We start from the raw sequence: 71,625 nt of genomic DNA, 5'->3' as shown, positions 1-71,625 counted from the left end.
TAATCGAACGATACTCATTGGCAATGATGACGGATTCTTGTTTATTTATATGACATTGCAATGCATGCATGTTATGTTGCATCTTTACATGACAACATGATTTGGTAGTGCATAATGATTCAAATAACCAGATAAAACATGGTTTTATTGATATTCTTAGGTGATGACGACAAACGTTTGCCTATAATATACGTGCTTTCGTTCATGCTTTATGGTTTTACTTGTTTCGAATCAATGCTTGATTATGTGCCTCAATAAAATAATCTGTGTTTTGTTACATCCTCAGGAACATATGTTTGTGTGTGGAATAATCTGGAGTGTGACGATAGGGTAACGCTCATCAGAATTTTTGATATTCGTCTGGTGTAATATGGCCTCTGCCAGCCTTGGACATGGGGGAGTAGGCAGTTCAAGAAGTGTAAGTGGCTTTAATGAATCATCTAGTGTAGTTGATCGACTGGGGAGGGGAATGCTTGATATGCGATTGAGGGACAGGGTGGAACGTGATGATGACAAAGTTAGTGTAAGTATTTTTTATCTTTGAATAAATGTAAATATCTCTACTCTATAAATCGCGAGTTAAAAGTTTTCTTATAGATCGAATTTTGTTATTTCAGGATAGTGAACCGGAGATAGTACAAGGGACCGGTACTGAAGCTGGACATGTTATAAGAACAACAGTTGGTGGGCGTAATGGTCAAGCTGAACAGGTGAGAAGTTATTATTTGTACAAATTACATGGATTTATGTTATGTGCAAAATTGTCATCCCCTCTTTAAAGTTTAACTTCTTTTTTACTATGTGATAGACTGTTAGCTACATAGCAGAGCACGTGATTGGGACTGGTTCTTTTGGTGTTGTTTTTCAAGTAAGTACTTTTCAGTTGGTAGATGGTTCACTTTCTGTTCGAGGTGACAAATGGGCTAGTACTGGTTTTGTACTGGGGTATATTGTGTGGGTTGAAATGGGTCAGCTACTCAGTTGGATGTGTCAAATAGTCAGGGTGTTAAGTTTGATTATAACATTATTTCGACAATTATTAGTCCTTTTGAGGATTTGTCCATCAATAATATACTTTGGGTAAATGTCATTCCGTAAGATGCATTTGATCTGTTTACTTGTAAGTTATTTGATGAAGTGATAAAACATAACTCAAAATTGACCCTTTCATAAGTAGAAGGGTTTCCACCTCTACTTTCAATTTAAGGTTATAGATCTTTTTGCCATTATGTATACAGGCTAAATGCAGAGAAACGGGAGAGATTGTTGCTATTAAGAAAGTGCTTCAAGACAAACGTTACAAGAACAGGGAGCTTCAGATTATGCAAATGCTAGATCATCCTAACGTTGTGGCACTTAAACATTCTTTCTTTTCAACCACTGAGAAAGACGAATTGTACCTTAATCTTGTTCTTGATTTTGTTCCTGAGACTGTTAGTCGTACTGCAAGGCATTATACTAGGATGAGTCAACGGATGCCCTTAATTTATGTCAAGCTGTATACCTATCAGGCATGTTCTACCTCGATTTCAAGCAGACTGTTTATAAGAGGTGGCAAAATTGGTGGGCTGGGTGGTTGAGTTTGGTTGACCAAAACACTTATTCATTTTTTTTATCTTACTTTTATATAAACAAATATTGTGTCAAATATTGGTTTAAAAGCTATATTATTTCAATGGTAATCTAATTTTTTGAACAAAGTGGTATAGGAAGTTTACACATTAAAAACACACTTTTGACAACTTTTTGCTCGCTTGACTTATTTGACTCATTTGCTTTAGCCATTTCTCTATTTTGCCCATTAGAGATGGCACATAACTGGAATTGGCTCATTTATAAGCAAATGGGTCATAATTGTCACCTCTGTTGTTCATTATGGTGTATATATAAGATTTTATATTATTATTTTTTTCTTGGATTTTATCGCTTTACAGTTGTAACAGTTTAAAAAATATTGCATTTTTCTTTGGCTTATTGTTTTGGAATTTCTTGTTGGTGTTCTAATTGTTCACTTTTTTGGTACACTTCTGGGTGCAGATATGCAGGGCACTTGCTTATATTCATAATTGCATCGGGATATGCCACCGTGACATAAAACCGCAGAATTTACTTGTAAGATTCCTTTTCAAATTTCATGGTTTGATTATCTATGCATCATACACTGCATTTTTATATTCATTCCATGTGCACTTGTAAAGTATCTTTGTGTATGATGTGACCTTGATGCGGGTCAAGTCATTTGAAATAACGAATGAATCTTCTTTCTTTAATTACATATGGTGTTTATTTTTCTGATTATATATGGTATGCAAAGGCACAATACCTACATATAAGATATTCTCAAGATTTACACCAAATAAAACATCAAGCTTAACTATATTAAAAGATAAATTTGCTTGTCGAGGTGCATTTTACTTAAAGTTGAAAACATCAGTGACAGTATGACAAAATCTGTCTTTAGTAAAAAAAATAAAATAAAATCTTTCTTTAGTTGTATTCTTCTATTTAAATCAGTGAAGGCATAGGTAAGGTAACCACTTGATGAGGTTATGATAATAAAGTTTAGACCAAAGAGGAACTGGTTAGCATTTTAATTGATTTTTCTTATTCTTGACACTTAAATTGCTGTAATACTTTTGGAGATCTAGTGGTGTCTTTTTACATATGCTGTTACTTACAGGTGAATCCACACACACATCAGCTGAAACTTTGCGACTTTGGAAGTGCTAAAGTTTTAGTAAGTTTTTGAATCTTGTATATATTTTTCCATGTGCTATATATACCTTTTGAGTGTATTTAACTCTTTCTATGTTCAGGTGAAAGGAGAGCCGAATGTTTCTTATATCTGTTCAAGATATTATCGTGCTCCAGAGCTCATTTTTGGTGCCACAGAATACACAACAGCTATAGATATATGGTCAACAGGTTGTGTGATGGCTGAACTACTACTTGGCCAGGTACTTCTTGCTATAAACTATACCGTCTACATATACTTAAATCATATTCTAACCTAAGTTTATTGGCAGCCTCTATTTCCTGGAGAAAGTGGTGTTGATCAATTGGTTGAGATTATCAAGGTACATTGAAGCCATTTTTGTTCTTCATTTAAATGGTTAGAGATTTACAAAAGTACATAACTACTTTTGAAAAACATATGTAACCAATCTACGTTTTACTGAATACATGTAGTCTGATTGTTCATACAGGTATTGGGAACACCTACAAGGGAGGAGATAAAGTGCATGAATCCAAACTACACCGAGTTTAGGTTTCCTCAAATAAAACCTCATCCATGGCACAAGGTATGTCTTGAATGCGTATTATGCATCAATGGATCATCTATGACTTAAAATGCCAACCTACTTGATTTAGTGGTACTTAAAAAGGGCTTATTTATATGATGGCATGTAGATGGCGATATTCGTATGTATGTGCTCGAATGTAGGGTCGGGATTTTTTTAAAAAGAAACTCTGAATAGCTATGGTATAAAACATAAATGGCAAAATGAGCAGACCTTGTGATAGACAAAATGGTTTCTTTTACCTGTCGATGCCGCTATGGTTGAAACACTTTTTTTGGTCAGAGTTGACTAGTTTATCTTTCAATGAACAGTTAATGTGTCAAAATGATTACAGAGGTTATATTATAGTATTATACAGCTGTCAATAAGCTTGTTTCTTGAGTTAAATGATTTAGGAGGTTCTAATACCTAAAAATATGCTCAGGCGACTTTCTACCCAGGTCATTTTTAAGCTAGTTTTCCAATCTAACGCGCGTGATCAATCTGAGATTTAACATAACCTGAATTGATCTTTCTAAAAGAAATGAGTTGAACTTAACCTGAATTGATCTTTCATAAAGAAATGGGTTGAACTTTCCAGCTATAGTAACTCACTTACTGCAATGAAGGCCTGTTACTTTGTATTGCATTCAATTGGGTATACGAAACATACCAATTTGGTACAGTGTGTGATTGTGCCGAGACTACTGTTTTAGCCTACTATGCAAATAATCAGCATTTGGCTCACCAAATATACCTACTAGGCAGTTTATTGAGCTGAAATCTGATTTATTATGGCCAGGTTTATAAGAAACTTACTGTGGGAATGTAGGAAAATAAGTGTAAGGCATCCATCTTAAAAACAATTAAAAAGATAAAAACATCAAAACTCTCTGCCCATATTTTGAGAACTGGATGGGCCTTTGGTATATAACTGAGTATTAAAAAAATAAAGAGGGATCAGACTGCTGATGAATTAAAGATTTAAATCTCAATTTGTTTATTGAATTTTAATATTGGAAAATTCAAGGGTCGAGTTGAAAACTTGATCTACATACAAAATAAGAGATAGAAGAGTTGATTCTGATAAGTGTTTAGGGCGGTGGTTGTATCTTAGACGGAAAGAAGCAGATGATTTGTTCTATAGCCCTTCCATTTTGCTCAAGTTCTACTTGAAATTATGCATAGATGATTTTTTAAAAGCCTAAGTTGATTTTCACGCTCGGATGTCAGGTTTTTAAACGAATAATGCGACAGACAAATTATCTGGCGATAAAAACCAGCATTTTAGGTCTTAATTCAGAAAAGATTTTTATGCATCATCAAATTGGCTAAATCAGTAGAATCTAGGAAAATAATAACTTCATAAAATTATCTTTGTAAAAAAGTAGAATCTTATCATCTAGACACATAATAACAACGGCAACATCAACATTAACAATACCCTATTTCATTGTTGTGAGGGGTATTAAGACATGAATAAGGTGATATTGATTTGGATTCACAGAGTTCCATAATCTGTTCTTGTTATCAGGTTTTCCAGAAGCGTTTACCTCCTGAAGCAGTGGATCTTGTTTGTAGGTTCTTTCAGTATTCACCCAACCTACGATGCACTGCTGTAAGTTGGATTTTCTGTACCCTCACGAAACTTCAACTGTATTAATGAATTAGTTATGGTCCTTTAGTAGTATTTTCTAATTTTACTTTGTGCAGTTGGAAGCTTGTGTCCATCCCTTCTTTGATGAGTTGAGGGACCCAAGTACCCGTCTTCCGAATGGCCGCCCCCTTCCTCCACTCTTTAATTTCAAACCTCAAGGTAATTTACATTTAGAACCCAGTATATCATTTATGCCACCACAAAGATGGTACCATAAGTACATTTATCATTTCACTCCACTACCACTTCCGCGAGTAACAAAAAGAAGATAAACATAGTCACTTAGGTTCATTATTTCCACGTACAAAGATAAACATAGTCTCATAGGTCCATATTCAAAATCACATTTGACACACTAATTTTTCAACCAAACCAGACCTGACCTGTACAAAATAAGTACCTATTTTGACCTGTTACCGATTTGTTGGACTCCGCCTATCTGCCTCCTTTAGTCAGTGGTTAGATCTTGAACAGATTGTCATTGTCCTATGCGTCTATTTAACAATCATCCCCTAGAAATAAATGCTCCATTACATTGTATCAGAAATCTAAAGCTTTGTTTAAATCAAGTAATATTTGGACTACGTTTCCTTCTAAAGTTTATAGACTATTTTTCCACTTTTTGTGATTTTGTATGGTTTGAGTGTTGCAGAACTTGCTGGCATTCCTAAAGAGACTGTTCACAGGCTTATTCCAGAGCATGCTCGTAAACAGAACTTGTTTATGGCTTTAAACATCCAATGAGTTTGGGAGATTTTGTGTGCTGCTGTCTTACACCACTACGCACGTTTACTACATACTATTTGTTGCTTATTACTCGTTTGTTACATATGAGCTTGTTATTATGATATGAGGCTTTGTCGGGTATAAAAGTGAGCCCTAGTTTTTATTAGTGTCGAATATTTATGTCTTTTACGGTCGTTAACTGTTTTTTTAATCATTTAACGTGCTCTTCTTTGTTGAGATTTGCCATGGAGTTGGTGTTTTTTGACCATTAAGCGTCCACAATTCCTAAAGTTATAGTGTATTTCGCAGAACTAAGAAGCTACCGTGTAGTTGCAACAATCGTAAGGCCTTTGCGCTGGCAAAAGCACACCTTTGTGTTTTCACTGGGATGCATAAGCTATCATATCCTTGTATAAACAGAGATAAGATGTCAACACACTCAATCACGCGTAAAACCTGCTATTGTGGTGTGTTTGCAAAAGTTGCCGGATGATGGACTTGACTATCAATCTAGATGGACTTTACTCCTAATTACGAATAAGTGATTCTTTTTGTGGTTATAATGGAGTACCGAAAAGGTCATGTCACTAGAAACCCAAAAATTTACTACGAAGTTGATGATGGTATACCCAGATGGGAGCGCTGGCATGGCAAACATAAGGACTTGCGATGGCTTACTTAAATGCAAGTTTTCCAAATGACGTTCAAGTGTTGGATGCAATTCGTCCAGTGAATTCCGGAGTTCCTGGTAGCCCAGTCAATGTTGGTGTTCCAGATGGCATACAAGTGTGAGATGCAAGTCGTCCTATTAACTTTGGTCTTCTTGTGCGATATTAAAAAAATGATCTATGTATAAAAGAAATTCATTGTTGCATAAATTAATCAATTATTATTAGTAAGCGACCAGCACAAAATTAGTTCATCTTCTTACACTATTAAGTATTATTCAAGTGGTGCACTTAATATTATATTGAGATACTTTATTGACTTATAAGGCAACTGTCATTTGTTAACTAGGAAGATCTACCCGCGCGTTGCGCGGCGCTAACTTGTTCTATTGTTGATGGTTTGTCCGACGTCATATAAGAAGTATATATGTTACATACAGTAAACTACGGGATGCATTAGATGTGGATATGAGTTTTTCACAAAAGTTAGTGTTCCACTTTACTTACAACAACTATCATGTCATGATCTTTGTATCTAACTGATCATGAATATGTTTACAGAAGATTTGTTGCAAGTTTTAGCTACAGAGTGTGCCATGACTTTCATATGTAACCCATCATGGACATCTTTACAAAGGGTTTGGAGTTAGTTATGCTAACGTTGAACTATTTTCGCGTCTTGTGGCAGGCATATATTTGTATCAATCATTGTTTCGTGCCTTTTTGAAATGTTGATCTTATAATCTGCATTAGATCCAAACAACCATTAAACAGCCCCCAAATAGCTTTCAAACAACCCCTATAAATCAGTAAAAAAAACAAAAAGAAAAAGTTTCAATGCAGTTTCCAAACAACCAATGTACTGCGAAAATGTAGTATAAAACTATAAATAATACCAAAATAGTTTGGAACGTGGCGATGACATACAGCATGGCTTAAGGGCAAACATGGCAGCAAGTTCTATTATTGCCAAAGAGATTGCAAAGTCAAAGTATCAATTTATCATCAGATTTTACTCAACATACTAAACCTCCCTAAAACCAACAAAAGCTAATATTTTAAAATTCATGTATTTAAGTACGATGGGTTTGACCTGTTTAGAAGGTTTTCAGTCTCTGGAATTTCTAGATTGAGGAATGGAAACATGTTGGTTGTCGACTGAAGTTGCAGCCTCTTTGCATTTAGTTAAAAAATTTCGGTTAGTGTATATAAATGTTTTGATGCTAAAACTCGCCTTCTTTTATTTATTATTAATTTATATGTGTGACCTTACCTGAGTAGCTGATGACCCTCATTCCGTGATAATCTGTTTGATCATCTATGGTGTTTGAAGCCCATGCTCTGCAACACATACACGAAGAATGCTCGTTGTGAATAAAGAAGGCCAGAGTAAAACATATATCTTATTCATAAAATAAGGTAAAGGAAACTCTAAAATGACCTTTTTTATAACATTTTTTTGTGCTTTATAGAATGATTAGTGCTTTACATATTTGACTATTTGTCAATAGTGATGTGTGTTTGGAATCGTGGAATCCATCTTCTTAAAGCTCTGATGCGTATTGCCTTTACTGTGATTCCTGACCTAAGTGAGGCGAAACTTTCATCTTCCATTCTAATAGAGTTTCTTATGACATTACAATATCAGTAGTGTTAGATACAAAAAAATATAGATAGTGACCAAAATTAAATAAAGTCAAAGACATATAAAAGAATAGTTCACAAAAAACCTTTTTTGCGTTTATCTTATGACTTTGTGACAGATTTCTCTAAAACCAGCCGATATGAAATCTGCAGAAAAAAGAAAACATAAAAACTGATTAACTTGTGACAATGCAGTATGTACCTATACCTATTGAGCTAAGCAACTAATGAGACCCATCACAACCAACTACAATTTATTTGGTGGAGTTGAGCCACTAATGCAACTATCACATCATCTAATGTTTCCTGCAGATGGTTTCTATAGGTACAAAACATATGCCATTCCCACCATAATATAAATATGAAACGCTACTCAGAAGCACATTGAACCTAATTTCAAGCATATGCTAATTTTGGACAATTTTTGGAGTTTGGATAATCTGAGAAACCTTTTGCAATGACCTTTATATCAAACAAAAGGCAGCCCTTGCATATGATGATGGTGAATGGGGACAATTACTTACATCATGGCAATTTTCAAGTGCCAAAGTTATTAGAAAATAATTCTGGTACAACCATATCAATTTTTTCCCCTAATAGGTTAAACAGCTTCCACGTGGGTCTTCACATTTAAAACGGACAGGTTACTATATTGGAATGAATGCCACCAGCACTCCAAAATTTTCACCATCATCAATCTTATAAATATTTCCTAGTTCTTTCATTCCATAGGCGATGAAAACCTCTACAAAAAGGTCAGTTATTATACTACACTTTGAAATTTTAATTCATCTTATTCTAACGTTTTAGCAAAAATCATGTATTAATTATAATGGTATATTGTAACCCCGTATCAAATCTTTGTTAATAAGAAAATCTCAAAAATAAAATAAATGTTGAATGTAAACGTATCATATATTTGTCCACCCAATATCAAATCTTTGTTAATAAGAAAATCTCAAAAATAAAATAAATTAAGACACATATAGAACAAAAAAAGAATATGTTGTATGTTAATTGATGAATGAAAAGCATAAAGAATTAAAGATGAATGAGATACAAAAATATTACCTAAATAATAATGTTGGAGATAGATGACACATATACAGGTGGCAGTAAAATATTGGGATTATTACTTAAATAAACAATAATATAGGCCTATTTTATGAATTAAACATGCTTTTGAAAACTTACCAAACTAGACAAAATATGCGTGAGATTAATGTACAAACCACACGGATTCCCTTATCCAATCATATATCACCACTTGGCCACCACCTTTCACTCCCCCCAACACCACCATCTTTCCTTTTCTCTTTAATCCTTTTACATATTTTTTCTGGAAAAGAGACATGAAACCACCATTACCTTCTTCTTTCACCCAAAACATCTCCTTGAATCTGAGTTGTTGATATATACGTTTGATTTTCTTCAAACTATTCATATAGAAAGGACCAGAAAAACTCCTTTTCCTTTTCCTCTTCTTCTGCAACTACATATTTAGTGTTTACAGATCCAAGTTGTCATATGGTATGTTCGCAAGTTCCTTATTAGTCATCAGGGGATTATTGATCAATGTTATTAATGCAGTCAAGATGTTAAATATGATGGAATAAGTTTGGATAAACTACATGGCGGAGCACAAAATCAACTCTTATAAGAAGAAGATGGCAAACACCGTTTCTTATATACACCAAGGTTTCTAGGGCAAGGTATAAGAGCACCCTCGATCAGACCAATCCTGTTCATTTTTTGACTTCTTTATCCATTCAGTTGGGTCCTTTTCATCTCCTCTTTCTAGATCATTGTTTTTCGTTACAATGTATAGATTAGTATAATTTGCGATGTTGATCCGACAAAGTGAGATTGGGGACTCAAATTCTTGCTGTTATCAATTTTTTGAAATTTAGTCATTGTTATGTGCGACATCGTTTAATATTTGACATGGAAAGATTTAATATTTCAGAATAAAATACACAAATTTTCAATCTTTGACTGTAAACAAAAAAAACTAAGTATATATAAATTCTTTGAAAGTTATTTAATATTGTCTCAACAAGCTTTGTGTAAAGCCCTTTTTTAGCCCCTCCACTAATGTATCCATTAACGGATTGATTTTATGCAAGATACAATTGCAAAATCTATAATAATTAACTTCATCAGAAAAAGAGGTTAAATATATAAAAAATTACGGTTTGAAGAATCATCAGCTTAGTAATTAACTTCGTTGATTCGAATGATGGTTTATGTGACGGTTTTTGACCGGTGGCAGAAGTTAATTCATGTTGTATAGAACCATGATTGATTTTTAGTAAACATAATAATTAATTGAAGGAGGTGATTTTTGGGTGGAAGAAAAAAGTAATATAGGTGCTTTCATGTTTCTTTTTCACAAGAAATCTGCACAAGAAATTTAAAGGGAAATAGAAAAAGGAAGAAGATGGTGGTGTTGGAGGGAGTGAAAGATAGTGGCCAAGTTTGGGTAAAGGGATCCGTGTGGTTTGTACATAAATCTCACCGGTATTTTGTTTAGTTTGGTAAGTTTTCAAAATCATGTTTAATTCATAAAATAGGCCTATATTTTTGTTTGTTTAGGTAATAATCCCTAAAATATTAACCCCTTGGAGTCGAACCAGGGATCACAAAATCCAATGGCAGAATCTCAAACCACTTATTCCAACCTCTAATTTGTTTACAAATTACGTAACTTTATATAAATAATGCTGATGAACAATTACTGTTCATAAACATCGCCGTTAATGAGATTACAATATCAAAATCTAGTAAACTACAAGCAATACATATTCTATATGCCGTAAAGTGTCTACGACATCAACACGAACATCATCTCGCTATTAGGCACCGCATGGGTGGGCAGTGAATTAGAGGCCATAGCACCGGTTTCCTTACCAAATTATTTTATTGTTACATGTCTTTAAAAAGGGTGGTGAGAAATATGTGAGCATTCCTTACGAATGAATAAATCTAGGCGCCTGAATGGTGGTCGGAGAAGAATAAGCAGACGTGGCGGTGTGTGCATAGGTGTCTAATGGTGACCAGGTTTCTCACTTAGCAAAGGATGGAGTGTCTCCCTAGTGCCTACTCCTCCCATTCTCTACTCACTTAGCAAAGGACAAAAATTAACAAAAGACAAAAAAAAAAAAAAAAAAAAGAAGAGAAAAAGATAATAAAGAAAAGCATCCAAAAACAATAGGCAGCAAAATAAGCACCATGATCTTAATTCACTTCCCACCTCACAAGCGTCTAATATGCGTGATGTTATTTATACAGACGCCTATTAGATGTCTACTTTTTTTTGGCCAATAACATACTATCTACTTTAAAATATCTCGATTTGAAGGTTTATTTACAAAACTGAAATTTGCATCCTCCAAGTATAATTACAACATTTAACACAAAAAACATTCTTATAATCTTAAACCATAACTTATATCCATTTGCACCAACATAAACATAATAGCATTTCACCATGTTTTTGTGAAGATAGAAGATGGGCAGAGCATTTCTATGTAGTATGATAAATGGTGTATTGAAGGCCCTTTACGTGCTTTTATAAATAGGAGAGCTTTATATGATGCTATAATTTAGGAGACTATCACAGCTCATAAAATGATATGTAATGGAAATTGGAAGTGGCGAGATGAATGGATTGAAGCATACCCTATTCTTAGAGACATTGATGTACCAATTATCCATAATGGGATGGAGGACAAAGTAATGTGGAATACAAATGATAACCAGAAAGTAGAATTTTCTACAAAACAAGCATGGAAGGATATGGGGGAGGAATGGTCAAACGTGGTTTGGAGAAATGTGATATGGTTCAGATAGTTTATCACAAGGCATGCATTCATTTTATGGTTGGCAGTACAGGAAAAGTTGCTAACTCAAGACAAGATGATCAATTGGAAGCATAATGCAGAGTATAAGTGTGTGTTTTGTAGCAACTCTGCAGACAGTCATGAGTATATCTTTTTTAAGTGCAACTACATAAGAAAGATATGGAAGTATTTAAGCCAACTTTTATATCAAATGCAACAGGTGGACTGTTTACATGATGTGATCAGGATTTTAGCCAGAGAAAGGGAAAACAAGAAGTTAGGAGTAGTGGTGAACATGCTTATGGTGGCTGCTGCTGTATATTATATTTGGCAGGAAAGAAATGCTAGGATATTCAACAATCAAGAAAGGAATAAGGAGAAGTTATGCCAAATTATAAGGGACAATGTTAGATTCCAATTAATGTCTATTAAAGTGAGGAAAACTAGAAATGTGGAAATAATTGCAAACATGTGGAAACTGAAATGGATGAGTAATTCTCTCATAGCCATATGAATCATGATGGAGTTTTGTGTTTGTGGTATTGATGTTGTAAATATTATGGTTGACTGCACTTGTGTATAGGAATAACGAGTTATGAAATATGTGACTACTTACTGGTGCAGTCAAGTATTAAGGGTGCTGAATTGATTGAGGACTCTCTTATGTTGTGCTCAATTCAGAGATTACTGGATGACCGTGGAATTAGGTTTATATTTTAGTGTATTTTTTGTTCCGAATTGGATTAGAATTTGAATTCTGATGTATGTTATTGATATTTTAAGAGGCTGTCCAAGGTACATTTATATGTAAATGTGTAAATATTTTGGATAGTAATATAATTCGCATTTTCACCAAACATAAACATAATAGCCTTTCACATTTGTTAAATAACTAGAAAATTTTGGACCCCTCGTTGCGGGGTCTCAATTCCTTTGTTGAAACAGTTTGTTATTTTAGTATATATGTCGTGAATTTTCAACAGCTTAATTAGAAATAATTTTGTCATTAATATGTTTGTTTAAAAGTATGCAAGAAACCAAAACGTAACCCGTAGTAGAAACCTGAACGGGATATGATATGACAAAAAATCAAAAATATCAATATATTAATTCAGATATCAAGTGGATGCGATATAGCAAAATGTAAGTAGTGGTACGGGGTGTATCACAATAAGGTTGAATGACAAATAAAAAGTGTGAAAAAAACAACAGAAGTAACCCGTAATAAAAAATCCGAAAAGGAAAAACAAAACTAAAAAAGAAAAAGACGTGACAAAATCCGAACAGGATGCAATGTGGCAAAATCCAAACTATAAGAAACGTGCGATGTGTCACTTTATAACCGATGCTACATGTCAAGTTTTAATAACCATGCAAAAAAAAAATGAAAGAAAAAACTCCAAATGGGATCCGTAATGTCAGAATCTAAATAGAGATGTAGGATATATGATGAACCAATAATAGAGATCATATAAGCAAAAAAAAAGGTATAAAAAAACCAAGATAAACCGAAAGATAAATAACCTTAAAGAAAATAGAAATAACAAAGGAAAAATAAAATGTTGAGTAAAACTTTCCAATATATTATTTGGGAACACAAAAGCCAAAAAACTATGATGAACACCAAGAAAAAACCCCCAACGGATCCAAAATAACAAAATCTAAATAGTGATGTGGGGTATACGATGAACCAATAGAAAGAAAACACAAAAGCAAAAAAACTATGTAATAAACCAACAAAAACCGAAAGAAAAATAACCTTAACGGGATCCGATGTGGCAAAATCCGAAGAAACGCGGGGTATAGGTGGACCAATAGAAAGAAAACACAAAAGCAAAAAAAACTATGTAGGAAACCAAGAAAAACCGAAAAAAAATAACGTTAACGGAATCCGATATGGCAAAATCTGAGAAAAAACGCGGGGTACAGGTGGACTTCATAAAGTTGAGCAAATAACCTTAACGGGATCCGATATGACAAAATCCGAAAAAACGCGGGGTATAAGTGGACCAATAGAAAGAAAACACAAAAGCAAAAAAACTATGTAGGAAACCAAGAAAAATAAAAAAAAATTAACCTTAACGAAATCCAATATAGCAAAAACTTGGGGAAAAACGCGAGGTACAGGTGGACCAATGAAACAGCAAAGTTGAGCCTTAATGAAATTGTAATGTAATGTAATACGTGGCCATTCATTTCATGTTATCAAGCAAACCGCTTTTAAACAAAAAAAGAAGAAGTTAGTTGATCAAAAGTGGTAATAAAAGACATAAACTATCAAAGTAAAAAGTCAAAGTAAAATCAGTGATATTTTCCATTGATAAAAAAAAAGAAAAGAAAAAAGGACCCACCTAACCCCTTTAGCTCACCAATCCCATCCTCTATCTTCATTCCCAAATTCTCATTTTCCATTCCTCTTCTCCCAATTTCTCATTTTCCCCTAGGGTTTAAGCGGCTGAGCTGAACTTGAGCCACCATTTTCTATCTCTAATCTCAACCACCGGAAAATGGCGTCATCATCATCATCAGTCGCTCAAATCCACCCACTCGGCTTCACCTCCTCCCCTCGAACCTCAAAACAAGTCTTATTCTCTCACGGCCTACGCTCCTCCGTTTCATTTTCTCAAACCCTCAAACTCAAATCCACCACAAAAACCACCCTCAAAACCACCCGCCCTCTCCGTGTCGTGGCGGAGAAAGTCGTCGGAATTGACCTCGGCACAACTAATTCAGCCGTTGGCGCTATGGAAGGAGGTAAGCCGGTTATCGTTACGAATGCGGAAGGACAGCGGACGACGCCGTCCGTCGTTGCGTATACGAAAACCGGCGATAGGTTAGTTGGACAGATTGCTAAAAGACAGGCGGTTGTGAATCCTGAGAATACTTTTTTTAGTGTGAAGAGGTTTATTGGGAGGAAGATGAGTGAAGTTGATGAGGAATCTAAACAGGTTTCGTATACGGTTATTCGAGATGAGAATGGGAATGTCAAGCTTGATTGTCCTGCTATTGGCAAACAGTTTGCTGCTGAAGAAATTTCAGCTCAGGTATATCTATCCTATTTTTCTGTATCTATATATCGATTGAATTTTGATATGATATGTTGTTTTCAATTGGTGAATGTTGTGTATGGATTTGCTGTGAAATGTTATTATGACAACTACAAAAAGGTTGAGAATTGGGATAACTACGAAATTATGTGTTTTTTCACGAGTGAGGATAGTTAAGGTTTGAGAACCAAGTAAAAGTAATTACCTTTTAACTAAAAGTTTGACATATTTTTTAACTAAAAGGTTTGAGAACCAAGTAAAAGTAATTACCTTTTAAGACATATGTAAATTCTTCAGTTGCAACATGTAAATTGGTTACTTTTGAATCAAGTGGAAATGAGTAGTTCGTTCCCGACATTAGAAAGGCAAGTTAAAAAGAGAGGGTATAGTCATGAATTATATTTCGAACTCAGCCGCTACGTATCGGTTATTTACGTTTTTTTGACATAAACTTGTTCTTCTATAACTGACCCTATATGTATATTGACTGAAATGAAGTGATAATCATGTTATTGGTTTGATTGTATTGAATTGGTGTATTTTTTTTATTCTGTTGATGATTAGGTGTTGAGGAAGCTTGTGGACGATGCATCCAAGTTTTTGAATGATAAGGTTACAAAAGCTGTCGTGACTGTTCCTGCGTATTTTAATGATTCTCAAAGAACAGCTACCAAAGATGCAGGGAGAATAGCGGGGCTGGAAGTTCTTCGGATAATCAATGAACCTACCGCTGCCTCATTGGCTTATGGTTTTGAAAGAAAGAATAACGAGACAATATTGGTGTTTGATCTTGGTGGTGGTACTTTTGATGTTTCAGGTGAGGGGAGTTGGGATAGTCCTAAAAAGTATTTCCTTTATACTGTTTTTGTGAATTTAAGGTTAAGCTGCTGTATAACTATGCTAAAGTTCTGCTGCTAATTACTTTTATCTTTTACTATGTTCACTTATTATCTAGCATGAAATGTATAGTTTTAGCTTTGCTAGTAAGTACATGCTTTCATGTCCTGAGCTTTGTCATTTACGATTATGTTTTTAGATATGTGCACGTAAATTTTGTGTATTACATCAACTTAAACTCATACAAGTCCTCTTGATTCTGTGTAGGATAAAGGTATCTTTTTCATCCAAAAGAATTCTTTTGGTTTGAATATCTGATTATCTCGAGTTTGGTTGTTTAGGTCTATTCAATTGAAGTCTCATTTGCATAGGTCATTTATCTTTACTTGTTTACAGTTGCTATTAGATATGTTTTTTAATGTGTGTATATCATTTTGCCGACTGTAGTTCTTGAGGTTGGTGATGGAGTTTTTGAGGTGCTTTCTACTTCTGGAGACACACATCTGGGTGGTGATGATTTTGATAAGGTTGGTATTCTTTTAGATAAATTGACATTCCTCTGTATGTTGTTTTTTATTGTATTTCAGGTTATCCTTAAATTTATTTCTACTTTATACATTCATATAGAGAATAGTTGATTGGCTTGCTGCAAGCTTCAAGAAAGATGAGGGCATAGAGCTACTAAAGGACAAGCAAGCTTTACAACGTTTGACTGAGACTGCCGAAAAGGCTAAGATGGAACTTTCGACGTTGACCCAAGCAAATATTAGGTATATGGATTATTTGAAAAACTGCGCTTGTTTAATCTACTTTTGTCGGAGGAAAGTACTCATTTATGGTTTCTTTTTTTCCTAGCCTGCCTTTTATCACAGCCACAAATGATGGCCCCAAACACATTGATACCACTCTTACAAGGGCGAAGTTTGAAGAACTATGCTCAGATCTACTTGATAGGTATATATATCTCTGACTTGATGAACAGTATCTCTTGCTGATAAACCGTTTATGCTTGTTTATGCCTTTTACTTGTAGTAGTTGGAGCCTGTGACTTCGATTCAGTTACTTATGAATGGGTATAAGCAATATTAATTTTATGTTCAATAGGTCAACTGAGCATGTTAAAGAGTTCCAGTTTAAAATGAAATTAGTCAAAAGTGACCCAAATTGTTTTTTGTTAATCTTTGAATCCTTTTTATCTATACATTTACTACTAATAATTCCAGACATAGTGTAGTATTTTTTCAATCAAGTCCAACAGACTAACACGCTAATTATTTATACAGGATGTTCTGGGCCAACCAGACCTAGTCAATACAGGATATTACTTATCGACATGTTACCCATTTTGTTTGTCTTATATCCTGTATCTTGAAAGATTGTCTGATTGGTGAATTATTATTATATGTTCTTTCCAATAATCCAAGCGGTTTAAAGATAAATGATGATGAACTGTTAAGTTTGTGTTTTTATTTCAGGCTTAAAAAACCAGTTGAAAATTCCCTGAGAGATGCAAAGCTATCGTTTAAGGACCTAGATGAAGTGATACTTGTTGGAGGTTCAACACGTATTCCAGCTGTTCAGGAAGTTGTTAAGAGTTTGACTGGAAAGGAACCAAATGTTACTGTAAATCCCGATGAAGTCGTTGCTCTAGGAGCTGCAGTTCAGGTATATCCTTTTTCCTTTATTTGTCTTCTTGTTTCTTTTATCATCTTGTATGAATAAATGTAAAAGTTGAATTTGCTCCGAGGAGGCGTTTGGATATAAGCATTTTAAAAGTGGCCTTGATGTGTAATAATTAGAATCAGATACTCAAGGTGCGTTTGGTATGTAGTTGGGTTTAGTAATGAGTATAGGTTTGAAACAGAAGACTTGGAAAGAATGATGGTTATTGGAAATATTATTTATTCTATGAATTATTATATGATCATAGTTCCCATTATAAGATGTACAAAAAACTAATTAGAAAGATGAAATATAACAACAAAATTTAGAAAAAGTGAGGTATGGAAAGCAAAGTTACAGATAGAGAAAAAGAGATATATGAAATTGGAATCTTTTGTTCAGTCATATTTTTAAAGCCACCAATTTTGCCAGCACTCCAAAAAGTGTATTATGATGGGTATACTACCTATTTTCAAACCAATCACAACTCTACAAATATTTGTCATCATGGTAAAACCTAAAATTCATACTAAAACCATCCCAAAGAAACACACCCTTAGTTGTAATGCATACGATATTTTTTGGATGTGCTTTTGCTGCTTGAAATGAAATAGCCAGTTTTTTGAGTGTTTGAAAAACTCTAATCATTCAAGGAGCTAATAGATAAAATGATCAAAAAAGACAAATTTTCTGAAATATTTACAGTCTGCGCAACACTTGGTATGTTGATAAAGATCTTCGGATATTTGTCCATTTCTAGGCTGGTGTTTTAGCTGGAGATGTGAGTGACATTGTTCTACTTGATGTGACACCGTTGTCCATTGGACTAGAAACCCTTGGTGGTGTGATGACGAAGATTATACCTAGAAACACGACTCTTCCTACTTCAAAATCAGAGGTTTTCTCAACAGCTGCTGATGGGCAGACGAGTGTTGAAATTAATGTTCTTCAAGGTGAGAGAGAATTTGTTAGAGACAACAAATCTCTTGGCAGCTTCCGACTAGATGGAATCCCTCCTGCTCCACGTGGAGTTCCACAGGTTGAGGTCAAATTTGACATTGATGCGAATGGTATCCTGTCTGTCACCGCCCTTGATAAAGGCACAGGAAAGAAGCAAGATATTACCATTACTGGTGCTAGCACATTGCCTAATGATGAGGTATGTATGTTAATCTATTATTTTTAGAGATGAAAAGATGGCAGGTTTGGTAACTGTTCAAAACTGGTTTTGTTAAATGACTTAAAGTAGTTAAATTTTAATGAGGTATAACCAGCTAATTTTTAACATGTTTATTCAACTAACTTTTGACATTAGACCCATATGTTTTTAGCTAGTTATATATGTCCCGTTTTTACTTTTTATTATTAGTTAATTTTGTACATTTGACCGAGTTTGATTACAATATTAATTTACATGTTTCTATATTGCCAGGTCTTCCTTTTCCTTATACTAGTAAATAACTTGATACTATCTTGTAACTTTTCATAATCAACAGGTACAAAGAATGGTCAACGAGGCTGAGAAGTTTGCAAAAGAAGACAAGGAAAAACGAGATGCCATAGACACAAAGAACCAAGCAGATTCAGTGGTTTACCAGACAGAGAAACAGTTGAAAGAATTGGGAGAAAAGGTTCCCGTCCCTGTTAAAGAGAAGGTTGAGGAAAAACTCAATTTGCTCAAGGAGGCAATAACTGGTGGGTCAACACAGACTATAAAAGATGCCATGGCTGCCCTTAACCAAGAAGTTATGCAGCTTGGTCAGTCACTATACAACCAGCCTGGTGCACCAGGTGCTGGACCCTCACCTGGTGAAGCCCCAGGTGCCGAGTCTTCTGAATCATCAGGTAAGGGACCTGAAGGTGATGTCATTGATGCCGATTTCACTGACAGCAAGTGATTTAACCGATACATATAGTCGAAATGATATTTTGGCATGGTAATTCTCATTGAAGTTGTGTATAATGGTTTATCGTGGACTGCTTCATTTTTTTCCTTTGTATTCCACATCCTGCTTTAGAGCTTGAAAAAGTACTTTATAGCAATAGAATTTATAATAGGTAGAACTTTAACGAGTCTTGGTGCATTGATCTTAATGTAATTTTTGCTCCTTTGAGGATATTTATGCCATGGATTTTGGTCTATTTTGGTTTTGTTCTTGTGAAGTTGAACCTTTTCAATTAAACATGAATACCCTTTAAAGATATTTCAACTCCTTTTGTCTTGGAGAATCTGTTCGCTTGATTTGTTGAAGCCTATTTGTAAAGCATTATCTGTGCTTTTTGAAAGCTCTAAAACCCGACTTCATATATATATATATATATATATATTTTTATACATGAGCAAGTACCCGTGCGTTGTGCCGGTAAAATGATGAGGGTGATAGGTCCTAAAGTGTGATAGGTCACAGGAGGTTATATGTCATAAAGTGTCATAGTCAAATGCCTTAGTCGTACGGGCTCCACATTCGGATTTAAAAATTTGTCGAAAGTATATCAAATGACATCTCTAATGAAAGAACATGAAATTTTAAGAACACCCATATAATTTTTATAATTTATCGATATACGGTTTTTGAGATAAAAGATTTTGAAAAATTAGAGGAATTAAATGATTTATGGAAGAGAGATAAAGTTATGGTACATTATGCATTAATATGTGTATATTGTTGAATTGAATGTTGAAAGTTGAAAAGTGAATTTGCTTTATAATATAGTATAGATATACACCATATACTTTAACGTTGAGTTAGAACTTATATTGTTTCAAAAATTCAAAAATCCACATGTCGACCACCACCAGCACCGCTTTGCCAGAATTTTGCGTGGTCTAGCGTGGTTGTCAACGTGGAAGAGGCAGCGGTAAGCTGGAAAATAATCTGATCGAGCCAATTGATCTTCCCTAGAAGATATATATAAAATACTTATTTTCGGCGGCGCTACGAATCCGACCAACAGCTTCAATTCGTTCGATTTCTGCCATGTAAGCTGCCTTGTTATCAGTTACGCTCTGAATCATATTGTTTACTTCAGATCAGTGTATGGCGTCATTGAGCAGATTAGTGTATGGCGTCATTGAGCATGTGATTTTGCATCGCCATTTTAACATCAAAGATCAGGTTGGAGGGCCTTTTCTACCATTTAGGTAGAAACTGGAAGCAGCCTCTCTACTTAGGTAGAGGTAAGGTCTGCCTACATCTTAACATCCCCCATACATCGTCGAGGTATTGAGGCTCCAAACCCGCGGAAGGCGGCACTGAGCAGTTACTTTTTTTTTTATTATTATTTTAACATCAAAGATATATTTGCCATGTTTTATATGTAATATGTGTGTTTTTGCTAGAAAAATAATAAAAAGAATAAAAGAAAAGAAAAAGAAACAGAGAACTTATATAGGAAGAAAGAAAGAAAAGAGGAAAAGAAATCGGGGAAGAGAGAAAAAGTTGTCGTTGTGATGTGGGCCCCTCTGTTTTTATTATTATTATTATTATTATTATTATTATTATTTGTAACGGTCAAAATTCAAGACACACCCGAGGACGACCCTCCCAGTCTCGCTGATGGGCCTAATTGATGGGCTGTATAGTTGTCTAGTGGCGGAACTTCAAATTTTTTTTGGAGGGGTCAAAATAGAACAAACATATATTATACACTAAATTAATTAAGTTATATAGTTCTTATAAAGTTATAATGACACTAAAGTTATAGTTCTTATAAAGTTATAATGACACTAAAGTTATTATATACTACTTGTATAATTGTATTATCTAAAAAAAATTAATGAGGGAACCTAGTCCCGGTACTATAATTGGATGCCCCTCGGCTTACCCCGTATAAATGTATTAATAATCATTATGTGGTTTAGTATTAGGAAAAATATATAGCATTAGAAAAAGTATTTAATGAAATAGATAGTTGTTTAGTAAGTATTAGAAAGAATATTAGTTTATGATAATATAAAAAATAGTCAATTTACAAATGGTGTAAATAATAAAATTATAATTTATCTATATTCTCTTATAAAAAGTATTGAATCTCTTAAAATTCATCAATTTTTTTCCCAAAATACCCCTACTTAAACATAAACCATTATATACCCTTATTTCCATCATTCTCTCTAATCATTACACAATCTCATCAACCTTCTATCATCCTCTATCGCCGCCCTTCTTCTCCACCGCCTCCCTCGATCTCCACCACTGCCTCCATTTTATATTGTCATCCCCTTTTAGCCGACGTAACGCGCAGACACTATGCTCGTAAATATATAATATATACTTATTAAATATGTTAAAACATGATTAATGAAATGTAAATATTTATAAATCATAAAATTCTTTTTCTATGATCTATATATATATATATATATTAAATATAATATAAAAAACAATCTCATTTAAAACAATGATCATTATTTATATTTTATATTTTTTTAGACGGCACAATAATAATTATCATTGAATTAATAAAAAGACGTGTTCTAAAGCATATATAAACATCTTTGCGCTCATATATAATCAAAATACGAAATCTTAGTTATATGAATATAAATTACAATTATAGATTTAAATATCAAAAATATATATGTGAAATTGATAAAGTAAATATCTAATTTAACATTGATAATATAATCGGTTAGAATATTAGATGTAATTATCAATATAATCTATTTTTATATTATATTAAAGTATATTATATTCCACGTATAAAGATATTTAAATACAAAGGAAAATAGAAAGAGATAAGTTACAAAGATCGACAATATATTATCAATGTCTTTTTATAGTTTTAATATTCAATGAATATCTACCGTAGTTTGCAAAATATAAACAAATATTAAGTTAGATCAAATGGTTTGTGCATAATATTAAAAGTTAGAAATCAAGAGTTCTAATTTTGTATTTGGCTTTTTTATTTGCTATTTAAGATTAATTAAAAAAAAATGTTAACGTGACAAATGAAGTGCCACATGAACATTAAAAAATATACATCTAAATGCCAATATATCTAAAAAAAACATTAAAATTATTAGAGAATGACACCTAAGAATAAAGCAGAGAAATGTCCTACGAGAAAACCCATATATAGAGAGATAATAAATTAAGTAGCTCAGGTTTCGATGGAAGATGTCGTGTTTGATGATATCCTGGAGCAGATACTCGTAAGATTGGCCGTGAAGGATATTTTCCGAGCGTTTGTAAGTCATGGTATTCTTTCATTACTAGATCTATCTCATGTTCTGCTTTTGTTAACTCCCATCTGAAACATAATAGTAACACCGTTGGGAGGATCATAATGCAAGATGATTGGAAAATTGATAATATTTGTAGGGATAATTATCTGGTTGGTTCTTGCAATGGGCTTGTATGCATGTTTACTTCCGATTTTAAACTTTGTGTACTCAATCCCTGTACTAAAGAGCTGATTACCCTGGAAAACATGGACTTTCCTGTCTTTCAAAAATATTGGATGCTACATAGGATTCCATATCTTAATGGTTTTGGTTATGATCCATCCTCGGATGATTACAAGGTTCTTGTAAGTCAACCTTTGAGGAATTTGATACGCTTATACTTGTTATCTTTGAACTCAAATGTTTGTAAAGTCGTTGGAGACTTCCACATTACTATTGCTTATAACTCTGCTGGTATCTTATGTAATGGGGCACTTTACTGGCTTATGGCTGATCAAAACATGAATCCAGTACAACACATACTTTCTTTTCATTTATCTAAAGATGAATTCAAAGAAATTCCCATTCCAGCTGATCACAAATGCAAGGTTACTGATCGTACCCGGCTGGGGATTGTTGAAGAATGTTTGTGTATATTTGATGAATCCTCATGTGACCAACCCAAATGGGCAATGAAAAACTACAATGATACACAATCTTGAGAATTGATACCGCATCTTCCCCGATGGGATAAGGATATTATTGCACACACCTTAAAAGTATTACAGCTGAAGTCTTATTATCAAAGCAAGACCTTCTTCCGTCGTAATTTGCCTTTGTCTGAGGCTCAAATATCTATTGGTGCCCCACTGTGTATGCATATTGATCATTTTTCTTAATCAGTTGAGCCAACTGTGTATGCATTTATTTGAGAATTTCCAATTGCTTAATCTTAGCGCGGTTTCACATATTACTATCCTTCATTACTTCAATCGTTATATTAAAGTTGATGGTGATAATGAGACGTTAAGAAATTATCATACAGTTCCATCCACCAATAAACATAAACAGGAAGAAAGAACATGAAAAAACCACTACATCTCGAACAAAGGAAGAATGATGAGTATGTACAACTTTTGTCATATCGATACAAATTATACCAGATATAGTGAGAACTTTAAGATCTCCTCATCATGCGGTATCGATACTGTTACCCTCTGTGTCATGACAGGCACATGTTATTGCCAAATACTCCCTGCTGGTAATTAATGATTTTTATGCCCATAAACCAGCAAAGAGGGAAAAATAAAGTGCTACAGCATGCATAACCCATGAAGAATTTCTACTTCCTTTGATGACAAATTGTCATGTTTAGCTGAAACATGCTATCAAAACTATTTATATCGTATGATGTTGAGTTACAGTGGTAGTTTCAAGTCATTTAGATATAAACGGGTCGATGCAAGTTCTGTTTTATCTTAAAGGGGAAACGGGTTGAAAGTCGAAAAAAGTCTATTTTTGATGCACACAGCACACATCGAATGCAAAGTAAACTTCATTAGCTATTGATTTAGGGGACAATACATAGTTTGTGGGTCAACCTTAAACAACCCAGTCTATTTTGATCCATTTAAACTCAAACTGTTACCCAACCCACCCATCTTGCCACCTTTAACGCTGAGCAGCAGCATGCAATTGCAATAACATGATCCTATTTTACAATTTCTTATTTTCATTACTAAGAAATACTGTAGTTATTGACCAAACAGTTGCGACAAATCAAAAAATTCATATATATTCTGCTAATGAATCTAGAAATTCAGTCCATCAGTATTTGTACCTTGATCGAACCAACTCAATCACGAAGACCAAGTTCAAACTCTTGTTTCTTCTTTTGACATAACTTGAAAAGGAAAGACAAAAGGGCCGCAACTATTGCAAGTGTGATGTATATAAAGTTATCCATTAGTTTATTTTTTACCTAATCATTTGTCAAGTATGATAGAATAACAACGTAATTTTACCTAGTGATGTCTGTGTGTTAACACGGGAACTAAATCTAGCTTAAGAATATATAAAACAGTGATAAATACAAGGAAAATAGTGTAAATAAAATGAAAATAGTGATAGATATATGAGAATAGAACAAAGTCAACAAACAGAAACGAATTGAAAATAAAATATTGTGGAAATTAATAATTCAAACCGGAAGGATCCCCGGTTCGAGAACTCGGGAATCTGTTTTGACTCTCTGTGTTTGTGATGATATCACTTGTAAAGACTGCGTGTTTTTAGCAAGAGTGTTCTCTAGAGGTCAAGACATCATATGCAAAACCTCTCGATATTTACGAATAATTCACACTTTTTTTAAAAAACTAAAAGATATGCCTAGCACTAACAAGACTCGAGCCAATAATACAGGCAGGACAAAGCCTGTTCTATATTTCTATACAAATTTTTTTTAAAAATACAATAACAATTCTAACACAATCTATGTGTAAAACATTCTATATGCTACGATCTTTTCAGCATCACCAATGGCCTTCCAAATCCACTGCTTAGTCTTCATATCCACCAGCACTCCGTTAACAATTGAAGTAGAACTCCATCAAGATATACACTTCTAGGCCTCTTTATCCCACTCCATCAAGCATTACCCATTGAGCTAGGAGTTTACTTACCATAACTTTAATCTAATCAAAACTTGCACTTTATCACATCCTCAATTTGATCCCTCGCATTATCTTTAAGCCTGCTTATCAGTTTATATAGTCTGCTCTTCCTTTCCTTCCAAATCAACTGAGCTAGGAGTTTACTTACCATAACTTTTGATTTAACAGCAAAATTATGCATTAACTTAGACAATAGTTGTAAAAGTTGTATATTGTGATGAACTAATTAAATTATTGGGCCGTTACAAAAGATCCAACGACTACTCTTTCCAGTGGGCCTAACTGATGGGCTGTATAGCTGAGCTGCAAGTGTTAAAACTTTTTTTTCTTTTTTACAGACGAGAGCAAGTACCCGCGCGTTGCAACGGTAAAATGATGAGGGTGATAGGTCATAGAGTGTGATAGGTTATAGGAGGTGATATGTCAAAGAGTGTCATAGCCAAATGTCTTAGCCGGGCTCCATCCTCGGATTTAAAAATTCGTCGAAAGTATATCGAATGACATCTCTAATGAAAGAGCATAAAATTTTAAGAACACCCATATAATTTTTATAATTAATCGATGTACGGTTTTTGAGATAAAATATTTTGAAAGAATTAGAAGAATAAAATGATTTATGGAGGAGATAGAAAGTTGTATGCATTGATAAGCATTGATATATGGTACATCATGTATTATTACGTGTACATTGTTGAAATTGAATGTTGAAAGTTGAAAAGTGGATTTGGTATAGATTATGGGCCAATAAAAGTTGGAAGCCGTGTCCTATAAGGCCTGCAGAGTTATCATATCATATATCATATATATATATATATAGGTTTTAGAAACCGTAACATAAAAACCAATTACCTGATCACCACCAATTAAGTCGTTGGAAGAGAAATTAAGAACTGAAAGTTTTATCGATTAAAATCACAAAATTCATCTGTTTTGCTTAATTATATTCAGATGGCAGAGGTTGTCCCTGACGATATCCTTGAGAAGATATTCTTAAGATTGGAAGTGAAGGATATTATACAGTGCAAGAGCGTTTGTAAGTCATGGTTTTCTGTCATCTCTAGTTCTGGTTTTATCAACTCCCATCTGAAACATAATTATAATAATACCACTCAACGTACGAGGATCAGTATAGGGGATGATGGGTATAATAATCTGGTTGGTTCTTCCAATGGCCTTGTATGCATATTTAATTCCGGCCCTAAACTTTGTGTACTCAATCCCTGTACAAGAGAGCGGAAAATCGTGAGACACCCCTACCTTAGCAGTCATCATCGTGATCCGAAACCAGATCTTTATGGCTTTGGTTATGATTCATCCTCAGGTGATTACAAAGTTATTATTGGCAAAGTTAGGAAGAAATTTGGTTTGTTATCTTTGAAATCAAATGATCAGAGAATTGTTGATTACGGAGGAAAACTGGAATGTGCATTTGATCGAGGGTGTGCTGGTATCTTATGCAATGGGGCACTTCACTGGCTGATGCGTGATCAAAATTACAATACAGTAATACTTTCTTTTCATTTATCCACCGAGGAATTTGAAGAAATTCCCACACCAACTGATAACGCATGTAAGGTTACTTATCGTACCGAGCTGGGGATTATTGAAGAATGTTTATGCCTATTTCATGAATCCAAGTGTTATCCCGTATGGGTATTGAAAAACTACAATGATAAACAGTCTTGGGAAGAGACAGATGAGAAAATTATACAAGACGTGAAAGTATTAGAGATAAAATCTTATCGTCGAGCCACGACCTTCTTACGTTATAATATCCATTTGTCCGAAAATCCAGAATATATTAGTGCCCCGGAATTTGTGCAGAGCCTTGTATCTCCCCATTGTCATTTTAACAAGATACAAAAGAGAAAGTGGAGGACGACTTTTATGCATGGTGGGTACTAATTACTTATGATGTTATTTCCATCGGTTCTTTCTTTAACTCTTATACTATTTATAAACAAGAAGTTATTTATGTACGTATTGCTACTTTCTGATTTGGTGTCAATGTTTATAAATTATCATGATTTTTCTTCTAATACTGATCACAAAGGTAAGTTTGTGTTAGTATCAATTAATGATCTCACTAAGCATGCATAATGCATCAAATCTTCTCCTTTCATAATTTCTTTTCTCTTCTAAGAGATGATTTTCTAACAGATGATCATCATGAGACTTTAAGATAATATCTTACAAGTTCCAATAAGATTTTCCAAATGATTTTCATCTTTGTTTAAGAATATCTTTACTTTTCTAAAAATATATTTTTTAAACACAATCATCATATGTGCATATTGATCATTGATTCAATTGTGTATACATTTACATGCGAATTGCTTATTGCAGCCTGCTAAAATTTAATTCTTAGCTTGGTTTCACATCTTTCCATTCTACTTACCTTCAATCATTATGTTAAAGATGATGATAATGACTAACGAGACCTTAAGAAAATATCTTACAGTTCCAAATGGGATTGTCGTCATATAGTTTCCATTTCTGCTGTTTAATCAGACAGACATGATATGCCTGTTACTTTTCCTTTTGTTCTATCGTAACAATCGGGCACCCACTAACTTCCTTCCCATTTTCATTTCTCAGTTGATGACAGGAACGTCCGCCAATGTGTGCAATGAAGGCAACAGTTTGATGCTATAGATTGGATTAAGGAGATACAGATAGCGAATTGGTTTATGCTTTTTTCTGCAGGCAGGAGTAGCAAATTGGTGATGCTTTTTCTGCAAGACATTTTCAGCTAAGGCAGAGTCCTTTAACTATTACAGTAACTACTTACAGTGTTATCAATTTTGTGTCAAGATATTAGTTTGTTGAACATTGCTATATGATGTAACTTATTTATTCTTTTGAGCTTTGGTATCGTATCTTCTTTTTGTCGTTTCTGAACAACTTCAATTTGATATATGTACTTCAATTGCTTGTGAATCGTGGTTTTAAATATAGTAGTCACTTGTGATTCATGCTATATGTACTTTAAAATGAACCTTGTGACTCTTTTTTTTTCAAGGTCTTCTATGGTCTGCTGTATAGTAGTCACTGGTTGGTTCTTCCAATGGTCTTCTATGTATATACTCGTATAATTCTGATAATGCTAAACTTTGTGTACTCAATCCTTGTACTAGACAGCGGAAAATCGTGAAACACCCCTACTTTCACAATAATTGTTGTCATCCGAAACCAGATCTTTATGGTTCTGGTTATGATTCATCCTCAGGTGATTACAAGGTTATTCTAGGCAAATATGCGGAGAATGTTACACATTTTTATCCGATATCTTTGAGATCAAATGATCATGATACGAAATCTTTTAAAGGAAATTGAAGATGTGTTTTTGGTAGAGGGTATGCTGGTATTAGGCCTGGCAAAATGGGCGGGTTGGGCGGGTTTGGGTAATGGGTCAAAGCGGGTGCAGGTCCAAACGGGTCATTTTGGAGATGTGGGTCAAATGGGTGCGGGTCAAAGCGGGTTGGGTACGGGTCGGGTGCGGGTTTACCCGCAATTTTTTTTTTTCCATGTATGTGCAAAAAAGATTTGTCTGATTTCTTGTTTCCGATAATTAAATAGAAGTCTTTACTTATTAGCTATAAAATATTACATTATTATCCTTCAATATTACAAAACAATAAGTTTGAAAAGAAGATAAATTATATCAGTATTACAATATATATTAATATTACCCCTGCATAAAAGAGTGTAAAAAGATAAAATATAATAAAGTTCATCCATATCCTTTTCTCTGTCTTTCTCTATTCTCTCTGTACACATAAAACGAAAATGAAAATAAACATTTATACTCCATAGCCTCACTTGTTAGTTGCTACTGTAGAAATATATATATATATATAGGGGTGGGTTATTTATAGTACAAGCATTTAAAAAAGTACAAAAAGTACATGTCTAAGTTAACTTACACATGCTTGTTCCTTCCATCTCCGACCACCACCACCACCACCATGATCATTTCCATCCACCACCATGATTCTCCGGCGACGGCGACCATCTCCGGCGAGACTTACACATGTGTAACTACAACTTACACATGTGTAAGTTAACTTTCCGGCGAGAATCAGGTTCGTTTTCGGGTGGATACGGTACGGGCCAGAGGCCCTCATCCGTTCTAAGCTGACCATCAAGGGACGCATATGGGAATCGTATGGATTTTATGGGCGGCGATCCAAGAGATGGTGACGGTTTGCTACGGTACGGGCGAAGCCTTTGATGCCGGTGCCGGCGCCGTGGTTGGGGTGGTCGGAGATGATGGTGGCTGGTGGTGATTGTCTCACGAAGGAAAAAACTTAGAAATTTTAGACCCTAAAATGCTAAAAAAAAAAGTTGTACTTACACATGTGTAAGTTAGTTACACATGTGTAACTCTCGCCGGAGATGGTCGCCGTCGCCGGAGGATCATGGTGGTGGTCGGAGATGATCATGGTTGTGGTGGTGGTGGTCGGAGATTGAAGGAAGAAGGAAGAAAAAAGAGGAAATACCTTGTACTTTTTGTACTTTTTTAAACCCTTGTACTAAAAATAACTTTCCTATATATATATATGTATATGTATAGAATATATATATCTATATATTATATCTCACTATATATATATATATACAACACTCAACAAGCCGTGTTGAATCTATAGCCGGAAGGAAGATTTAAAAGACAATGGATTTGAAATAGTGAAATTTATCAAGCCCGTTTGTGGTGGTAGTGTAGACCCGCTCGACCCACAGGTTACAAATCTGAATTTAAGGGGTTGTGTCTCAAACCCGTTTCGTTTGTTTCCCCATACCGAAATCAAACCCAACAAGTGTTAAATTTTACCCAATTTGACCCGCTTATCTTATTTTGGGTATGGATTGCCAGGCCTAGCTGGTATCTTATGCAATGGATCACTTCACTGGCTGATGCGTGATCAAAATCACAATACAGTAATACTTTCTTTTCATTTATCTAAAGAGGAATTCAAAGAAATTCCCACTCCAGCTCATCACAGATGTGAGTATTCCCGGTTGGGGATTATTCAAGAATGTTTATGCATATGTGGTTATTCCAATCGTGACCATCCCAGATGGGTAATGAAAAACTACGATGACAAACAGTCTTGGGAATTGCTGCCGCCTCTTCCCCAATGGGATAAGGATATTATACAAGATGTGGAAGTATTAAAGCTGGAGTCTTATATAGAATAGTCACAATGGTTCACTCGTAACCATTCGACTAGTATATATAGAATATGTACGGTAGGCAAAAACAAGTGTGTAATATAACAATTCTTTCTATTAAAAGATTATTACATATTTCTTAATTGTTCTTGATCCTACTGGGACACATGATCATTGATCTTTGTTGAGCCAATCGTGTACATATTTAAATGTGAATTTCTTATTGCAGCCTGATGAATTTTAATTCTTAGCTTGGTTTCACATCTTTCCTCTCTACTTACCTTCAATCATTATGTTAAAGATGATGATAATGACTAACGAGACCTTAAGAAAATATCTTACAGCTCCAAATGGGATTGTCAGAGTTTCATCTTCTGCTGTTTAATCAGACCGACATCATATGCCTGTTATTTATCCTTTTTCTTCTATCGTAATAATTGGCCGGGGCATCCACTAACTCCCTTTCCATTTTCTTGTCTCAGTTAAGTAAGGAAGATCTGGCAATTGGTGCAAAGAAGGCAACGGTTTGATGTTATAGATTTGTTCAAGGATCAAGCCACAGAGATAGAAAATTAGCTCAAGTACTTGCAGGAGTAGAAAAGTGGTGATGCTTTTTTTGCAGGACATTTGTTGTTTCATAACAACTTTAATTTGATATACTTGATGTGCTTGTGTTTGATGGATTTCGTGTTTGATGAATTTCAGTCGATCATTTGTGATTCATGGTTTTAAATATAGTGTTTTTTCAATCGTTAAGGTGTACAATAATCAAACCAATTCAAGTGATTGGTGATCATCACTAAGTTGCAAAAAGATGCCAAGAAACTCTGCATATGTTTACCTTCATTATCATTGTAGTTTATCATAATTTAATATATTCTTAACTTTGCAAAAATCCACCAATATGTTTGATTGTTGGCTTGAAATCAAACAAGGAATGGAACGTAATTTGCAAAAATTTAACCATATGTTTGATTTCTAGCCAAAAATCCTAGTCAAATCTGTTAACTTTGTTATGTGCAAAAACATAATGTAAAAAAGTTGTGTCTAGATGTTTGTTTTACCTAATGAGATTTCAACATAGACGTCTTTTATAAAGTAAGAACATTTGGTTAAGTCATTTCTTTGTGATTCTTTTTGTTTTAATGACATTTTTTTTATCATAGCCTCAACTTATCAAGATGCCAAGATAACGACAAACAATTACATGGCCAAACCGACCCCGAATTATGCAACCAGTTAAACAAAATAAATACTTTTTTTTAAAACAAACTTCTCATCTGTAAAAGCTGCAAATGAAATAAGACACATACATGGGTTGGGCAAATCTGCTCAATTACAAAAGATCCAACGACTACTCGTTTCAGTGGGCCTAAAAGATGGGTTGTCATCATAAGGATTGGTGTGGGATTCCACTCTCGTCCTGTACCAATCCTGAAAATCATAAAACATGGTACATATTCCAGTTACATTTGGTATTCGATACCATTTTCTTGTACCACTTTTCAGGTGTCTCAGTCCCAAATCCTATGAACTAAAAATAGTGAGTACTGGGTACTAATCTCGGCTCCACTTAGGAATTTAAAACCAAAAAGTGGGTATCATTTCTAAATCTACTTTTATAACTCCCATTAAAACATGAATTAAGATTCTCTAAAGTAGAGATTAACTTTAAAGGTGAAATTGGACAATAATCATTAGATTGAAATTAAGAATTAAGATTAAAATATCAAATTTAGATTTTGATCTTTGATTTTTATCCAAAAGTGTAGATCCACCAACTTTACTTATAAAGTTGATCCAAATATAGAGTTTTTTTTTTATCTATAAAACATAATAGATTCAAATTTTGTTTTTCAAAATTTAACAATGGATGAACTTTTTCCTTTTCTTTTTGCAATTATGGGCCCAGATCGAATTCAGCACAAAGGTTTTTCAAGATGTATTGTTTTTGGGTATGGGCCTGGAAACTTGTGATGTACCTGGAAACTTGATGATCAGGTTTTTCAAGATGTATTCTTTTTCTTGTGATGTATCAAGTCGGGAAATCAATGGAGATTTACGAAATACTATAAAAAGAAAACTTTGATTATTAGATCTTAAAAATCCATTGCAGAGAGAGGTTGTGTTTGATGATACATATCCTTGATCCAGCGGATACTCATTCGGTTGGACTGTCGTGAAGGATATTAATTTAATCCATGGACTTTGTAGCTTTTCACAATTCACATTAAGTAAAGTAATTATTGGCCTAAGACCAAATCTAATCAAAATTATGGGTTTGAGGCCATGTCCTTACAAACGGCATCTATGACCTGTTTTTTTTTTTTTCATAGTAAATAATTGATAGAATGTGTTTTTTTTTAATCGTAAGTACTGAATGTATTAAGTGGTTGGATTCCTAAATAATGTCTGTATGTATTAAGTAAAAATATTTAATTGATGGTTATTTAAGTAAAAAAAAACATAAAATTTGACTAAATGTATTAAATTCTTAACTATTAAATCCATATATTAAAAAAACCGGATCTATTAAATAAAAGTGTTGTGAATCACTAAATTAGTATATTGTAATGCACTGATGTGTAAAAGTCCGATTCCAAATTGGAGCCCAATTTATCGGCCCACTTAATAATCTGGTTGTTCCAGATTAAAACCCAAACGTCTTTTGTGTCGGTCTTCGCTCCACAAAATTTTTCCCCAAAAAAATAAAAAAAAAAAGCCCTTAATTTCTTCCACTGGTTTTTCATTTGTGTAAACAATTACTTCAATCGATTTGGAGTTTGGAAAAAAATTGATGGACTTTTTTGGACTTTAAATAACTAACATTACTGTTACCCTTATCATTATTGTTTAATAATAATAATAACAATAATAATAATAATAATAATATTATTATTATTATTATTATCATTATCATTAATATTATTATAATTATTTAGAGTGTAAAAATAAATATTAATACAAAGTGTAAAAATAAATCTGTTGGAGTATATTGGATGTGAATTGGAAAAAGTGTATTAGAAAGAGTTTTTTTTGATGTGACGCTTATGTGGCAGTGTATTGGAATATCTTTGGGATGAGCATTGGGTTTGCTCTTACTTCCTCCAAATTTTTCAAAAAAGAACATGACAAACTTAAAGTCCCAAACTACCCATCTTCTTTATTCATTTATTTAAATATCTCTACGTGAATATAGCTATAATACCCTTAATGAAATTATTTACAACATATATCCTTCAACTATGAAAATAACTACACTACCTTTTTTACATCAATTATCTAAACTTCTAAACTACCTTATAAAGCTTTTACACCCTCCAAATTTCTCAAAAAGAACTTGATAAACCTAAACTACCCTTCACCTTTAAATATCTCTATCTAATATACCTATAATATCCTTAATATAATTATTTACAACATATATCCTTCAACTATGAAAATAATTACACTACCCCTTTATATCAATTACTTTTAGATTAATAACCCCACAACCACCGCTACCGCCACCACCGCCACCAAACATCGCCGTCACACCGCCATATCGTGCGGACATTTGTCTAGTATGAAAAAAGTGAATATGTAATTGTCATTTACTTAAACTTCCTTAGCAAATTGTGTCTTCTTTTATGCAAGTGAAAATCTCGATCTCTTTGAAACCCTTCATTGCATATCTCACATTTGTCCAAAAAGGTTTAATTGAATCCCATACTTTCATGGTCCCTGTCTCTCTTGCCATGTTTTTGGAGACATGGCTATCACCTCAACTTCAAAGTCTTTTTTGTTGGAAAGAAAACAATATAAATTACAATTAACTAATAACTTTTTTTTGAGACAAACCAAACGCTTGTATCAATATAAAACTAATAAAAAGATAGATAAATGGCCAATGAGGTTGGTGGCCCATTGGTAAGGTCTTTGACCTTGAGAGGATCCACCTGGGTTCGAGTCCCACTTCCCACATTTGTGGGGTGGATTAATTGGGGTTTTTCAAGAGTCCTGATTTTCAGGCATACGTGTAATTTAGTAGTAGGAGTAGATTAAATGCCGCTCAACAAAAAAGATAGATAAATACCAAGTTTGAGTCTTAGTCTCAACACCTCCACAAGAGTTCCTCATAACACAAACACTAACCTTGACAATCAACCCTAATGGCTAGCAAGTAATTACTAATAATAACTAATAGTAATTATCATCACTAAATCTCCTCAAACCAGTCGTCCCTTACCATTAGGCCCTCTTCTCCCTGACAAGGGCGAAGCTATTAAGGGGCGGGGAGGGACCCCTGACCCCTCGAAAAATTTTTTGCGATGTAAGGGTATATTGTTTTCGTGTAGAGAAATTTCGATATACTCGATTTCGACCCCTATTTACCCGAAAAATAGCCTTAGGGAAAAAAAAATTTAGATCCCGACCCCCCACTGAAACTTTGCCACTGCTCCCTGATGATTCATATCCTCATCCTGTTTCATATAACAATACAAAACGTTAGAACCCCAGATTAATAAACCAATCAAGCGTTAATAAAAAAAAAAATTTAACTGGAAATGGTATTGTCCGGTTATACTAACAACTAGCCACTTTTCATTGATACGTAAGATAAACCCGGCAGTGGGACAGCCAATTTCAAGTGATTTGGTGTTAATCCAACACAGTGCCGGATATACTAGTTTTACAAAAATTTTGCCAAAAAAACTTGTTTGACAATTTTAAGGGAAAAGATGTCTATTTATCCAAAAACTTCTTATAACAATGGCCATAAAATCTTAATTTGGTAATGGCCATAGAATCTTAATTTGGTCAAATGCCAATAAAACTTATGGCAAACTTATTTAAGCTTATACCTTTTATTATAAGTTAATGGTTCAAGTTTCTTAGTAGGTATTTATAGACTTCTCTCATCCAGTCATCCCCTTTGAAGGGTGTTAGGCTTCATGCACGGTGAACCAGTGTCACCCCTAAATGTGTTCAATGCTTCCTAGTGCACATGTGTATTACTCTACAAGAAAGAATGTATACCATGTTATCATAAAATAAGTATGCTTACCACTATTAGTGCCTGCCTCAACTCGAACAACTTCAATATTCGCACACTTGTTGGATGTTTAGAAAAAATGATTCGTGATGGAATCGCAGTACAAACTGCACGGCGTTGGCGAGCACGGCGATATCTGGATGGCTGGGGACGTGTGACATGGAGAAGAAGACAGGGAGAGTAATTATTAGGGTTTTTTAAAAAGAAAAAAATGAGTTGTGCTTTTCTGTTTTCATTTAATGAGAAGTTTACTTACCATAACTTTTAATGTAATACCACACGTATGCATTAACATGAACAATGTGTGTATATTGTGATAAATTAATTAATTAAATTACGAGTATATGGAATGTCTTTATTGGATAAACTATTGTGGTATGTTTATCAGGTATGGAAAAGTGTACCTCTGGTGGGAGACCATCAAACATGTCAGACCTCATTTGGGAGAAAGCTCTAAATGAAACCACCTTTTCTGATGTATGATTAAATAGAAAACAACACATTGGTTATCATTTACATGTACTTAGAAGGATGAAAGGGAAAAATTGTTGTTTAACATATTATGGGTCATATCTCGTATGTAGACAAGTATTTCTCTTACAGAAACCAAGTGGTGGTAATAGTAACGTATGTAGGCCGGTTTTGTCACCTCTCCCATGTTTTGGCACCCAAAATTAGATTGCTCATCCGTCTTCAAATTATTGTCCATCTTAAGGGAGGGAGTGATCAGAAGATGGGGGAGGTACCACACGGGAACACTGCCCCATTCATGTTTGGTACCACAAAATTCCATCCCCAAGCAGTTTAGCCATCACGCATGCCATCCTCCATCTCTCTCCTCTCAACCATATAATATAAAAACAAAAACAAAAAATGGGATGGGCGATGATGGATGATGGATCCTTGTAATTGGGGCTGATGGGGATGTATAAAAGATTGATGACGTGGAAAAGAGAGTGTGGAAGATTGGGATGGTGCGAGATGGACTCCCTTCAACCTAACAAATATAGTTTTTAGTTTGCCCAAAAAGAATATCAACTATCAAAATAATCTTTCAAAAAAACTAGGGTTATACCCGGCCGTTGGTCGGGGATGATAAACATCAACTATTTTCTTATTAGAAAAAATTTAGAATATAAACTTTGCAAATTAATATACGAATAATTAAAAAAATGTAACACCGTTGCCCTGATATAACAAATATTGAATGTTTTTTTATTTGGATAAACTGTTTAAAAAGTTTTTACAAACTAATATAGGAAAAACCCTCCGACATAAATTTTGAAGTGAATTTATCGAGTTGAGGCACCATCCATAACCCCAACAAAAGATTTAGCCTTATAAGAGGAAAGCTCTCAGATTTGCTAAAATATAAATCGAAGTCAGAAAATCAATTCAAAAGTTGTTTATCATAATTTAATGTTGACATGTGCTGTACAAATCCAAACCAATGAAAAATAGAAGTTAGGTAAAATCATGACGAAAAAAAAATTGTAAAAATAAGAAAAGAAAAAAACCTAAGCAAGCTTATTTAACTATTTTTTTTTTTTGAAACGTGCGGATCGAATATTACAACGAAGGGTCTCGATATGTTGTCTTAATCGAGTTTACGTGAAAGCTCTTTCACCGATACCTAGTTCATCCAAAAGCACGAAAATATACTAAGGGAAAATGTTGGCTTCTAATAGTTGAAGATAAATCTTCCTAAAAAACATTTTAGCCCTTATGGAGGGACTTTTTTGGGCTATCAACCGAATGGTAACTTATTTAACTATTAATGCAACATTATGACACTAATTACAAAAACTGTATATATGGAATAATAAACTAAATTTAATTTGGAAATTTAAATTAATTCATTGAAGGAAAGGTAGGATAATGATATAAATGGACAAAAGCTAATTTTAGGAAAAAGATCTTTGAGATCTCTTTCTTTTTTTTTCCAATTCTCTACTCTAATATCAATATTGTATTGTAATATTTATTGTAATCTTTTTTTAAAATTATGTTTTAACATTTAAAAACTAAAAATCTCAAAATCCGGAGTCGAACCCACGTTTCCATCACCAAGTTAATGAGCTTTGCCACTCCAACTATAGATATCCTTATTTCGATTTTGCTATTTCTAATATATTATTATATATACTCTTCTGTAATCCTAACTTAAAACACTGTTTACGCGAAAACTATTTAAATAGGTAGTAATTTACGTGAAAACTATTTAAATGGGTAGTAATAACATAATTAAAAATAAAAGATGGAAAAAACAAACAAAATAATATTTTATGTGTCATATCTCTCTATATAACTAAGAGAGGATAATTTTTTGATTAGTTGACAATTATGAAAGAATGTCATGTAGGATTTTTATTGGTTGGCAAACTTGTATTAATTTCTTAATTTTAAGCATTCTTTAAAAATTATTTTTTTATCTTAATCATCATTAACTAATAATAAAAAGAATAAAAAAGTAAAAAATAACAAACTCTGGCTAAACATAATAATATATTACATGTCGGTTAACAAGTAGGCTATTATATTAATTTAATTTAAATTTAAGTTTAATTTAAATTTAATTATTATATTATAATAAATTGATCCATGTATATATCTCTTAATTAATCTCTTAATGAGTTATCAATTTTTTTTTAATTTAAATTGATATATTAATGTTGTCATGTATGATTTTAATCGTCAATTTTAATCATAATCCTAATTATTAATATTTATTTTTCTATTTTCTATATGAGTAGGAAGATGTTTATATATATTATATCTTTTTGAAAGTATTTATTATATTATATTTAATGATATATTTTACATTTTTTATGATTTATAAATATTTATACTTATTAGCCATATATATATATATATATGACGTATATCATATATTCATAAACTATAATTTTATTGTTTGAATCAGTCATAATCTGACAGATTTTAATATTATAATTATTTATGAATAATAATGTAAGTTATTGTGTTTTTTATTTATATTGTCAGTCCCGCACAACGTGCGAGTTTAATCTAGTGATAAATAAATACAGTAGATTTATTTTTATGTTCATAATAATAAGAAATAACATAACATTTCCATTTAACTATAAGTTGTGACAAAATGCATTGATAAAAAAATATAATTGTGAAACATTTGACAATTTGATTGTTTAATCCTTAACCTTTTATAGCATGGTTTGATCCCATAACAATGGTTGTTTTTGCTTAAAAAAATGGGCAAAAAGCTATTATTAACCTTATACCACAAGTTAATCCATTTTAGCTATAAACTATATTTTACAATGATTTGCCACCTAAATTTATACATGGTATTCTTCAAACTTTGACCAATTTTTAATGGGTTTGAAACAAGTTAACAAATGTTGACAAACTAAACCATGAGAAAACAACGTCAAAAGGATAAAATCACCTAATTTAAAAAAGTTCAAAGATCAAAACATTAGTAAACTTTTATTTGAAGTGTACATTTATTTTAAGGGTGAGTGCCAAAAGATACATGTCACGTTAAAAATTTACTCTCTCTTCATATTTCAGAAAAACGTAAGCACTTCTTGCTAAAATGAGTGTTTATCATTTTTCATTAACTTAAATATTTTGAATAACATAATGTTAACTTGAACTAAATATAATGTGGGAACGTATTCAGTTAAGCTAATCAGTTTTTACTAGCGAACAAACAGCTTAGAATAAATATAAATAAATATAGTATAATTATTTTGAGACTTAGTAATTAGTAGTATTTATAATGAGAAATCTTGTACCTTTATAATGGGCATTGGAGTCGCTAGAATATAAATTCCGCAAAAAATCCATGGAGTTGAGGAAATAGTGTCCCGTTGTTAATTGAAAAGGAGACAAATCCCCACCAATTATGTGATTCCATGACTTGTAATAATCCAATGGATCTTCTTCTTCTTCATCCTCATCATCATCCTCCTCCTCCTCATCATCAAATTTTAATTTCATTCTCTGTGTCATATCATCCACGCCATCATATATAAGGTGTACGCAGGAATGATGTATAAGTCGTGGATTACACTTTTCTAGAGTTATACTAATCTCGTCACCAACTTCCATCTCATTCATCCCAAACATCCAATGGCTTAAAAACATTAAATACCCTCTACCTGGATTGACTGACCTAATATAATGAATGTATACCCAGGTGAGGTTCTTTGTTGTATTACTAATTCTGATCTTTGGCAATTCAATAAACTCGCCCACAATGCGTAAATTAAGTCCTCTAAGTTTGTAATTAAAAGTCAACGGGATGGTAAATGATATTGATGTCTGAAAATATATTTCCCCATGCTGTCTCGGTACCCAATGATTCTCCTGAAAAATTGTGCTGAATATTCCAAATTCATAGTACATCTGCCAAATATGACATGCTTAATCAGCAGAAATAAATATATACATATTTATTTAATGACATATAATTAAGGAGTAATTAACTAGACATAACCTGGACTTGAGATTCCTCTTGTCCTCCATAGTTATAACTAGTTACCATGCAGCTATCTTTAATAAACTTCAGATTTGGCCACCCCAAACTACGTAATAGCTTTTCTTCAACACCTGCCATAGGTTGGATTTTGATCATGCCTTCAACTTCAAATGACGAAGGTGCTAATACGTTCCTGTCTGCCATTAACTTGAGTGGGACCATTTCAAGATTAAACAGAATCTTTTGTAGCGAAACCTTATAACCGGGTTTCCAATAACTACAATGGAGGTTTAACTGTGTTAACGTGTGAGGAGGATACTCGACTGATGTCAGCATTAGACAGTTGTTCATACTAAGTGTTTCAATCCTAGGAAGGGTTCTTACACAATTGGGCAGGGAAACGATTGGATTGCCATCTAGACATAAATCTTTTAACATGGACAGGCAGCTGAAATCCATAGGAAAGGATTCCGTAGACAAATTATTGGATGCAAGCGACAACCTTACTACTGAGTTCGGCAAAAATATTGCAGAGAGCTTTAAATTACTCGGTAACACCTCCAAATTGGCACATGATGAAGTTTTTGAATCTACATCGATGGCTTTATCCTCGAGAACTTCCAGTGAATCTGTATCCATCATCTCAATCGGTAGTTCATGAAGATCACAACCATCTAGTTTCAATGTTTCGACCTTCTTTAAGCTACCTATGGGTTTTGGAAGCTTTTCAAGTTTGTGGCAGTCACTCAGATCAATGTGGTCAAGCTCAGCACAATTCTCAATTGATTCACAAATCTCAGTCAAACGTATGCACTTTCTAGCTATTAACCTCTGAAGCATAGGAAGTTCAAGAAAGCCACCAAGACTCTGAAGCTGTTTAGAGAAACTTAAAGTGAGAAATTTCAATGATCTCAGCAACCTTTTTCCTTTTGAGCACGATCCAGATACCTATTGTGATGGAGAGAAGTTACACTTTAATATACCAGGTTATCCCAGCCTGAGAGAATACTACAAATTATATTAATGTACAGGTTTAGTTACCTTTTGCCTCTTCCCAGGTTGTTGCAAGGTACCATCAGACATGTCAAAAGATTCAATATTGCTATAGGACAAGTCAAGAGCAACCAGATTTTCCATTGGCAAGTCTGAAGGTATAGACTTCAAAGGGAACCCATGCATACACAACCATCTTAATTTCCGAGGAAAAATCTTGTAAGATCCGGTGAGTTGCACATAATTGAGGTGTAGTAGCATTAGATTAGACATCTTGCTCAATGCATACGTGTCTAACTTAACTGATCCACGAAACTTCTCCATCTCAAGCATTTTCATGTTTAAAACAAGGCCCTTAATCTTTCCCGTACCCTAAGAAGAAAGTAAAAACTTAAGTTTAGCAACCTTGTGTAGCTTTATATGGATAGCAGTAAATACTTGCATTTTGCACTATAATCAGAATTATACATGGCTTCTTACCTTATTTTCTTCCAACACATTGAATGACTCCTCATGACACCATAATCGACTATGCTCCTCTGGCTTTCCTAGTGATTCTTGGCGTACTGAATCTCTTCCCATCTCTTGAAGCAATTGATGCATCATTAAACAGTTACCTGGGCCGATCGTGAGAAGGCATCTATCAATGAGATTACTGATTCCTTTCCGTGCACGGATACCACATGAGTTTAATATTGTTTCAGCAAAAACTCTATCCTCATGAACAAAAAAACAAGCAATATGCTTAAACAATTCCTTATCATTGTTGGATGGCATAGAGTCAAAGCTCATTTGCAAGGCCTTTTGAATACGGGAATCAGGTTCTTCCTTCAGCCCTATTATGCAATCCTCCCACTCAGCTACAGACTTGTTACAGAGAGACCCACCCAGAACTTTAAGAGCCAATGGATGTCCTCCACAATATGCCATAACCTTTTCCGACACTGCTCCATAACCTTCTTTGGGTCGGTCACTCATGAATGCATGATGACTTAAAAGCTGTGATGATGCTTTCTTATGTAAGCCTTCAATTAAGCACTTCTTATGGTTTCCTTGAACTATTGGGTTGATTGCTACATATTGGTCTACCAATGACACATCTTTGGTTGTTATTATGATTTTGCTTCCTGGATAAAATTCTGGCTCCCCAAGTAAAGCATGCAACTGGTCAACACTATCAATGTTATCAAGAACTAGAAATACCTTTTTACGAGTTACTGCTCTTTTAATCATTGAGATGTATGCTGAAGTATCATGAACGTGAAACTGACTTGTTTTTGAAATGTCACCATAAAGTTGTTTTTGTAGAACAAGTAGTCCATGAGCAGCACATTTTTCACCGATACTTTCAATAAAACTGCTGCTTTTTTTGAATAAATGACAATATGACCCATGGACATATTTGGCCAAAGATGTCTTCCCTATACCTCCCATACCAATGATAGTAAGGATGTCACTAGTATGTGAGGATCCATCTGTCAACCATGAACTAATGAAATCAATGGAATCTTCCATCCCGAAAAGTAATGGTAGAGTATGTGTTAAGTGTCCACCTATTATACGGTGAATATTCGCAACAATTTCTCTGATAAACTCCGCCTCTCTCCTGAAAAAGGTGTCACACAGAACCACAAAATAAAAACTAGATCTGGAGATTCAGATGATATCATTATACAGTATTCTACTATTGATACTTTTTGCCTCAAAATCATGCAACGGCATCTGCCATATTTAGCATGAATTCTAAATAATCTTAGGTCCATGGATGACAAACAGCCAACAAAGAAAAGTTTCGATTATTCTAGGACAATTTACCACCAAGGTGGCTTAGTGGTTAGGTGTCTTGATGTCTTCACGGGAGGTTTCAGGTTTGGACCTCCCTAGATAACCATCTTGGGGGTGGCCAAGTGAAAGGGTTCAGAAACGGTCACAGGAATACCTTGTTTAGGCCGCGTACATTTGAGTGAAAATTGAAACCACAACCTTCAGGTTGATGGGGGCATACCAATTTGATAGGCTAAATCCCCTTTGATAATAGAAGTTAAAATACTTACTTACCATTCAAATGAATCAATTGCTTAAACTATTCTTCTAATTAAAGTATGACAAAATAATAGGAATGATCAATCTATGTATATGAATTATTTCAAGACCAGTTAACTGAAAATCAGTTGAATTTGATGCATCTCCATCATCAAGGGGCTACCTGTCCTTGACGCCCTTGCCTTTCAAACTGGCAACTTGGGTAAGTGCTTTAATCCATCGATCCATCTTTTTAGTCCATTGACTTCTTTTCTCTGCATTTGTTTCAGCCTCCATCCTCTGTTTATGACTCGCTATTGCATCTCCAAAGCTGTTTTGTTGCTTCCTGACATCGGTGGGCTCAACATGATAGAAAATGGGAATGACAATATGGTCAGAGATCAAACGTTGATGAAGGATCAACGCAAGTTCATCAAGACACCATGTTGATGTAGCGTAATTCTTGGACAAAACGATTATAGAAACTCTTGATGACTTTATGGCATTCACCAATTCTGGTTTCAGGTCTTCTCCGGTTTCAATCTCCTCCTCGTCCAAAAAGGTAGTTATGTTAGCTTCTACAAGGGCGTTGTAGAGATGATCGGTGAAATTATTACGAGTGTCAGCACCTCTGAAACTTATAAATACATCATAACTTTTGTGATTATGATCGTATGTTGAATATCCTTGACGTACAAGTTCACTCATGATGAACCTCTATTAATGATTTGAGCTACAACTGCGGTTCACATCATTGAATCTGTGGAGAAAGAAACAGAGTTTTCAAGATGCGGCAATGTGGTCGGAAGTTGGAACTATACTTCTTCTCTAACCCTAAGGGCACATTTGGTAGAGGGAGATTCAGAGAATGAAATAAAGCATAGATATCTAATGCACTATTCGGCAGCGACAAAGAAATTAACACGAGAAATGAGTGAAGAAATCAATTCCATTGTTTGAAATGAATAACTAAGTGCAAAAAATAAAAAAATTTATACTATAATCACACCATGCGCAAGTGCAAAAGTGTTCGGTTGAGCTTATTGTATATTGATAACTAGATAAGCTAATATGCATATTTTGTCCACTTCTTCTGGCTTATTACAAAATAAGGTACAAAAGGTGGTTTAATTATCAATTATAAATCAAACCTAAATAAGCTCCGAAACAAGGTAACCTAAAATAAGCTAAAAGCAAACAGAAATGCTGGTTAAAATTGAATACATATAAGAAGCCTTGTTTTGAGCTTATTCAAATTAATTAAGAATAACCAACTTATGACTTAATTCTGAAAAGCTAGCAATTTGGTTCTTAGTGTTTGGATTAGCTTATAAGTTGTTTTTCAGTTTTTGGGTGCTTAGGTTAGCTTATCATGATACAAAACTAATTTAATTGAAATACATAAATTTACGAATAAAATCAGAAATTAAAAAGACATACTAGTATTTTTCTAGTAAAAACACATTCAAGACAAGCAAAAATAAAGAAGGAGAAAAGTCAAACAGATTAGTAAATTACTTTACTTACTTTGAATCAACAAGGAGACACAGACGCCGGACGAAAAATCAACGCCGATGGAAGGTTGAGGAAAAGTTATGGTTTGAGGGATTTGAAAGAATTTTTGTGGCTAGGAAAAAATAAATAAATGTGTTTTTGTTGGGTGAGTGACTGAGCTGTGTATTTTTGAGAGGTGATAAATCAGGGAAGGTTCCTTTGCTTGCTTTCATTTTTACTTGTTCCAAAATAAATCATGGATATCGCATGCATGATATATAGGGCTAGAAAGATAATCTATAATTCTCTTGAGTCGGGATATTATAAATCTATGATTATTGACAAACATGCCGAAAAAGAAACAAATGACATGATAATATCGTCAGTGATTTAAATTACATACGAGTATACTATATTAAAAATATAAAATTTAAAACATTAATTGAAAGGTTTTAGATAAAATAAAACAATATTAAAATAAAACAAATAAATTGTGTATATATTACAACAATAATTTCCTAATACAAATATAATACTACATCATATCCTATATGAATTATGTTAGTAACAAACAAACTTACATGTTAATAATTTTATTGAACCTCATTAAGTTGACTATACATCTAAAAATCTAAATAATTTATTTTTTTGGTCAAAATCAAATGATGACCATAACAAATTCCATAAACCCCAACATAGTTTATTAATATTTATATTTGATGAGAATTTATTAAAATATCTTTGTCATATATAGAATTTTTGGAATTCATTAAATATGTTTAAATAAAATAATTATTATAACAATTTATAAAAATGACACATGGGATAAAAGCTTATGTGTCAATTTTTAAAAATAGTTTTAAATTGAAAGAGGTTTTAAAATATTATGATAACTACTTTTTTAATAGACGAGAGCAAGTACCCGCGCGTTGCGGCGATGAGATGATGGGGTGATACCTATGTCATAGAGTATGATAAGTTATAGGAGTTGATATGTCATAGAGTATGATAGTCAAATGCCTTAGCCGTACGGGCTCCGCCCTCGGATTTAAAAATTTGTCGAAAGTATATCGAATGACATCTCTAATGAAAGAGCATGAAATTTTAAGAACACCTATACAATTTTTATAATTTATCGATGTACGGTTTTTGAGATAAAAGATTTTGATTGAATTAGAGGAATAAATGATTTATAGAGGAGAGAGAAAAAAGATGATTGGTTGAGATTTGAGAAGAGAGAAATGATATTATAGTTATTTTAGATAAATATAGAATAGATAGGAAGGACATTTTAGGAAAGTACTTAAAATCAATATTGAAAATTTCAAGTTCAATGTTGAAAATTTAAAGAAAATCTGCTTTATAATATAGTATATATATATATATTTGTTTATATATTAGATCAAGTCTATATAATAGGGTTAGAATTGTGATTATATTATAAAGGTAAAAAAATTTTCTTTGGATTTAGTGACTGATTTTGATAGATATGGAGATCTATTAATCTATATGTAATTCTATAGATGTAGATATAGATGAAAAAGATATAGAGTTTGGTTGGATTCTTGGATGATTTGTTTGGTTGAATTATGAACTTGAAAGATGGGTGACTATGATTTGTATATAGAAATATATATATATATATATATATTAATGATATAGATATAGATATGAAATGAGTGGATGAATTCCCTTTTATTTTATTGAAGAGTTTATTTTACAATTCTGACAGTGTTGTTGATGATTTGATTTGTATTTATTTTAGATTTTAATTATATTATAGTTTACATAAAAGGTAGATTGTTTTGGTTTTAGGGATACAAACGATGGTTACTTTTTTTTTTGTTTTGGTTTAGATTTTAAAGTGTAACATTTGTGATTTTTGACTCGTATTAACGTATATTAAACGTTGATAATCTTGATTTAGTTCCATGACTTTGTGGCTTAATTGATTCTCGACTCGTTGACCCGAACGTACTAAATGAATGACTACGCTAACTGACTTAAATAGTTCATTTATTTATTTATGTATTAAAAACGTGTGTGATTGCTAGTTGAAACTACGTGGATGTATCAATACAGTTTAGGACGTTAATTGACGTTTATTTTGATTGGAAATGTAATCGGGTGATCCAGGGGTCGACCCATGACTCATGGATCATCATCCATGACCCAACCCTATCCATCACCCAATCCCCCTCCCTCCACTCTTATCCATCCATTTTTGCTTTCATCTCTCTTTCTCTCATTGAATGCAAGACAAATTCTTACACCCTCTACCTCACTAAATTCTATGATCATTAAATGTAGTTCAAACTAAGTTTGCATTGAATACTTCATCTTTATCATCAAGTAATCATCATACCAAAAGACCAAATCTTCAAGTGCAAGAAATAATTGATTTTCAGCTCAATTTCGGGTTCAAGCTTCGTTTGGAGAATTGGTAAGTTTAACTTGTCTTAAACTCATTGTTTCAGAATTATAACAACGTTTTATACTAAATATAAACTTAGTTAGGTCCAGAATCAAGTTAATTCGGAGTAAAAGTCGAACTAGGTTTTATTATACTAAATGGGTCAAAAACGGGTCATTTCAGTTGATTGATGTTTCGAGTCAAATTATTGGCATGGGTTATGTTTGGAAACTTGTATCTAGTCTATCATAAACATCCCTTGATTAAAAATTCGGACTTAAAGTCCATTTAAACCAGATTAGGGTTTTATTAATAAAAATTAGGTCAAAATCCAAAAATTTTGAACTATGATGATTCTGAATCATTTTGGTTATGGGATTTGAATTGTAAACATTAACTCAGATTTACAGAGCTTAGAACATGCTTAATTTGTCCTCAAATCGGATCCAAGGACTGGAATTTGGGTTCTACACATTGGAGTCAACTTTGACTTTCTGGTCAAACCTCTTTACCCATCTTGTTTTTCAAAATTCTGCCCAGAAATGGTGTTTCTCCCCTGCACCAGCGTAGCCTACGCCCTTTGCAGCGTAGGTTACGCCTCTCTGGAAACCCAATTTTCACCTTACGCCTGTCCTTCTCTGTTTACGCCCTTGCAGACGCCGAAAGCTTGTTTTCCAGATGACCGTAAGCTACGCCTGGGTGCACCGTACCTTACGCCGGTTAGGACTGACTGGCCGTACCTTACGCCCATTTCTACCGTAGCTTACGTCCCCTATGTGTCTGCCTACCGTACTGGACGCCAACAGCCACCGTACCTTACGGTGGCTCGGTTTATGAATTTTTTTTTTCCAGAATCGTCCTAGTCTTTCTCCTTCGGTTCTTGAATCAAGTGGGCTTCCACCTGAACTTCACATTAACCCGTTTTGTGTTAAGGAGTGGTAATCGAATTTTGGAGTTTGGAGTAAATATTCTTTTTTTTTTTCTTTGAGGCTGACTTGTGGAAGTGGTGACTAAACTGATATATGTATATATATTGTATATAAGATATCAAACTGAAACACTCTTATATATATATATATATATATTAATATTTGTAATGCCAAATACAAGGGGCTAGGTGGGGACGGCTGGAAGTCCAAAAATTAAAAGATTGATTTCTTTTTAATTAGTTTAAATTACATCTAATTACATACAAATTTATATACTTACATATTAATAACACATGTGATATAAATGTAATGATAGGTCGTGGACTTTGAACGTTCGTGACATAGCAACTCGACGAGTACTTACACTTAATTATAACTTGACGATATAAAGCAAAGGTGAGTTTCGTAGCCCCTATGTTTACATTATTTGGGGTGGAAAGTGTACTTGGTCGTTTAAATGTTGTCGGATGATATACCTTGTTATAATATGGAACGGGGCGTATATGTGTTAATGGACGTATATATGTGATAATAGTCATTGGTTTATATTATATAAGACGTTATGTTATTCATATATTCGTGGACGTGGACGTGGACGTGGACGTGGACGGTGGATTGACGAATCCACACCCGGTATGAACATTACCGTGGATATGGGTTGTTTAACCTAAATGTGGACCATATTGCATGTATATGGACGATTATTGGACGTTGATTTTGATTTGTGTTGACTTGTGATAACGTGAAACCTTTTAGGGTTCCTTGGACGTGATTAGGTATCCTAATCCTCGTATATCGTTAACGGTGGATATCCCGACACACTAAATTCTCATTATTTAAACCTACGAACTCACCAACTTTATGTTGACCCGTTTTAGTACACTTTTCAGGTGAACAGGTGAATCAAAGACGTGATGGATGATGATTGATTGTTTGCATGCTAGGATTGGACTTGGACTATATCATGGATCCGTGATTTATAGTTCCCGATTATGGGTTATGCTTAGGATCATATGCCATCTTTTGTAAACGTTTGATGGTCATGCTCCTTATGCATTTTTGTATGATCTCGAGATTGTAATTGAATGATTGCATGGATTTCCAATCCTATTAAATGCATCTAGACTTGTCTCTACTTAATTTCCATGTCGTGTTGTGCTTAGTACGTAACCCTCATGATTCCGCCTTGTTGGGGTGTTACAGAATGGTATCAGAGCCATGGTTGTAGAGAGTTAGGTGGATTGACCTAGCCTATAGCCATTGCACCCTTATTTCATAATTAGCATGCATGATAGGAAATTTTGTACGCAATGTGAATTGTATGATGCATAAAACTTGTTTAAACGGAGTTCGTAGGTTTCTTATGACTTGATTGTTATGTGATGACTTGATTGACGTATGTGTTAGTGTCGGGATACACCGTGACTTGCCGAACGAACGTTAACGTATATTTTTATAGTTTATTGTTTAACCCTAGCAAAGTGAAATGAGGGTATTAACGGAGTATGACATTCGGTAACCCTAGAGGCGCTTGATCAACAAATTTATGGTTATCCTATGTCATGTAAAGTTAATGGTCTCGTGGATTGCACATCGTGGATGAAGTATAGTAGGAAACCCGATATGCTTAATGAGTATTGGTTAGGTGGATGGTTAGCCGCTGGTACACCCTGTATACATACCCGACCGATACTTAGAGAGCATAACGGAACCGAACCCTGACGACCATTCGATATGTTAACGGTGTGGAGGGTTAGCCGCTGGTACACCCTGTATACATACACCTTTAATGTATTGAATGTTGATGTCAAGATTCGGACTATGCTTTACCCGCCTTGTCGTGACTTGACCCATTTTATATTATCTTGAATGATTCGTGATTGCATGGTTGATTGTGGATTGTATGATCGATGAAGGGTAGATTGTTGCCATGATAAAATCCCCGTAGAGATATGCATGTTAGACGGTCTAGGGAAAACCCTAGATATGAAATGCTTGTTTCGTGATGATAAACTTTGGTTAACTCGTGTGTGAATTGTGAGAACTAACTTGTTGAATCTAACACGTGTGTTCAGGAAATAATGGTTAGACCAAAGAGAGTCGTGAGAAATCCCCGACATCAAGATGAACAAGAAGCAAATGTAGGAGGACGTGGTGGTAGAGGAGGACGTGGTGGTAGAGGAGGACGTGGTGGTAGAGGACGTCGAGGAGGTCGTGGTGGCCGAGGTGGTCGGGGTGGTGCAAACCCTCGAATATCAATCGAGGTTATCACTCAAGCCTTAAATGACGTCATGCCGGATCTAGTGACCCGAATTCAAACGGCCATGGATGCTAGAGGTCCTCAAGAAGAGCCAGAAGTTGAAGAGGAGAATGTTGAGAATGAAAATGAAAACGAAAATGAAGAAGAGGATGTGAATGCAAATGGAGAAGGCTTTGTTCAACAAGGGGGCCATGACGCTTATCAACAAGGATGTTTGTTTAAAGACTTCAAGCAATGTGGGGCTCCGGAATTTCATGGGGATGGTGGTGCTACGGGGTGTCTAGAGTGGTTGGAGGCGATTGAAGCAATCATCGTCCGAAGTGGTTGTGCTTACCACCAACGAATTACTTATGCCACCGGTATGTTGAAGAGTGGTACTCTTGAATGGTGGAACGAGGAGGTTGAAGAAGTGGGGATTGATGTGGCTACCAATCTTCAATGGGGAGAGTTTAAAAATATGATAATCGCTAAATATTGCCCAGCTCATGAAATGCGGAACTTGCAAGTAGAATTCTCTAAACTTGCCATGAAAGGAAGAGACTATGAGGGTTACACTCGCCGTTTTGGCCAACTCTCTAGGCTCATTCCCCATTATGTGAGACCGCAAGAAGTGAAGGTTGAGAAGTATGTGGCGGGATTGCCTCACGAAGTGAGAATGCTTGTTTCTCACCCTACCATGCCCTCCACATACAAGGAGGCAACCACCCGTGTCGCTAGTGTGACTTTGGAGCTTATTAGGGGTGGTAAATTAAGCAAGAATGACAACAAAAGGAAAGATGTGGCCGAGTCAAGCGGCCCCTAGAGAGATGAGAGGCGTGATCATAAACACCATAGTCGTGGTGGGAAGGTCTTTGTGGCGGTTGTACCGGCGGTGGGGCCTCCGAAAGGTGGTTATGCCGGGGCTAATCCTTTATGCCCTAGGTGTAATCGTCACCATCAACCCGCCATGAGATGTGATGTTTGCTTCTATTGCTCCATTGAATGTTGCTCCTCTTAACATGAGACGTCCCCCGATGTCCCCGGGTACTTGCTATGAATGTGGTAGCCAAGACCACTACCGAAACCGGTGCCCAAATCTTATTGGCCAACAAGTTCAAGTGACCGTGCATCCTAATCAACTCCAAATTGCCGGTCCTAATCAAAACCGTGGAAACCAAGGCCAACAACAACAACAACAAGCTCAACAACGACAACTTGCCCCCCGTGGAAGAGCTTTTGCCGTGAATGCGGCCGAGGCTCGTGTTGATCCAAACGTCGTGGCAGGTACTTTTCTTCTCAACAATCAATATGCCACCGTATTATTTGACTCGGGTGCCGATTTTAGTCTTATCTCCAATGGCTTCATTCCATTGATTGATGCTAGCCCTAGTCCTTTATCATATTATTTTGAACTTGAAATGGTAAATGGTGGTTTAACAAAAATTGACCAAGTTGTTCGTGATTGTACCTTAGAGTTATGTGACCACCCATTCTTGATAGACTTGATTCCTTTCGATATCGGTAGCTTTGATGTGATCGTGGGAATGGATTGGATGTCGGCAATAAACGCGGTCATAGATTGTGGTAGTCGAGTGGTGAGAATTCCATTAGATGATGGGGTTGAGTTAGTAGTTCAAGGCGAGACAACCGAACCATGGGAAGGAAAAATTTATAATGTTAATGTCACAAAAATCGAATTGAAAGCCGTGCCCGTGGTTAATAGATTCATGGATGTATTCCCGGATGACTTACCGGGTTTGCCTCCATCTCGTGAACTTGATTTCCGTATTGATCTCATTCCAAATGCTTCTCCCGTAGCCAAAGCACCTTAACGCTTAGCCCTCACCGAAATGCAAGAGTTGGCCGCCCAACTCAAAGAACTTCAAGAAAAGGGTTTCATCCGCCCTAGTCATTCACCGTGGGGTGCACCGGTCCTATTTGTCAGAAAGAAAGACGGTTCTTTCCGTATGTGCATCGATTATCGTGAACTAAACAAACTCACAGTGAAGAATCGTTATCCTCTCCCAAGGATTGATGATTTATTTGACCGACTCCAAGGTGCTCGATTCTTTTCAAAGATTGATTTGCGGTCGGGTTACCACCAATTACGTGTCCATGAAGATGATATTCCCAAGACGGCCTTTCGTACACGTTATGGACACTTTGAATTCACGGTTATGCCTTATGCTAAAAAGTTGCCACGTAGGATTTTATCTACATGACATCTCCATATGTTTTTAACAATATTTATCTATTAAATAAATATTAAATAAAAAAACCAATGTATATTAAGTTTAAAAAAAACAACGTATACAAAGACATCAATATATTGCATCCATTATTTATCATTAAATCTCATATCTCGTTTAAAAATAATAATATTAGATTCATATTTTGTAGGCAAAGATAGTTACATATATTATAAATCTTGAGTGTATATATTTATTTATCTTTTTAGTTTAGCAATTTCCTTCAATATCTTTCCTGTCCATTATGAAAAATCTGTCCAACACAATGAGTTTATATCTAATTCATCCAAAACAATGTGAGTTCTTTCCATCCTTTCAATTCAATGACTTAGTTTTACAAAAATATATATATAAATAAAAAATTAAGTTTGTAAATTTTATTAATGAATCTGAAAAAGATTTATCATTCTTTTTGGAAGTCCACGCATACAATAAAGGTAAACTTGAAATTGTGCACATATAACATTTCAGCCATAGTTAGTTACATTTCGGTGCACTTAACCCTATATTTTTTCCCTAAAAAACCTTTTTCCATGTATGTATTAAACAATTCTTTTTCTTGCCGCACATCGTGCGAGTAAAATACCTATTATATATATATTTAGAAACCATTAACATAAAAACCAATCACCTGATCACTAATTAAGTCGTCGAAAGAGAAATTAAGAAAAGAAATTTTTTTTATCGATCACAAAATCTATCTTCTTTGCTTGTATATATTCGGAATAATAATAAACCAACTATATTAATAAGCTCAGGGTTCGATGGAAGATGTCGTGTTTGATGATATCCTCGAGCAGATACTCGTAAGACTGGCCGTGAAGGATATTGTCCTATGCAAGAGCGTTTGCAAGTCATGGTATTCTGGCATCTCCAGATCTATCTCCTGTTCTGCTTTTGTCAACTCCCATATGAAACATAATAATAATAATCCTGTAGTTGGGAGGATCATTATGCAAGGCGATTATTGGAAAAATAAAACTACTATCGGAAGTAGGAGAATCCCTGTCGAATCGTCATGGAGAGATTATCTGGTTGGTTCTTGTAAGTCAACCTTTGAGGAATTTGATACGCTTATACTTGTTATCTTTGAAATCAAATGTTTGTAAAGTCGTTGGAGACTTCCACATTACTATTGCTTATAACTCTGCTGGTATCTTATGTAATGGGGCACTTCACTGGCTTATGGCTGATCAAAACAGGAATCCAGTACAACACATACTTTCTTTTCATTTATCTAAAGATGAATTCAAAGAAATTCCCATTCCAGCTGATCACAGATGCAAGGTTACTGATCATACCCGGCTGGGGATTGTTGAAGAATGTTTGTGTATATTTGATGAATCCTCATGTGACCAACCCAAATGGGCAATGAAAAACTACAATGATACACAATCTTGAGAATTGATACCGCATCTTCCCCGATGGGATAAGGATATTATTGCACACACCTTAAAAGTATTACAGCTGAAGTCTTATTATCAAAGCAAGACCTTCTTCCGTCGTAATTTGCCTTTGTCTGAGGCTCAAATATCTATTGGTGCCCCACTATTTGTACAGAGCCTTGTATCTATCCATGTTAACAAGAGACTCTTACTATAGACAAGAAGTTAATTACCTACTGCTACTTTCTGATTTGGTGTCCATGTTTATGAATTTGATGCTTTTTTGTTGTAATATATATTGATCCCAAAGGTAAGTTTGTGTTAGTATTATTGATCTCACTAAGCATGCACAATGCATCAAATCTTTTCCTTTAAAATATGTTATCTTTTCTAGCAGATGATCTTCTAAACTTAGTCATCATATCTGCATATTGATCATTTTTCTTAATCAGTTGAGCCAACTGTGTATGCATTTATTTGAGAATTTCCAATTGCTGAATCTTAGCGCGGTTTCACATATTACTATCCTTCATTACTTCAATCGTTATATTAAAGTTGATGGTGATAATGAGACGTTAAGAAATTATCATACAGTTCCATCCACCAATAAACATAAACAGGAAGAAAGAACATGAAAAAACCACTACATCTCGAACAAAGGAAGAATGATGAGTATGTACAACTTTTGTCATATCGATACAAATTATACCAGATATAGTGAGAACTTTAAGATCTCCTCATCATGCGGTATCTATACTGTTACCCTCTGTGTCATGACAGGCACATGTTATTGCCAAATACTCCCTGCTGGTAATTAATGATTTTTATGCCCATAAACCAGCAAAGAGGGAAAAATAAAGTGCTACAGCATGCATAACCCATGAAGAATTTCTACTTCCTTTGATGACAAATTGTCATGTTTAGCTGAAACATGCTATCAAAAACTATTTATATCGTATGATGTTGAGTTACAGTGGTAGTTTCAAGTCATTTAGATATAAATGGGTCGATGCAAGTTCTGTTTTATCTTAAAGGGGAAACGGGTTGAAAGTCGAAAAAAGTCTATTTTTGATGCACACAGCACACATCGAATGCAAAGTAAACTTCATTAGCTATTGATTTAGGGGACAAAACATAGTTTGTGGGTCAACCTTAAACAACCCAGTCTATTTTGATCCATTTAAACTCAAACTGTTACCCAACCCACCCATCTTGCCACCTTTAACGCTGAGCAGCAGCATGCAATTGCAATAACATGATCCTATTTTACAATTTCTTATTTTCATTACTAAGAAATACTGTAGTTATTGACCAAACAGTTGCGACAAATCAAAAAATTCATATATATTCTGCTAATGAATATAGAAATTCAGTCCATCAGTATTTGTACCTTGATCGAACCAACTCAATCACGAAGACCAAGTTCAAACTCTTGTTTCTTCTTTTGCCATAACTTGAAAAGGAAAGACGAAAGGGCCGCAACTATTGCAAGTGTGATGTATATAAAGTTATAAAGTTATCCATTAGTTTATTTTTTACCTAATCATTTGTCAAGTATGATAGAATAACAAGGAAAATAGTGTAAATACAAGGAAAATAGTGTAAATAAAATGAAAATAGTGATAAATACGGGAACTAAATCTAGCTTAAGAATATATAAAACAGTGATAAATACAAGGAAAATAGTGTAAATAAAATGAAAATAGTGATAGATATATGAGAATTGAACAAAGTCAACAAACAGAAACGAATTGAAAATAAAATATTGTGGAAATTAATAATTCAAACTGGAAGGATCCCCGGTTCGAGAACTCGGGAATCTGTTTTGACTCTCTGTGTTTGTGATGATATCACTTGTAAAAACTGCGTGTTTTTAGCAAGAGTGTTCTCTAGAGCGAACCCGGTCAAGACATCATATGCAAAACCTCCCGATATTTACGAATAATTCACACTTTTTTAAAAAAACTAAAAGATATGCCTAGCACTAACAAGACTCGAGCCAATAATACAGGCAGGACAAAGCCTGTTCTATATTTCTATAAAAAAATTGTTTAAAAATACAATAACAATTCTAACACAATCTATGTGTAAAACATTCTATATGCTACGATCTTTTCAGCATCACCAATGGCCTTTCAAATCCACTGCTCAGTCTTCATATCCACCAGCACTCCGTTAAAAATTGAAGTAGAACTCCATCAAGATATACACTTCTAGGCCTCTTTATCCCACTCCATCAAGCATTACCCATTGAGCTAGGAGTTTACTTACCATAACTTTAATCTAATCGAAACTTGCACTTTATCACATCCTCAATTTGATCCCTCGCATTATCTTTAAGCCTGCTTATCAGTTTATATAGTCTACTCTTCCTTTCCTTCCAAATCAATTGAGCTAGGAGTTTACTTACCATAACTTTTGATTTAACAGCAAAATTATGCATTAACTTAGACAATAGTTGTAAAAGTTGTATATTGTGATGAACTAATAAAATTATTGGGCCGTTACAAAAGATCCAACGACTACTCTTTCCAGTGGGCCTAACTGATGGGCTGTATAGCTGAGCTGCAAGTGTTAAAACTTTTTTTTCTTTTTTACAAACGAGAGCAAGTACCCATGCGTTGCAGCGGTAAAATAATGAGGGTGATAGGTCATAGAGTGTGATAGGTTATAAGAGGTGATATGTCAAAGAGTGTCATAGCCAAATGTCTTAGTCGGGCTCCATCCTCAGATTTAAAATTCGTCGAAAGTATATCGAATGACATCTCTAATAAAAGAGCATAAAATTTTAAGAACACCCATATAACTTTTATAATTTATCGATGTACGGTTTTTGAGATAAAATATTTTGAAAGAATTAGAAGAATAAAATGATTTATGGAGGAGATAGAAAGTTGTATGCATTGATAAGCATTGATATATGGTACATCATGTATTATTACGTGTACATTGTTGAAATTGAATGTTGAAAGTTGAAAAGTGGATTTGGTATAGATTATGGGCCAATAAAAGTTGGAAGCCGTGTCCTATAGGGCCTGCAGAGTTATCATATCATATAGGTTTAGAAACCGTAACATAAAAACCAATTACGTGATCACCACCAATTAAGTCGTTGGAAGAGAAATTAAGAACTGAAAGTTTTATCGATTAAAATCACAAAATTCATCTGTTTTGCTTAATTATATTCAGATGGCAGAGGTTGTCCCTGACGATATCCTTGAGAAGATATTCTTAAGATTGGAAGTGAAGGATATTATACAGTGCAAGAGCGTTTGTAAGTCATGGTTTTCTGTCATCTCTAGTTCTGGTTTTATCAACTCCCATCTGAAACATAATTATAATAATACCACTCAACGTACGAGGATCAGTATAGGGGATGATGGGTATAATAATCTGGTTGGTTCTTCCAATGGCCTTGTATGCATATTTAATTCCGGCCCTAAACTTTGTGTACTCAATCCCTGTACAAGAGAGCGGAAAATCGTGAGACACCCCTACCTACAAGACGTGAAAGTATTAGAGATAAAATCTTATCGTCGAGCCACGACCTTCTTACGTTATAATATCCATTTGTCCGAAAATCCAGAATATATTAGTGCCCCGGAATTTGTGCAGAGCCTTGTATCTCCCCATTGTCATTTTAACAAGATACAAAAGAGAAAGTGGAGGACGACTTTTATGCATGGTGGGTACTAATTACTTATGATGTTATTTCCATCGGTTCTTTCTTTAACTCTTATACTATTTATAAACAAGAAGTTATTTATGTACGTATTGCTACTTTCTGATTTGGTGTCAATGTTTATAAATTATCATGATTTTTCTTCTAATACTGATCACAAAGGTAAGTTTGTGTTAGTATCAATTAATGATCTCACTAAGCATGCATAATGCATCAAATCTTCTCCTTTCATAATTTCTTTTCTCTTCTAACAGATGATTTTCTAACAGATGATCATCATGAGACTTTAAGATAATATCTTAAAAGTTCCAATAAGATTTTCCAAATGATTTTCATCTTTGTTTAAGAATATCTTTACTTTTCTAAAAATATATTTTTTAAACACAATCATCATATGTGCATATTGATCATTGATTCAATTGTGTATACATTTACATGCGAATTGCTTATTGCAGCCTGCTAAAATTTAATTCTTAGCTTGGTTTCACATCTTTCCATTCTACTTACCTTCAATCATTATTTTAAAGATGATGATAATGACTAACCAGACTAAGAAAATATCTTACAGTTCCAAATGGGATTGTCGTCATATAGTTTCCGTTTCTGCTGTTTAATCAGACAGACATGATATGCCTGTTACTTTTCCTTTTGTTCTATCGTAACAATTGGGCACCCACTAACTTCCTTCCCATTTTCATTTCTCAGTTGATGACAGGAACGTCCGCCAATGTGTGCAATGAAGGCAACAGTTTGATGCTATAGATTGGATTAAGGAGACACAGATAGCGAATTGGTTTATGTACTCTGCTTTTTTCTGCAGGCAGAAGTAGCAAATTGGTAATGCTTTTTCTGCAAGACATTTTCAGCTAAGGCAGAGTCCTTTAACTATTACAGTAACTACTTACAGTGTTATCAATTTTGTGTCAAGATATTAGTTTGTTGAGCATTGCTATATGATGTAACTTATTTATTCTTTTGAGCTTTGGTATCGTATCTTCTTTTTGTCGTTTCTGAACAACTTCAATTTGATGTACTTCATGCTATATGTACTTTAAAATGAACCTTGCGACTCATTTTTTTTCAAGGTCTTCTATGGTCTGCTATATAGTAGTCACTGGTTGGTTCTTCCAATGGTCTTCTATGTATATACTCGTATAATTCTGATAATGCTAAACTTTGTGTACTCAATCCTTGTACTAGACAGCGGAAAATCGTGAAACACCCCTACTTTCACAATAATTGTTGTCATCCGAAACCAGATCTTTATGGTTCTGGTTATGATTCATCCTCAGGTGATTACAAGGTTATTCTAGGCAAATATGCGGAGAATGTTACACATTTTTATCCGATATCTTTGAAATCAAATGATCATGATACGACATCTTTTAAAGGAAATTGAAGATGTGTTTTTGGTAGAGGGTATGCTGGTATTAGGCCTGGCAAAATGGGCGGGTTGGCCGGGTTTGGGTAACGGGTCAAAACGGGTGCAGGTCCAAACGGGTCATTTTGGAGATGTGGGTCAAATGGGTGCGGGTCAAAGCGGGTTGGGTATGGGTCGGGTGCGGGTTTACCCGCAAATTTTTTTTTTTCCATGTATGTGCAAAAAAGATTTGTCTGATTTCTTGTTTCCGATAATTAAATAGAAGTCTTTACTTATTAGCTATAAAATATTACATTATTATCCTTCAATATTACAAAACAATAAGTTTGAAAAGAAGATAAATTATATCAGTATTACAGTATATATTAATATTACCCCCGCATAAAAGAGTGTAAAAAGATAAAATATAATAAAGTTCATCCATATCCTTTTATCACTTTCTCTATCTTTCTCTATTCTCTCTGTACACATAAAACGAAAATGAAAACAAACATTTATACTCCATAGCCTCACTTGTTAGTTGCTACTGTAGAAATATATATATATAGGGGTGGGTTATTTATAGTATAAGCATTTAAAAAAGTACAAAAAGTACATGTCTAAGTTAACTTACACATGCTTGTTCCTTCCATCTCCGACCACCACCACCATGATCATCTCCGACCACCACCATGATTTTCCGGCGACGGCGACCATCTCCGGCGAGACTTACACATGTGTAACTACAACTTACACATGTGTAATTTAACTTTCCGGCGAGAATCAGGTTCGTTTTCGGGTGGATACGGTACGGGCCAGAGGCCCTCATCCGTTCTAAGCTAACCGTCAAGGGACGCATATGGGAATCGTATGGATTTTATGGGCGGCGATCCAATGGTGACGGTTTGCTATGGTACGGGCGAAGCCCTTGATGCCGGCGCCGGCGCCGTGGTTGGGGTGGTCGGAGATGATGGTGGCTGGTGGTGATTGTCTCGCGAAGGAAAAAACCTAGAAATTTTAGACCCTAGAATGCTAAAAAAAAAGTTGTACTTACATATGTGTAAGTTAGTTACACATGTGTAACTCTCGCCGGAGATGGTCGCCGTCGTCGGAGGATCATGGTGGTGGTCGGAGATGATCATGGTGGTGGTGGTGGTGGTCGGAGATGGAAGGAAGAAGGAAGAAAAAAGAGGAAATACCTTGTACTTTTTGTACTTTTTTAAACCCTTGTACTAAAAATAACTTTCCTCTATATATATATATATATATATGTATATGTATAGAATATATATATATATATATCTATATATTATATCTCACTATATATACATATATATATATACAACACTCAACAAGCAGTGTTGAATCTATAGCCGGAAGGAAGATTTAAAAGACAATGGATTTGAAATAGTGAAATTTATCAAACCCGTTTGTGGTGGTAGTGTAGACCCGCTCGACCCACAGGTTACAAATCTGAATTTAAGGGGTTGTGTCTCAAACCCGTTTCGTTTGTTTCCCCATACCCAAATCAAACCCAACAAGTGTTAAATTTTACCCAATTTGACCCGCTTATCTTATTTTGGGTATGGATTGCCAGGCTTAGCTGGTATCTTATGCAATGGATCACTTCACTGGCTGATGCGTGATCAAAATCACAATACAGTAATACTTTCTTTTCATTTATCTAAAGAGGAATTCAAAGAAATTCCCACTCCAGCTCATCACAGATGTGAGTATTCCCGGTTGGGGATTATTCAAGAATGTTTATGCATATGTGGTTATTCCAATCGTGACCATCTAATGAAAAACTACGATGACAAACAGTCTTGGGAATTGCTGCCGCCTCTTCCCCAATGGGATAGGATATTATACAAGATGTGGAAGTATTAAAGCTGGAGTCTTATAATGAAGCTAAGTCCTTCCATCATCATCCGAGTTTGTCCAAGACTTTAAATTATATTAGTGCCCCTGTATTTGTGAAGAGCCTTGTATCTCCCCATTTTCATTTCAACAAGAAACAAAAGAGAAAGAGGACTTTTATGGTGGGTACTAATTACTTATGATGTTATTTCGTCTGTTTTTTCTTTGACTCTTAGCCTCTTAGGGTGGACGGTATGCCATAGGTATGGAGTAGGGACCTAATAGGCACCTGCACGCCCTGCCTATTAGGCGCCGGTGGGGTTGGGAGTGAATTAGGGACCATGCTGCCGATTGTTTTGACTGTTACATGCACCTTCTTCCAATCTTCCTTGATTATTATTTTGTCTTTTGTTGTCTTTTGTCTTTTTCTAAGTGTGGAGGGGATGGGGAGAAATAGGCATGCATTCCTTGCAAATGGAGAGGGATAGACGCCTGGGTGGGGAGTGGGTAGGAGTAGGCATGCAATGTTTATAATTTATGATGCTTTTTCTTCTAATATTAATCCCAAAGGTAACTTTGTGTTAGTATTATCTGTCACACTAGGCATTGTAGGCATGCATAATGCATCAAATCTTCTTAGTTTCTAGCTTTTCTATTTGAGCGGGTTTTCTAATAGATAATCATAACGAGACTTTATGATAATATCTTACAGTTCCAAATGATTTTCATTTTTGTTCAAGAATATCTTTAGTTTTCTAAACATATGATTTTCTAAACACAATCATCATATCTGATGCATATTGATCTGTTGGAATTAACCATCGACTAACTTAAAAACGAAGACTTATAGGCATAGTTATATTAGTATGTAATTAGAAGGTGTGATTATGTAATTAGACAATACTTGAAAGATTGCAATGGTTGGCCTAAAGACACAACCATCAACACCACCATAGAAGGGTGGCGGTTACCACCAAACACCACCACCGAATAGTCACAATGGTTCACTCGTAACCATTCGACTAGTATATATAGAATATGTACGGTAGGCAAAAACAAGTGTGTAATACAACAATTCTTTCTATTAAAAGATTATTACATATTTCTTAATTGTTCTTGATCCTACTGGGACACATGATCATTGATCTTTGTTGAGCCAATCGTGTACATATTTAACTGTGAATTTCTTATTGCAGCCTGATGAATTTTAAATGTTACTGTGGTTTCACATCTTTCCACTCTACTTACTTTCAATCATTATGTTAAAGATGATGATAATGACTAACGAGACCTTAAGAAAATATCTTACAGCTCCAAATGGGATTGTCAGAGTTTCATCTTCTGCTGTTTAATCAGACCGACATCATATGCCTGTTATTTATCCTTTTTCTTCTATCGTAATAATTGGCCGGGGCATCCACTAACTCCCTTTCCATTTTCTTGTCTCAGTTAAGTAAGGAAGATCTGGCAATTGGTGCAAAGAAGGCAACGGTTTGATGTTATAGATTTGTTCAAGGATCAAAGCCACAGAGATCGAAAATTAGCTCAAGTACTTGCAGGAGTAGAAAAGTGGTGATGCTTTTTTTGCAGGACATTTGTTGTTTCATAACAACTTTAATTTGATGTACTTGATGTGCTTGTGTTTGATGGATTTCGTGTTTGATGGATTTCAGTCGATCATTTGTGATTCATGGTTTTAAATATAGTGTTTTTTCAATCGTTTAGATGTAAAAATTTCCATACACTTTTAATTCAATAAACTTCTACTGACAAAATTTTTAATTTGTTCACACTCACCTAAAAGTGTGAACAAATGCAATATTGTTTGCAGTGTTGTTTTTCAAAATTTAACAATGGATGAACTTTTTCTTTTTCTTTTTGCAATTATGGGCCCAAATCGAATTCAACACAAAGGTTTTTCAAGATGTATTGTTTTTGGGCATGGGCCTGGAAAGTTGTGATGTACCATGTACGTTTACGCGTTAACTTAAAACCTGATCAAGTCGGGAAATCGATGGAGATTTACGAAATATTATAAAAAGAAAACTTTAATTATTAGATCTTAAAAATCCATTGCAGACAGAGGTTGTGTTTGATGATACATATCCTTGATCCAGCGGATACCCATTCGGTTGGACCGACGTGAAGGATACTCATCTTTGATCCATAGACTTTGTAATTTTTCACAATTCACATTACGTAAAGTAATTATTGGCCTAAGACCAAATATAATCAAAATTACGGGTTTGAGGCCATGTCCTTACAAACGGCATCTATGTCCGTTTTTTTTTAGTAATTAAGTGTTGAATGTGTTTTTTTTTTAATCGTAAGTACCGAATGTATTAAGTGACTGGATGTATAAATAATGTCTGTATTTATTAAATAAATATATGTAATTTATAGTTATTTTTGTTTATTAAGTAAAAAAAACATAAAATTTGACTAAATGCATTAACTTCTTAATTATTAAATCCATAAATAAAAAACACTATGGGTATCCCAACCACACTTTTTGGTATCCCAACCAAAAAGTGTGGGCCCCCATATCTATAATGGTATATATGATAGAGTAAAAAGTAAGCTCCTGTTATTAATAATCTGGTCGGGTTACTAAAATCATGATCAGAATACCAGGCGCCATAAAAAAAACCGGATCTATTAAATAAAAGTGTTGTGAATCACTAAATTAGTAAATTGTAACGTGGTTAGAAATCTGATTACATATAAGAGTCCAAAAATTTATCGGCCCACTTAATAATCTGGTTGTTCCAGATTAAAACCCAAACGTCTTTTGTGTCGGTCTTCGCTCCACAAAATTTTCCCCCCAAAAAATAAAAAAAAAAAACCCTAATTTCTTCCACTGGTTTTTGATTTGTGTGAACAATTACTTCAATCGGTTTGTTCCTCCTCTTCTTCAAGAGTATGATTGAAGTTATTTGTGTCCTTATTGCCGTCTACAGCTCCCGCCGGTTGTTTGTTGATTCCGGTTGTGTACCACCGTCTCCGACGTGCTCTTCCGATTATATTTCAAGTAAGCTCTTCTTTTCCTGTTACCGTTCTTCCACCACCGTAGAATATTTTCAACTACCTATAACTGCTATTCGGTTATTTACTATATTTTCAACTTATTAAGTCCTTAGGCTTTGCAACTATTACACGTCACACTAAGGGCCCGTTTATTTTTTTAGTCATTAATGTGTATTAAGTGACTGGATGTATATAAATAATGCATATATTTATTAAGTAAAATATAGGTAATTGACGGTTAATTTTGTTTATTAAGTAATTATGAAATTTGACTGAATGATTAATTATTAAGTTTATCAAGTAAAAAAAAACAAGGCCTAAACATATTAGTTACAAGTGTTATGAATAAAAGTGGGAGGCCATGTCTTATATTCGGAATAATGATAATAACTAACCATTTATTTGATCAGGTTTCGATGGCAGAGGTTGTGTTTGATGATATCCTTGAGAAGATATTCTTTAGATTGGCTGTGAGAGATATTATACAGTGCAAGAGCGTTTGTAAGTCGTGGTATTCTGTCATCTCCAGTTCTCGTTTTGTTGACTTCCATCTGAAACATAATAATGCCGTTGGACGTACGAGGATCATTATAAAAGAGGATCCGAAAAATATTCTGGTTGGTTCTTCCAATGGTCTTGTATGTATATATAATTCCGATCATACTAAACTTTGTGTACTCAATCCCTGTACTAGAGAGCGGAAATTCGTGAAACACCCCTACTTCCGCAATTATCATTTTGATTTCAAACCAAATCTTTATGGTTTTGGTTATGATTCATCCTCAGATGATTACAAGGTTATTCTAGGCAGATATGCGGAGAATGTTACACATTTTTATCTGTTATCTTTGAAATCAAATGATCATGGTACGAAATCTTGTAAAGGAATGTTGAGGTGTGTTCTTGGTATAAAGTCTGCTGGTATCTTATGCAATGGGGCACTTCACTGGCTGATGTGTGATCAAAATCACAATACAGTAATACTTTCTTTTCATTTATCTAAAGGGGAATTTAAAGAAATTCCAACACCAGCTCATGACAAACGTGACACTTGGCAAACCCGGCTGGGGATTATTGAAGAATGTTTATTATTTAGTTATTACAAACATGACCATCCCAAATGGGTTATGAAAAATTACAATGACAAACAGTCTTGGGAATTGTTGTCGCCTCTTCTCCAATGGGATGAAGATATTATACAAGACGTGAAAGTATTAGAGCTGGAGTCTTATAATAAAGCTAAGTCCTTCTTCCATTATAATCTGAGTTTTTCCCAGACTTTTAATTATATTAGTGCCCCTGTATTTGTGCAGAGCCTTGTATCTCCCCATTTTCATTTTAACAAGAAACAAAAAAGAAAGAGGAAGAGGATTTTTATGGTGAGTACTAATTACTTATGATCTTATTTCATTTGTTCTTTCTTTGACTCTTAGGGTGGATGGTATGCCGTAGGCATGGAGTAGGCACCTAATAATCACTTGCATGAACACTGATCCGCCTATTAAGCACCGGTGGGGTGGGGAGCAAATTAGGGACCATGTTGCCTATTATTTTGACTGTTACATGCACCTACTTCCTTGATTATTTTTTGTCTTTTGTTGTCTTTTTCTAAGCCGGGAGGGGATGGGGAGAAATAGGCAGGCATCCTTGCAAGTGGGAAGGAATAGGCGCCTAGGTGGGGAGTGGGTAAGAGTAGGCATGCATTATGATGCCTTTTCTTCTAATATTGATCCCAAAGGTAAGTTTGTATTAGTATTATCTATCTCACTAGGCATTGTAGGTATGGATAATGCATCAAATCTGCTCAATTTCTAGCTTTTCGATCCGAACAGATGATTTTTAACAGATGACCATAATGAGACATTATGATAATATCTTACAGTTCCAAATGAAATTTCCAGATTATTTTCATATATGTTCAAGAATATCTTTTCTTTTCTAAACGCAATCATCATATCTGCTGCATATATATCACTGGTCTTAGTTGAGCCAATTGTGTACACAGTTACATGAGAATGACTAACGAGACTTTAAGAACATATCTTACAGCTCCAAATAGGATTTATCAGAGTTTCATCTTCTGCTGTTTAATCAGACTCGCATCATATTGCCTGCTATTTATCCTTTTGTTCTATCGTAACAATTGGCCGGGCATCCATTAACTTCCTTCCCATTTTCATGTCTTAGTTAATTAAGGAAGATCCGCCAATTCGTGCAAAGAAGGCAACAGTTTAATGTTATAGAATTGTTCAAGGATCAAGTCACCAAGAGATATTAGCTTAAGTACTTGGCTTTTTTCTGCAGGAGTAAGAAAAGTTGTGATGCTTTTATTTGCTGGACATTTTTAGGCCCTATCTTCCTATCGTATCTTGTTTAATTTTGTTGTTTCAGAACAACTTTAATTTGATGTACTTCATTCGCTTGTGTTTGATGGATTTCAGTCGATCGTTTGTGATTCATGGTCTAAATATAGTGTTTTTTGAATTGTTAATAGTACAATAATTAAATCAATTCAAGTGATTGGTGATCATCACTAAGTTGCAAAAAGATGCCAACAAACTCTGCATAAGTTTACATTCATTATTTGAAAGAATATAATAATAAAGGGTCGGAATTTTACAAGCTTTAATAAAGAAATGTGGATCTTCATTATATGTTTTAACCGCCCAAAGTTGTAATTTGACAATGGATGAACTTTTCTTTTTGCAATTATGGGCCCAGATCGCATTCAGCACTAAAGTTTTTCAAGATGTATTCTTATCGGGTATGGGCCTGGAAACTTGTGATGTACGCGTACGCCTACCTTAGAACCTGATCACCAAGTCGGGGAATCGATCGAGAGTCACGAAATATAAGAAGAAAACTTGAATTATCAAAAGGATATACCTTTCTCGATCTTAAAATCCATTGCAGAGGTTTGTTTGATGATATCCTTAATTGACCAGATCACTCGTGCGGTTGGACTGACGTGAAGGATATTTAATTCATGGACTTTGTAGCTTTTCACATTAGGTAAAGTACGTAATAATTGGCCCAATACCAAATCTAATCAAAATTACGGGCCGCTAAAAGTCTGAGGCCGGGCCATCTGCCCATGTCTTTAAAAACGGCATGCAGACTTGTCATGGAAACCGTATACTCAAAAACCTAATCAGAAAAGAAAAGAAGGATTTATATATAGATCATTAGATCAGATGACAATTAATTAGCTCAGGTTTCAATGGCAGAAGTAGTTGTCCCTGATGATATCCTCCAGAAGATACTCGTAAGATTGGACGTGAAGGATATTATCGAGTGCAAGAGGGTTTGTAAGTCATGCAGGTATTCTATCATCTCCAGTTCTTATTTTGTAGAATCCCATCTGAAACATAATAATAATACCACCACTCGACGTACGAGGATCGTGATAAAAGATGAGGATCAGAAAAAGGATTTGGTTGGTTCTTGCAATGGGCTTGTATGCATATCAGATACTTCCAACTATAAAGTTTGTCTACTCAATCCCTTTACTCGAGAGCTCAGGACCCTGAAAAACCTGCACGACTTTCCTGTTGACGAAGATAGGATGCCAAGTCTTTATGGTTTTGGTTATGATCCATCCTCGGATGATTACAAGGTTATTCTAGGCAAATGGAATGACAAGGAGAAATATTCAAGATTTTATGTGTCATCTTTGAAATCAAATAGTTGGAGGGGACGTCAAATTTGCTCATAATGGTAGCTCTGGTATCTTATGCAATGGGGCCCTATACTGGCTTATATGTGATCGATATCACAAACCAATAATACTTTCTTTTCATTTGTCAACAGAGGAATTCAAAGAACTTCCCCCACCAGCTAATGACAGATTTAAGTTTACTTGGCAAGCCTGGCGGGGGTTTATTGAAGGATGTTTATGCATATTTGATAGATTCAAACATAACCATCCGGTATGGGTACTGAAAAACTCCAACGATAAACAGTCCTGGAAATTGATGCCGCCTTTTCTCCAATGGGATGAGGATATTATACAAGACGTGAAACTATTAAAGCCGGATTCTTCTAATGGATCCGAGACCTTCTTCCTTGATAATCTGTGTTTGTCTAAGACTCAAACATATATGAGTGCCCCGGTATTTGTGCAGAGCCTTGTATCCCCCCATTTTAACAGGGAACATATTAACAAAAACGAGGAATGTTATGGTGGGTGTTAATTACTTATTATGTTATGTCAATTACTAGGCATTGTTTTTCTTTTAGTATTGATCCCACAGTAAGATGATGATAATGAGACTTTAAGAAAATATCTTCTGAGATTGCCATAGTTTCTTATGCTGTTTAACCTGATATCATATGCCTATTAATTAATCTACTACTGGATTATTTATCCTTTCAAAATCTACCATAACCATTGGGCATCCACTAACTTCCTTCCCATTTTCATTTCTCAGTTAATTAACGAAGATTCGTCAATTCCAGCACGGAAGGCAAGAGTTTGATAGATTTGTTCAAGAGTCCAAGAAATAGTGAACTGGTTTAACTAGTACTTTGGTTTTTTCTGCAAGACGTTAATATGCAAATGTGCATATTATCTATTTTGTAATCATTTCAAGTATCTTTTTTTCAAGCAAATACATCGTTGAACGTAAGTTGCAAATTGTGGATGGGAGTCTGTAACCGTTTAGAGACAAAAGAGATGGGCAATAAGTTATCTTAATTTCGTAATTTTTCAGTCTGTTTTTCTTTTTTGCAAACACAAAATATACAAGATAAAAAAAACTCCATTTATATTGTTTTGTAAAATTTAGTATCCCATTTAATGCTCATGCATAGGTAAACCCATCTCTATATATATCGAGACTAATGATATATCAACCTAAAGATCAACCTAAAACTTTTATCATATGACATGTGTAATCCACTCATTATCTCTCTCAATCTCTTCCTTTAATTATGTCAAGTGTCATCATCATGTAGTTAGGTTGATTATTAGGTTGTTTTGATTAGGATGATCAATCATTTTCCTAATACTAATAATAAATAACAGTGACCATCTCCTTCTTTTTGGTGATTTAAAATATTGTTCATGTGATGGTTATGGTAACAATGCTAATAGATGTATCACATTCTCAAAGACCAATATCGATCTCCTCCAGGACTACAACCAGACAGCCGCACCTTTGAGGATATTAAAGATTGTGTGATCTTGCCTTTCTTGGCGACGGCGTATCATATCCCCAGAATGTTGTAATGAGTTAAAAACAACATACAGATTTGTTGTGTGTGTGTGTGATAACTAGCAGTCTGTTTATGCAGAACAGGTTGTAAATATTTGAGCTCCAAAAAAATTCCACTAAAAGTTACAGCCTCACAGGTAAAGAAAAAAATTCCACTAAAAGTTAGAGGCGGCCGCGGTGTCCTATAACCGTAACATAAAAACCAATTACGTGATCACCAAAGTCGATCACAAAATCCATCTGATAATTAGCTCAGGTTTCAATGGCAACGGTTGTCCCTGGTGATATCCTGGAGCAGATACTCGTAAGATTGGCCGTCAAGGATATTTTCCGGTGCATGAGCGTTTGCAACTCATGGTATTGTGTCATCTCCAGTTCTATCTCCTGTCCAGCTTTTGTTAACTCCCATCAGAAACATAATAATAATACGGTTGGACGTACGAGTAGGATCGTTATACAAGATGTGTGTCAGGAAAAGAATCTGGTTGGTTCTTGCAATGGACTTGTATGCATATTTACCTCCAACTAATTTAAACTTTGTGTACTCAATCCGGCCCTGTACTATGTTGGAAATTTTATGTAATAACATAGAATATCCAAGTTAATAGATATGTTAAAAGGAGTTAAAAGAGTAATTAACTAATGTGAGTTTGTCCCACATTGGTAGAAGAATAAACATTAAGTGTGTTTATAAGGAGGAGTGTTGGAAAAATTATAATTCCTTATAAGGGGCTACACCCCAAGTGGGCTAGGAGGGTGAGGAGCACTCAAAGTGCCCGGGACCGTGGGCGATGAGGCGTTTTAGTGGCGCACGCTCGCATCGCCGCGAGCCGCTATTGAGCCGTCTTTTTTTTTTTGCTTGCTCGATTATGGCTCTCATGGCTAAGTGTGGTGGCTCAGTATGGCTCAAGTGTTAGTTGTTGTGGCTTAAGTGGGATCCTTTGTTCCTGGTTTAACACCTGGAACAACACTTGCATTAGTTCAACAAGTGACACCTGTTCTTAAGGTGTTGTTAACCTTCTAAGGTTAACAAGTGTTTCCCACTTAACAAAATCTGATATATATATATATATATATATAGGTTCTAGGTAAAATAAAACAAGTATTAAAGTAAAACAAATAAAACAATAGATTTTCCTTCACTAACAATAATTGTGCATCATTAAAATCATCGTGTATCAATATACATGTCAATCTCCGTGCATCAATTTTATCATGATCTAAGGGTCAAGATCTTGTCTTATTTGTTTTACTTTAATACTTGTTTTACAATAACTAACCCTTATATATATATATATATATATGTTTTGTAACTGATCAAAATGATAATAACAAGAAACTAACACTTTCTCCATCCTGGATCATCAACCAAACTCTTTCTCTTTCACTTCACTTCAAGAAGTTCTTGAAGGTAAATTCCGGGTTGTTGGTTAACTCCGGCAGTACATACTGCTTTGGCTGTTGTACTCTGGGAAACTGACGGGTTTACTTGGGTAGTCCGAAATCAGTTTTAAGGGCCCTCTGTTTAACAGAACCCTCAGCCCGTTTTGCCTTCTTCTTTTCTGTTTTATGTTTCTGTTCTATTTTCTTTCTTGTATTGATTAGTTAATAGTTAATTTACTTGCTATATCTTGTTGTCATTCGAATTTGATTATCAATAAAATGTTCTTTTATTAAATGGTGTTCTAACATACTAGACAGCGGAAAACCCTGACAAAACTGGACTTTTCCGTTGATGAATATAGGAAGCCATATCTTAACGGTTTTGGTTATGATCCATCCTCAGATGATTACAAGGTTATTATAGGTAAACCTCGGAGGAATAATAAAGATCTGACATGTTTATATTTGTTATCTTTGAAATCATCAGATGTTTGGAGAGTTGTTGGAGACTTTGACATGGATTTTAGTTTTAACTCTGTTGGTATGTTATGCAATGGGGCACTTCGATCACTGGCTGATCTCAACTAATGTTCCCTATCGCCGGGTAATGCTTTCTTTTCATTTATCCACAGAGGAATTCAAATATATTCCCACACCAGCTGATGACAGATGTAAGCAGGTTACTTATTTTCCCGCGCTGGGGATTGTTGAAGATTGTTTATGCATATATGATAATAACAATCGTGACCATTCCAAATGGGTATTGAAAAATTACAATGATGAACAGTCTTGGGAATTGCCGCCGCATCTTCCCCAATGGGATAAGGATATTATTGCACACAGCGTCAAAGTATTACCGCTGCAGTCTTATTATCGAGCCAAAACGTCCTTCTTTCATCACAATCTGTCTTTGTCCAAGACTCGACAATATATTAGTGCCCCAGAATTTGTGCATAGCCTTGCATCTCCATTTTTCCAAATTAGCAAGAAACTAAAGAGAAGGCGGAAGAGGAAGAGGAGTTTATGGTGAGTACTAAATACTTACGAGGTTCCTTTTTTGACTCTTACTATTTATAAACAAGAAGTTAATTCTGATTTGGTGTCAATGTTTATAAATTATGATGCTTTTTCTTCTACAATTGATCCCAAAGGTAAGTCTGTGTTAGTATTAATTATTTATTGATCTCACTAGCTAGGCATTCATAATGCATCAAATCTTCTCCTTTAAGAATTTCTTTTTCTTTTCTAACAGATGATTTTCTAAACTTAGTCATCATATCTACATATTGATCATTGTTCTTAGTTAGTTGAGCCAATTGGTGTATGCATTTACTTGAAAACATGAATGAATGATTCAATCCCTTCCCACTCACACGGGTTCTTTCATTGAAGAGGTTCTCCTTGAGGTGCATGGTAGCGACGTTTCACATATTTCCATTCTATCTAACTTCAGTCGTTATATTAATGATGATGATAAATTAATAATGAGACA

At 34.6% G+C, this 71,625-nt stretch overlaps 8 protein-coding genes across 9 annotated transcripts in view; 7 read left to right on the top strand and 1 right to left on the bottom strand.

Annotated features, from left to right (window-relative positions):
* Nucleotides 1-5,910, top strand: part of LOC122598435 (shaggy-related protein kinase kappa) — a 7,043-nt gene extending 1,133 nt beyond the window's left edge. The window contains exons 2-13 of the mRNA XM_043771028.1: nt 287-523; nt 618-710; nt 809-868; nt 1,239-1,511; nt 2,038-2,112; nt 2,681-2,737; nt 2,817-2,957; nt 3,027-3,077; nt 3,207-3,302; nt 4,816-4,899; nt 4,995-5,097; nt 5,591-5,910. Of these exons, the coding sequence (XP_043626963.1) occupies nt 371-523; nt 618-710; nt 809-868; nt 1,239-1,511; nt 2,038-2,112; nt 2,681-2,737; nt 2,817-2,957; nt 3,027-3,077; nt 3,207-3,302; nt 4,816-4,899; nt 4,995-5,097; nt 5,591-5,682 (1,278 nt within the window). The 5' untranslated portion in view covers nt 287-370 and the 3' untranslated portion in view covers nt 5,683-5,910. The remainder of the gene's footprint in view (nt 1-286; nt 524-617; nt 711-808; nt 869-1,238; nt 1,512-2,037; nt 2,113-2,680; nt 2,738-2,816; nt 2,958-3,026; nt 3,078-3,206; nt 3,303-4,815; nt 4,900-4,994; nt 5,098-5,590) is intronic.
* An 8,299-nt stretch (nt 5,911-14,209) lies between these two features.
* On the top strand, nt 14,210-19,506 carry LOC122595051 (stromal 70 kDa heat shock-related protein, chloroplastic-like). The gene is made up of 8 exons (XM_043767334.1): nt 14,210-14,862; nt 15,430-15,682; nt 16,150-16,229; nt 16,330-16,472; nt 16,558-16,656; nt 17,178-17,367; nt 18,125-18,523; nt 18,861-19,506. Exons 1-8 carry the CDS (start codon nt 14,326-14,328, stop codon nt 19,260-19,262), a joined length of 2,103 nt encoding a protein of 700 aa, XP_043623269.1. The 5' UTR covers nt 14,210-14,325; the 3' UTR covers nt 19,263-19,506.
* Nucleotides 19,507-22,656: 3,150 nt separating this feature from the next.
* LOC122597437 (F-box/kelch-repeat protein At3g23880-like) lies at nt 22,657-23,256 on the top strand. The gene has a single exon (XM_043770031.1). It carries the CDS (start codon nt 22,657-22,659, stop codon nt 23,254-23,256), a length of 600 nt encoding a protein of 199 aa, XP_043625966.1.
* A 2,898-nt stretch (nt 23,257-26,154) lies between these two features.
* Nucleotides 26,155-27,111, top strand: LOC122597436 (F-box protein CPR1-like). Its single transcript, XM_043770030.1, has one exon. The coding sequence runs from the start codon at nt 26,155-26,157 to the stop codon at nt 27,109-27,111; it is 957 nt and encodes a 318-aa protein (XP_043625965.1).
* Nucleotides 27,112-34,421: 7,310 nt separating this feature from the next.
* On the bottom strand, nt 34,422-44,617 carry LOC122595380 (disease resistance protein RPV1-like). The gene is made up of 9 exons (XM_043767731.1): nt 44,424-44,617; nt 43,081-43,656; nt 41,355-42,480; nt 40,923-41,246; nt 39,900-40,829; nt 39,196-39,808; nt 35,821-35,888; nt 35,429-35,560; nt 34,422-34,844 (listed from the first exon to the last, which is right to left on the bottom strand). Exons 2-9 carry the CDS (start codon nt 43,602-43,604, stop codon nt 34,785-34,787), a joined length of 3,777 nt encoding a protein of 1,258 aa, XP_043623666.1. The 5' UTR covers nt 43,605-43,656; nt 44,424-44,617; the 3' UTR covers nt 34,422-34,784.
* Nucleotides 44,618-52,984: 8,367 nt separating this feature from the next.
* Nucleotides 52,985-53,621, top strand: LOC122597435 (F-box protein At3g07870-like). The gene is made up of 2 exons (XM_043770029.1): nt 52,985-53,264; nt 53,332-53,621. Exons 1-2 carry the CDS (start codon nt 52,985-52,987, stop codon nt 53,619-53,621), a joined length of 570 nt encoding a protein of 189 aa, XP_043625964.1.
* Nucleotides 53,622-56,794: 3,173 nt separating this feature from the next.
* Nucleotides 56,795-60,537, top strand: LOC122597434 (F-box/kelch-repeat protein At3g23880-like). Its single transcript, XM_043770028.1, has 2 exons — nt 56,795-57,068; nt 60,245-60,537. Exons 1-2 carry the CDS (start codon nt 56,795-56,797, stop codon nt 60,535-60,537), a joined length of 567 nt encoding a protein of 188 aa, XP_043625963.1.
* Nucleotides 60,538-63,282: 2,745 nt separating this feature from the next.
* On the top strand, nt 63,283-66,002 carry LOC122597788 (F-box/kelch-repeat protein At3g23880-like). 2 transcript variants are annotated; one of them, XM_043770358.1, is made up of 4 exons: nt 63,283-63,538; nt 63,945-64,913; nt 65,148-65,272; nt 65,722-66,002. In XM_043770358.1, exons 2-3 carry the CDS (start codon nt 63,951-63,953, stop codon nt 65,169-65,171), a joined length of 987 nt encoding a protein of 328 aa, XP_043626293.1. In that variant the 5' UTR covers nt 63,283-63,538; nt 63,945-63,950; the 3' UTR covers nt 65,172-65,272; nt 65,722-66,002. The 2 variants fall into 2 exon arrangements, with proteins under 2 accessions (XP_043626293.1, XP_043626292.1); XM_043770357.1 differs by lacking the exon at nt 65,148-65,272.
* The last annotated feature ends 5,623 nt before the right edge of the window (nt 66,003-71,625 follow it).

Source organism: Erigeron canadensis, chromosome 4, assembly GCF_010389155.1.
Source record: "Erigeron canadensis isolate Cc75 chromosome 4, C_canadensis_v1, whole genome shotgun sequence".
NCBI classification, from domain to species: Eukaryota; Viridiplantae; Streptophyta; class Magnoliopsida; order Asterales; family Asteraceae; genus Erigeron; species Erigeron canadensis.
This window is presented reverse-complemented; position numbering and strand designations above follow the sequence as displayed.

What these genes read in the sequence shown, in the direction of transcription:
- LOC122597788 (XM_043770357.1), top strand. Translation starts at nt 63,951, where the DNA reads ATGGCAGAGGTTGTGTTTGATGATATCCTTGAGAAGATATTCTTTAGA. An exon ending in AGAGGAAGAGGATTTTTATG is followed by an intron (nt 64,914 to 65,721) that starts GTGAGTACTAAT and finishes TTCATGTCTTAG; the next exon opens with TTAATTAAGGAAGATCCGCC.
- LOC122597434 (XM_043770028.1), top strand. Translation starts at nt 56,795, where the DNA reads ATGGCAGAGGTTGTCCCTGACGATATCCTTGAGAAGATATTCTTAAGA. An exon ending in ACTTTGTGTACTCAATCCCT is followed by an intron (nt 57,069 to 60,244) that starts GTACAAGAGAGC and finishes ATGGATTGCCAG; the next exon opens with GCTTAGCTGGTATCTTATGC.
- LOC122595051 (XM_043767334.1), top strand. Translation starts at nt 14,326, where the DNA reads ATGGCGTCATCATCATCATCAGTCGCTCAAATCCACCCACTCGGCTTC. An exon ending in GTGGTGATGATTTTGATAAG is followed by an intron (nt 16,230 to 16,329) that starts GTTGGTATTCTT and finishes ACATTCATATAG; the next exon opens with AGAATAGTTGATTGGCTTGC. An exon ending in TTGACCCAAGCAAATATTAG is followed by an intron (nt 16,473 to 16,557) that starts GTATATGGATTA and finishes TTTTTTTCCTAG; the next exon opens with CCTGCCTTTTATCACAGCCA.
- LOC122597436 (XM_043770030.1), top strand. Translation starts at nt 26,155, where the DNA reads ATGGCAGAGGTTGTCCCTGACGATATCCTTGAGAAGATATTCTTAAGA.
- LOC122595380 (XM_043767731.1), bottom strand. Translation starts at nt 43,604, where the DNA reads ATGAGTGAACTTGTACGTCAAGGATATTCAACATACGATCATAATCAC. An exon ending in AACCTGGGAAGAGGCAAAAG is followed by an intron (nt 40,830 to 40,922) that starts GTAACTAAACCT and finishes CCATCACAATAG; the next exon opens with GTATCTGGATCGTGCTCAAA. An exon ending in TTGATGGTCTCCCACCAGAG is followed by an intron (nt 35,561 to 35,820) that starts GTACACTTTTCC and finishes ACACGTCCCCAG; the next exon opens with CCATCCAGATATCGCCGTGC.
- LOC122597435 (XM_043770029.1), top strand. Translation starts at nt 52,985, where the DNA reads ATGGAAGATGTCGTGTTTGATGATATCCTCGAGCAGATACTCGTAAGA. An exon ending in AGATTATCTGGTTGGTTCTT is followed by an intron (nt 53,265 to 53,331) that starts GTAAGTCAACCT and finishes ATGTTTGTAAAG; the next exon opens with TCGTTGGAGACTTCCACATT.
- LOC122597437 (XM_043770031.1), top strand. Translation starts at nt 22,657, where the DNA reads ATGCAAGATGATTGGAAAATTGATAATATTTGTAGGGATAATTATCTG.